The 72,089-nt window shown below is 37.5% G+C and overlaps 1 long non-coding RNA gene and 1 other non-coding gene across 2 annotated transcripts; both read right to left on the bottom strand.

The window, feature by feature from the left end:
- Window positions 1-20,088: 20,088 nt before the first annotated feature.
- Window positions 20,089-20,195, bottom strand: LOC139083152 (U6 spliceosomal RNA). The gene has a single exon (XR_011539721.1). It is a non-coding gene; the product is annotated as a U6 spliceosomal RNA (small nuclear RNA).
- Window positions 20,196-34,837: 14,642 nt separating this feature from the next.
- Window positions 34,838-61,437, bottom strand: LOC139082902 (uncharacterized). The gene is made up of 2 exons (XR_011539249.1): window positions 61,322-61,437; window positions 34,838-35,048 (listed from the first exon to the last, which is right to left on the bottom strand). It is a non-coding gene; the product is annotated as an uncharacterized lncRNA (long non-coding RNA).
- Between the last annotated feature and the right edge of the window lie 10,652 nt (window positions 61,438-72,089).

Below are 72,089 nucleotides of genomic sequence, written 5' to 3'. Positions count from 1 at the left end.
GTGTTTACCCAAAGGAATAGAAAACGTATGTCCACACAAAAACCTGAGCATGGATGTTTATAGCAGCTTTATTTATAATTGCTAAAACTTGGAAGCAACCAAGATGTCTTTCAGTAGGTAAGTGGATAAATAAACTGTAGTACCTCCAGACAATGGAATATTATTCAGTGCTAAAACGGACCGAGCTATTAAGCCATGCCAAGACATGGAGGAAATTTAAATGCGTATTACTAGGTGGAAGAAGCCAATCTGAAAAGGCTGCATACTATATAATTCCAGCTATGTGACATTCTGGAAAAGGCAAAACTATGGAGACAATAAAAACACCAGTGGTTGCTGGTGGGGGAGGGGTCAGGGAGGATGAATAGTTGGAGTGCAGAGGATTTTTAGAGCAGTGAAAATACTCTGTATGATTTTATAATGATGTATATATGTCATTATACATTTCTCCAAACCCACAGGATGTACAACACCAAGAGTGAACGCTAAGGTAAACTACAGAATTTGGGTGCTTATGACGCGTCAATGTATGTTTATCCTCAGTAAGACACATACCATCCTGGTGAGTGATGTTGATAAGGGGGGAGCCTAAGCACACGTAGGGGAAGGTGGTATATCGGAAATCTCTGTACCTCCCTCTCAATTTTTTTGTAAACCTAAAACTGCTCTAAAAAATTAATCTTAAAAGAAAAGAAACAATTAGTCTAAACTATAAATAGCTTCTGAAAATCAATACGAAAAATTTTGAAGGCCTCAGAAATAATCACACAAGAGATATGAGTTGCCAATTTAAAAAGAGAAAAAACAATGTTTAGTAGTGATATTTTAACAATATTAGTATGATCTTAATTAAAATAAATATTTTGCCTTCAAAATCAGTAATTAAAAAATACATACTGTTTAATGATGACAAACATGTAGAGAAATGGGTCCATTCATACATTACTAATGGGAATGTATTGGTGAAATTTATACCTTATATCGAAAGCCAAAAGTATTTATTGTGTTTGATCTATTAATTCCACTTCTAGGAAATGATCCAGTGTTAATAATTTAAAATAATAAAAAATATTCACGTATAAAAAATGTTTAAAACAGCTTAACTCATAATATTGAAAAATTTAAAATAATGTAAATCAATAATAAGGAATGGTAAAGTGAAATATCACATAAGACATTAAAATTATGTTTTTGAAATGTTCTTAATGACAACAGAAAAATTGATATGCCTATATTTAGTAAGATCTTTTTAAATAAAAAAGAAAGTCTTAAAGAAGCACGGAAAAAGATGAAGACAAAAGATGTCAAAGGTCCAGATGGTTATGAGGAGATGAGATTGCAGGTGACTGTTTCTGTGTGTTCAGACTTGACAGTACTTTCCAAAGTTTCTTGAAAAATCATGTACTGTTTTTAGGTCAGAAAACACGTAAAAATTGTAGAAAGGCATTTGCCAAAGATGTCAAATCCTGGAGAGAGCAAGAAGGGCAGACTGGCCGAGGAGAACGTCATTGGCGCCCTTCAGGTGAGAGTGCGAACAGTCCTGGATTTGAAAGGAGAGCCACGTACTGGAAGAAATGCAAAGGAGATGGGTTGGAGGGAGTTAACACCGACAGTGGAGGTGCTCTACACACCACAAGCCCTGTACACGTAAGTAGTAAAGTTGATGGCAAACGAAGGGTTGCAGATAGAATGGGACCTGGAGGAGAAAGCAGGGTTCAACAAAATTTTTTTTTTTTTTAATAAAAGACATTTAATAAGGTGTGTTACACGATGCTGGAGCAAAGTCCTAGAAGAAAAAGCAATGCAGCAGCTGGTGATAATAAAACCCTCTTGTGTGTTCTCAAATATTATTTTACTAATTGTATTTACCGAATTCAGTCAGTTGTTTAGCAGAGTTCCTAAATTACACGCATTTATGAATTAGGCACATTTCCTTTTTTAAAAGTTTGACTTTTTACTCCAAAATTTCAGGCGTGGACTGTTTTGTCTTTAGATCATAAATGATCTCTTTTTGTTTTTCTTTGACAGAGCTGAGAATAAAAAAACAAATAAATGAGACCTGCAACTTTTCAATGTATACTAATAGCTTTTGCATCACCAATTTCTTGCATATTGCCAAAGTGCAGGTTTCATAACTTGACTGATAAACCATCTTGTGAGAAGGTTGGCTTTCTCAAAAAATGTAGCTGCAATGTTTTGGAAAGTCAGTCAGTCACCAGATACAAAGTTCTCTATTTACAAGCATAGTTCCAGCTATGTGCTGGAAATGCACTGGTAGATGAGGCCAAGGGTCCTTGTTTTAATGAAGTTGGCAGCCTATTGGGAAGATGAATATTAAGCAAATAAGTGTAAGTGTGTTGAGGAATATAGGGTTCTATAATGGAGGTGCACTCTGCTGTGGGGAATCATAAGGAAGTGATATTGAAGCTGGGGTACGAAGAATGAGTAGAAGTCAATGGACCAAGATGGCAGAAGACTGTCAGAGTGAACCAAATATACAAAGGGCCCAAGGCAGGAGGAAACCCCAAAGTATGATCTCACTGAGAGAATTTCATCAGGTTGGGAGTGGAGAGATGAGGCTAGATATAGGCCAAAATGAATCTAAAGTCTCATACACTACAGTAAGAATGCTGCATTTAACCGGAAAGGCAATAGGAGTTCCCTGGAATGGTTGAAGTTGGGAAGTAGTACGATCAGATTATAGTTTTAAGAACATCGTTCTGGCTGCAGTGAAGGGCCGAGTGTGGATGGGCAGTGGTGGGGAAGGCTGATGTGAGAAGAGTGTGGTCATTCTCTAGGAGAAAGATAAGACAAGTGGCCTAGATTGGGGTGTTGTCCGTGGGAATGGAGAAAAGTTCATGGATTTCAGACAAATCTAAGAGATACAGCTGACAAGATTTGGGGCAGTGCTGTCCAGTAGTAACATAAGGTGAGCCACATATGTGATTTTAAGTTTAAAGGGAAAAAGAAGTGAGATTAGTTTTAATAAGATATTTAATTTAACCCCATACATCCAAATGTTATCATTTCTGCATACAATCAATATTTAAAAATATATATGAGATATTTTATAATCTTCAAAATCCAGAGTATAATTTACGCTTATAATACATCTCAATTTGGACTAGCACATTTCAAGAATTCTACAGCCATGTATGGTTAGTGGCTAAATGTTTGGAGGAGCTTCGGGTTCAGACCCTGACTCTGATGCTTGTCTTGGTAGCTTTTATAATCTTTCATAAACTGACAGTCTACTTTGAACACTTTACTGAATCATTGTAATAATTAAGTGAAATAATGTACGTGAAAATAAATGATGTTCAATAAAGGATTGTTTAACATGAAAAACTGGTAGTTGTCCATTTAGCCATTGTCTTTATGATGCTAAAATAAGGGACAATTTATTCAATTCAGTGAGGAAAAATATTTAGATCAATTTAATTTTTTATAAAGTACAAAACAAAAGCAGTTGGTTGCTTACCACGGATAAATTATAATTTAGAACCATTAGCATGGATTGTATAGTTAGATAAAAGGTAGGCAATAAATGAGTAGGGTGGCGAATCCTAAAACCATGTCTAAAGGCACTAATATTTTTGTTTCAGAAAAAGGTGACTTATTGGGGCACAATAAATTGTGACATAGCATCATTTTTCAAGTTCTATCAGTTTTCATGAACAGCCCTTTAAATGTGTCTGAATGCATTAAATCTCTAGCAAACACAAGAGAAACCTGTTACCACTGATATTTGTAATGTCTCTGTGAAATGATTTATTTTAGAAGCCTAAATAAGATTTTCCTTTCTTTTGGTAGAGGTCACAAAGAATGCTCAGGTTGCTTTTGATCATGCCTACCTGGCTGATGAATTAAAATGGTCAACACATCAAACGAATTTTCAAATGTTTTCTCCTTTTTAACTCTATGGGAATTTTCCCGGGGACACATGAGAAGAGAATTTCGCTCAAGGCAACTGATTAATCAATCACATGATTCTCTAGGCAGCTTCTCTATCACAGACTGAAGCTCTGTAGCAGGAGCAGCGTAACTCAACTGTGAGCAGCATGTTGGGGAGATATCCACTTTTGCCCTGCTAATGTATTTTCCACTAATCTATTTTTTTCAAAACGCAGCTCCAGTTAAGCCATTTCTCTGCTTAACACACTGCAAAAGACTCCGCATGCTTGTAGATCAAGACCACAGTTTTTAAGGTGGCCCACGTGACTTTGCACAGTACACCTACGTCTCCATATTCATCTTACTCCTTGTCCCCTACATATCTGCCCCAGAGCCTGCATCCACACTCCTTGCTCTCAGCATTTCAGCCCCAGTGACCTTCTGTGGTTCATCAGTTATGCAATAGTCCCGCCTGCCAGAGTCTTTTCATAAACTGTTTCCTATGTTTGGAATAATCTATTTTTACCCATCACCCTTTGCCTTTTATTAAATTAAACCTTTCATTTCGAGATCACTTTAGTTTCACAGGCAGGTTTAGGAAATGGTACAGACATGTTCTGCATATCCTTTATCCAGTTCCCCAATGGTAAGATCTTACAAACCTATAGTTGAATATCGCAACCAGGATAGTGACATGGATACAGGCAAGATACAGAACATTTTCATCACCACGAAGATCCCTAAGTTGCCCTTCTATAACCATACTCTCTTCTTTCTGGGGCCCCTCCCCCTAATAACTTCCGGCAACCACTAATCTGTTCTCCATTTCTAAAATTTGCCATTTCAAGAATGTTATGCAAATGAAATCATCAACTATGTAACCTATTGGAGTTGGCTTTTTCACTCAGTATAATTCTCTGGAGATCCATCCAGATTGTTGTATGAATCAATAGTTTGATGTTTTTTATGGTGACGTACCTCAGTTTGTGTAACCATTCATCCGATGAAGGACATCTGGATGTTTCCACTTTGTACTATTATGAATAGAGCTGCTATAAACATCTGGGTATACGTTTTTGTGTGAACATAAATCTTGATTTCTCTGGGATAATTGCCCAGAAGTATAATAGTTTGGATGCATGGTAGTTGTGTATTAAGTTTTTCTAAAAACAGCCTCCCAAACTGTTTCCAGAGTGCCTAGACTATTCTTCATGACTACTCGTAATGTATCAGTGATCCAGTTTCTCTGCATCTTCACCAGCATTTGGTCTTGTCACTAATTTTTATTTTAGTTACTCCAATAGGTGTGTAGTACTATCTCATTGTGGTTCCAATTTGCATTTTCCTAATGGCTAACCATGTTAAATAACTTTTCATGTGTTTATTTGCCATCTGTATGTCTTCTGTGAAGTGTTTCTTCATGTCTTCTGCCTATGTTTTAATTGGATTATTTGATTTTGTATTCCTGGGTTTTTTTTTTTTTCTGCTTTTTTTCTCCCCCAATCCCCCCAGTACATAGTTGTATATTGTTTTTTTAGTTGTGGGTCCTTCCAGTTGTGGCATGTGGGATGTCACCTCAGTGTGACCTGACGAGCGGTGCCGTGTCTGCGCCCAGGATCCGAACTGGCGAAACCCTGGGCCACCAAAGTGGAGCGCAAGAACTTAATCACTGGGCCGCGGGGATGGCCCTGTATTGGTGAGTTTTGAGAGTTCTTTATATATTCTAGATACTTTGTTGAATATGTGGTTTGATTCTCCCACTCTGTAGCTTGTCTTTTCATCTTCTTAACAGGGTCTAATGCACAATAAAAGGTTTTATTTTTAATGAAATTTATCGAGTTTTCCTTTTGTGGGCCATGCTTTTGGTGTCAAGTCTAACTTCTCAGCATAGTCTTAGATCCTGAAGATTTTCTATTTTTTCTAAAAGTTTTATAACTTCGCATTTTACTTTTCAGCTTTTGATTTATTCCGAGTTAATTTTGTGTTAGCTGTGAGAGCCAGGACAAGGTTTATTTTATTGACTATGGATGTCTTATGGCTCCAGCAATAAGTTGAAAGATCATCTATCCTCCATTGAATTGCTTTCAAACCTCTGTCAAAAAATCAGTTGGGCATATTTATGTGCATCTATTTCTGTGTTCTGTTCTTGTCCGTTGATCTATGTGTCCATTTGTCTAGCAATACCACAAGCTACAGTCTTGATTACTGTAGCAGTATAAGAAGTCTGGAAGCTGAGTAGGTGGATTCCTCCCACTTTATTTTTCTTTTTCAAAACTGTTTTAGCTATTCTAGGTCCTTTGCCTTTTCATATACATTTCAGAATAATCTTGTCTAGATCTACAAAAAAATCTGGCTTAGGTTTTGATAGGAATTGCGTTACAACTGTATGTCAATTTGGGGGAAATTGAAATTAACATAGTAATGTTGAGCCTTCCAATCCATCAACACGATATGTCTCTTCATTTATTTAGATTTTTGATCTCTTTCATCAATGTGCGTAGTTTAAGCACACAAGTCTTGCATGTTTTGTTAGATTTACATCTAAATATTTTGTTTTTTGAAACAATTATAAATAGTATCATATGTTTAATTTTGTTGTCCACATCTTCAATTGCTAGCATGTAGAAATGCAAGTGCCCTTCTGCATGTTTTTAGGGTAGGTCTTCTAGTGACAAATTCTTTCAGTTTTCTTTCTTATGAGAATGTGTTGATTTCTTCTTCATTCCTCAAGGTTATTTTCACTGGACATAAAATTCTGACTTGACATATCTTTTCTTTCAGCACCTGAGAAATATTGTGCCACTTCTTCTGGCTTCTACGGCAGCTGATGGGAAATCTGCTGTTACCTGAATTGTTTTTCCTCTATAGGTAAGGTGCCATTTTTCTCTGGCTACATTCGAAACTTTTCTTTGTCTTTAGTTTTCAGAAGTTCAATTGTGATGCTTCGTGGTGTGGATTTCTTTGGGTTTCTCTTCTTTGGGATTCATGAACCTTCTTGAATCTGTAGGTTTATATCGCTTGCCAAATTTGTACAGTTTTACTCCTTTATTTTTTCTAGTACTTTTTCAGCCCTGACCTCTTGTCCTTCTTCTTGGGTTCTAAAGATGTGAATATTTGATATTTTGTTATAGTTCCACGGGTCTTCAAGGCTCAGTTCAGTTTTTTCCAGTATATATTTTTTCTGTCTTTCAGATTTTATAATATCTGTTTTTCTAATTTACAGTTCACTAATCTTTCTTCTGTCCCCTGTGTTCTGCTGTTGAGCCAGTTACTGAGGTTTTTATTTTATTTTTCAGTTCTAAAATGTCCATTTGGTACTTCTTTATATGTTCTATTTCTTTGTTGAACATTTCTATTTCTTTGAGGAAACCAGTTTTCCTTTGCTCCAAGCATGCTGGGAATTGCACACTGAAGCATTTTTATAATGGATGTTTGAAAATTATTCTCACATAATTCTAGCATCTTTGTCTTTTTGTTGTTTGCATCAACCATCTTTTTCATTTAGTTTGAGATCTTCCTCTAACATCTGCTGCCAGTCCTCCTCTTTTTGCTGAGGAAGAATGGCTGTGGGCTAACGTCTGTGCCCATCTTCCTCTATATGTGGGATGCCTGCCACAGCATGGCTTGCCAAGTGGCGCCATGTCCGCACCCGGGATCCAAATCAGTGAATCCCCAGCTGCTGAAGCGGAACGTGCGAATTTAACCATTGCAACACCAGGCTGGCCCCAGGCATTTATTTTAAAAAATTTTAAATGAATTTGACTGATTATTTGATTAATGTGCCTCCTTAATTAGACACTAAGGGTCATATGTGTAGTGATTATGGCTGTGTTTTAATTATTATTTTATTCACAGTGCCTAGCAATCTGACTGGCATTAGCAGTAGATTCTCAAAAATATTTGTAGAATGAATAAGTTAGTGCAACAAAATAGAATGGGCTCCAATTTTGCAGCTATATTTTGCCACTTTACTGGAAGTGTAATCTTTATAAGTCTTTTTGTCCTTTACTCTCTATTTTCTCACATGTTGATATTCAGTGATGTAACACATAAACTTCTTCACTCAATTCTTCATTGTGGGGCACAATGACTTCCAATCTCCAATAGCTATTATAGTCCTCGTTCTGCTTTTCTCTCTTTTCTACAGTCTTGCTTTATTTAACCTTTTTTTCCTATCTTTGGTGACAAGCACAGTGCCCAGGACATGGTGGAAATTCAATAATTATTGAATGGAATTAAATCCATATATTTATTATTATTTAATGGGACTTACATGAGGTTTCTGATGTAACATTACATACCTAGGAAAATGTAAATGAAAGAATCAAAATTTGGAGGGGGGAAGAGTTTTGTTTAGAAAACAAAAAAGCTGTTTTTTCAGTGGTTCTCCCTCAAACTAGAACAGCAGATTGAAAACAGTAAATCCATTTCAAGGAAAAAGCACAAATGTTCACTCTGCAGTAACACCATAGAAAGTTACAAGAACAAGTACATTTGGAAACATGAAAAGAATGTGAGCTGTGTTTAGAGGCCAAAAGTCCTCTGAAAAAGTAGATAGAAATTTTGTCACGTGGAATCACTTTTTATCTTTTACTGAGTCAGGAAAAGGGAACAAAGAAAGGTAGTCTTTAAAATATGTGCTTGACATTGGTCATGGGAAAGAAAGAACTGCAGGAGAATGAGTTTACAGCTTTTTACTGAACTTTTCTTTAGCAGATCAGGTCTGTGTCATGGGCTTTGTGGCACTGCCCTTGGGTGACTATGAATGGGTTATGCTTGGGGTTAAAGGTGCCTATTGAATTTTGGGCAGCATGATGTACACAGGATACCAGATGCTTCCATCTCCTGAGAAAAACGTAATTTGTGGTTGTGAGAAAGGAAGAAAAATCACGGGGAAATCCAGAACATCTCTGGTTCAGATGGAGCAAAAAGGGGATAATTGTGAGTCAGGAGACTACCAGTGAATGTGTATAAATGATGGTAAATATTCATCTAACATATACTATGTGTTGGGCACTTCTTTACGAGCTTTACATGTGTGAAATCTTTTAACTTATTATGACTAATGTTCATATCATGATACCTATGTTGGGATAGAGAAGCTGCAACATTCTCGTGGGTATATTGATAGTATCTCTTCCTGGGTTGGAAGTGGGGAGATGAATGTTTGGGATGGGAGAAGAAATACCGTACACCACCCTGCTATGCTTTCTGTTGTGGGCAGAACTGTGTCTCCCCCAAATTCATATGTTGAAGTCTTAACACCTACTCCCTCAGATTGTGTCCTTATTTGGAAAAAGGTTCATTGTAGATGTAATTAAAGATGAGGTCACACCAGAGTAGGTGGGTTCCAATCCAAAATGACTGGTGTCCTTACAAATAGGAGAGAATTAGACCCAGACGCACACACAGAGAGCACACCATGTGAACATGAAGATGGTCATCTACAAGCCTAGAAGGGAGGCCTGGAACAAATCTTTCCTTTAACAACTCTCAGAAGGAACCAACCCTGTCAACATGTTGATTTCAGAGTTCTCGCCTCCAGAACTGTGAAGACAGTAAATTTCTGTTGGTTAAGCCCAGTTTGTGGCACTTTGTTATGGTATCCTTAGCAAACTAATACACTTTGTCTGGAGCACTGACCTTTATAATTTTGGAAGTTATATATTGTTTTGAAAACACAAATAGAACAATGGAAGCTCTCTCCAGAAAAATGAAAATAGCTTCAATTTTGCATACAATTTTAAGAGTTCACAGATGTTTTGCAGTCCATCCACAGACCTCACCCCCACCCTAAGCCAGACTGAGAACCTTTGTCCTAGAGTCAATGTGACTTCACCCCATCCCTTTCTTAGGTGATGTCTCATGTACACGTGGCCCTACCCCTCGCAGTTCCCATTAAAAGAAGCACCCTTTACTGTGTGACAGCATCTTACTGCAAGAGCAGGAATTACCACTCTAAAGAGTTGGTCCCATGAGCTGTGATTCATATCACAGCAGTCAACTGCCTAGAAAAACTGTGGGCCCTACGACAGTCCCCTGCTAAAGCATACAGCTACTTTTCTTTATCCTTTTTCTTCTTTTTTTAAATTAAAACAATCTTTCTCTTGTAATTGCTACGTGTAATTTATACTACTGAGGCTAGAGATAGGTAGAGTAAGCTGTTACTCTTTGGGTGTGCATTAGGGAAAGAATTTGAACTCAAAGTGATTACTTCTACCTATATTTAAAACTCAAAATATAATTTTGTGGAGTAGAAAGGAGAGCAAAGAGCTGAGAAAGTGGCTCCCAAAAGGACAGAAGGGCTCTCGTAGAGGAAATGGGAAGAAGCCAAAACTCCCTTGGCTTCCATCGCACTCTGCCTAGCACTGCGAATGTTTACACATATTCTGGATCTCACCTACTATTTTATATATGCACGAGGCTGAAAGGCATTATAAAGAGAAACAGAAGAACCATCTGCCTACCTGGTTCTCCATGTGTGTTTGTAGCTAAGTCTTGCTGTCTAGAAGTGGCTTTCTCCTCCTGCTCAGGAAGGCATATGCTGTTATTGTGTTTGAAACTCTGTGAAATTCACTTGGTCTCCTGTTGTCATTTTCCAGCCACAGCTGGAAATTGCCCTTGCCATGGCTTGACGGATCCTTGAAGAATACCTTCCACCTGTGTCTGTATGATTTTTCTCTCTCATTCGCTTTGAGAAAGAGATGCCTTGTCTTGATATTGTCAGTGTCCCTCATCTATTGACCCATAAGTGTGAGTCTATATTGTTCAGTTGTCATTATTATTGTCAAACAAACACTAAAGACAGTCTGGCAGATAATCTGGTCTGTCAACTGAAGGAGATTTCAGAAAGCCCAGTTGCTCCTGACGTTTGCTGCCACAGGATAGAGGGATCATCATTTAGGATCCTTCCTCTCATGCTGCTCTTCCCTCATACTGGCCCTCTGTCTGCAATGCTAAATATTTGTGCCTATCAAAATCCTTCTCATTTGTTACCACCTAATACACATGCCACCTCCAGGAAGCCGTTGTAGATCTCTCAACTATATGAAATTTCAACATTTTATGATTTTCCTTAGGCCACAGTATTCTACTCATAGAGCATTTATGTTAAGCTCACTCATTAGATCGTAAGGTCCTGAGAATAACTCCTGGCCTTGGGTGCATTAGATTTTTCCTTTCCTGAAGCCTTTTAATACACGGCCACTTATTCTTGTAGATTCCAGAATTTGTGTTGGCTTTTGAATTTGAGATAGAAAGTAGTTTGGCAGGTGTAAAATTGAAGAATGTAGGCAAAGGGACATAAGAGGAGATGCCAGTCAATATCACTTTTGAGATCTTACAGTATGCAGTGAAAACACAGTGGGAAGTTCAAAGATCAGGAAAATAGAGAGTAGGGGAGCAAGCTGAGATGGAACTATGGCAAACACTTGGTATAAGTTAAAGGTTGTAAAATATTTAGATTAATATAGCAACTTTCTTTCAAGGAACTTAGGGGAATTACAGTAATACAGACACTGGTCAATCGATGGCTGTATATTTTATATCACCAGAGACAACATAAGGCCTGGAATCAAGTACTAATTCAGTTAACATCTGTAGGATGAATATGTAAGTACTTGGTATTTTGGAATAAAGATGGTTGATTAAAGACCACCAGATTGTGGAAGAATGATAGAGAAAACCAAGACTGGTTTCTAGATTTTAGCCTTACTCAATTTAAGGAAGACATATTTGGGGGAGAGGTGGGTGGAAAACAGTGGTGAGAGCTGATCAGATCATGAATCTTCCTGGCAAAAAGATGGATATGATGTCAGTGCAAATGCAAGTTATTAGCCCCTCACTCTAATCTGCTCAGCTGCACAAGCAGCAGGTCCCCCTGCCAAAAAAAACCTTGAAGTTTAGGTATGCTATATCTCAGCAAGCTTATCTAATATACCTCATAAGGAATCTGGGAAATTTTTTATTGTGGTAAGAACACTTAATGTGAGATATACCCTCTTAACTAATGTTTAAGTGTATGATACAGTGCTGTTAACCATAGCCACAATGGGACAGCTTATCTATAGAACTTAATCATTTTGCATAATTTCTTTTTAAGACACATTCCCAGGCTGCCTTAGATCAAGATAGCCACTCCTTCTGTTAGGTCTCTCATTTGAAAAAGAAGCACTCAGGAGAGAAGGGGCGGAGGAAAATGGCGGGGTGAACTGACCCGGGACTCTCTCCCCTCCAAACTACAACAAAGCATTGGAAAAACTGAGTTTCAGATAATAAAGCTAATGCCAATACATCAGAAACCTACAGTACTAAGACGATGGAGGACGGAGACCTTGCAGCAGGCCTCTGAGGAGCTGGAACGGGGTAGGAGAGAACTTTTCTCCCTCACCTAGAGACGGGGATCACTGTTGGGAGTGCAGGAAGGAGCGTGGAAGGGGCCGTGTGACCAGGGGATCATCCAGGGCTCCCGCTGCTGGTACAGTGGAAACCCACAGATGGAGGAAAGCTTCCATGCACAGGGACCCCATAAACCCAGGGCCCCAGGAGACCAGAGAACAGAACTGATCTGAATCCAGATCAGAGTGCGAGAAAAACAGCCCTTCCCTCCCCGCAAAGTGCACTGGGCGCCACCATCTTGTCCCAAGGTGGAGAGCTCAGAACACATGACTCTCGACCCCCATCTAGTGGCGACAGGCTGTAACTGCAACCGAATTCTACCACCATGTGAAAAAACTGCTCCTCTACCAACCAGCAATTTATAAAAGCCCAGACCAGAAAGAAAACAATAAAAACACAGAATTAAGTCCCGAGGACTTGGAAATAAGTAAACTAAGTGAAAATGAGTTCAGAGTAGCTATCATCAACAAACTCAATGAGAAAGATAGAGAAACAAGTCAACGAGTTCTGGAGTTACTTCACAAAAGAGATTGGAACTATAAAGAAGAATCAAACAGAATTACTAGAGACAAAAAACACAATGGACCAGATAAAGCAGAATACGGATTCCCTGAATGCCCGTGTAGACACCATAGAAGAGCAAATTAACATAATCGAAGATAGACAGGCTGAATGGCTCCACACAGAGGAAGAAAGAGAACTAAGAACTTAAAAAAATGAGGAAAATCTTCAAGAGATAGTGGATTCAATGAGGAGAAAGAACTTAAGGATTATAGGAATTCCCGAGAACGTGGAAAAGGAAAATGGAGCAGAAAGTGTGCTTAATGAAATTATAGAAGAGAACTTCCCAAATCTAGGGACTGAGGGAGAAATGTGTGTAGAGGAAGCTTTCAGATCTCCTATATTTGTCAATGTAAAAAGACCTACTGCAAGGCACATAGTAGTACAAATGGCAAAAATGAAAGACAAAGAAAGAATACTCAGGGCAGCAAGACAGAAGAAAATAACCTACAAAGGAACTTCTATCAGACTTTCAGTGGATTTCTCTACAGAAACCTTACAAGCTAAGAGAGAATGGAGTGACATATTCAAAGCTTTAAAAGATAAAAATCTTCAGCCAAGAATACTCTATCCAGTAAGAATATCCTTCAGATATGAGGGAGAAATTAAATCTTTTCCAGACAAATAAAAGTTAAGGGAATTTGTAACTAAAAGTCCTCCACTACAAGAAATCCTCAAGAAGGCTCTCATAGCTGGAAAAAGAAAAAAGGGAGAAAGGGGTCACAAACCACAGAGTAGGGAGACAGATGGATAGAACCAGAACAGGATAGCAAATATTCAACTATAGCCTTAGGATAAAGGTAAGGAAACTACCAAAGCAAAGATGATCTTATCACTCTAACTACAAATTCATAACACAAGTTGGAATAAGAAATGAAAATATTTAGGAGGGGAAGAGCAAAGGGTCTAAATCAGTCTAGGCCAAGTAAGAGACCACCAGAGAATAGACTATATTATACACAAGATTCTAAATACAAACTTCAGGGTAGCCGCTAAACTAAAAAACAGAACAAAGCCACAAAACATAAATAAGGAAAAATCTAAGAAACCCAGCATAAGAAATTGCAGTATTAAAAGGGTAGGCTAAAGCACACAGGAAAAGAAATGCAGGAAAACCAGATAATGAGCGACAGATTGACAGCATTAAGTCCACATGCATCAATAATCACTCTCAATGTAAACAGACTGAACTCTCCAATAAAAAGACACAGAGTGGCAAAATGGGTTAAAGAACAAGATCCAACAATTTGTTGCCTCCAGGAAACACACCTCAGCCCCAAGGACAAACACAGGCTCAGAGCAAAGGGGTGGAGGACAATACTTCAAGCTAATAGCAAGCAAAAAAAGGCAGGTGTTGCAATTCTTATATCAGACAAAGCAGATTTCAAAATAAGACAGGTAAAGAGAGACACAGAGGGACAATACATAATGATCAAAGGGACATTTCATCAAGAAGAAATAACGCTTATAAATATCTATGCACCCAACATAGGAGCACCAAGATTCATAAAGCAACTATTAACAGACCTAAAGGAAGATGTTAAAAACAACACAATAATAGTAGGGGACCTCAACACCCCACTCACATCAATGGACAGATCATACAGACGGAAAATCAACAAGGAAATAGTGGAGCTAAACGAAAAACTAAAACAATTGGACTTAATAGACATATATAGATCACTTCATCCTCAAACAGCAGAATACACATTGTTCTCAAGTGCACATGGAACATTCTCAAGGATAGACCATATGTTGGGAAACAAGGCAAGCCTCTACAAATTTAAAAAAATTGAAATAATAACAAGCATCTTCTCTGACCATAATGCTATAAGGCTAGAAATTAATTACAAGAAAAAAGCTGAGAAAGGCACAAAAATGTGGAGACTAAACAATACACTACTGAACAAACAATGACTCATTGAAGAAATTAAAGAAGAAATGAAAAAATACCTGGAAACAAATGAAAATGATAACATGCCATACCAACTCATATGGGATACAGCAAAAGCTGTATTAAGAGAAAAATTCATCGCAATACAGGAACATCTCAACAAAAAAGAAAAATCCCAAATAAGCAATCTTAAACTACACCTAACTGAACTAGAGAAAAAAAGAATAAATAAAGCCCAAAGTAAGCAGAAGGAGAGAAATAATAAAAATCAGAGCAGAAACACATACTGTTGAAACGAAAAGACAGTAGAAAGGATCAATGAAACAAAGAGCTGGTTCTTTGAGAAGATAAATAAAATTGACAAACCCCTAGCCAAACTTACAAAGAAAAGAAGGGAGAAAGCTCAAATAAACAAAAGTAGAAATGAAAGAGGAGAAATAACAACAGACTCTGCAGAAATACAACGGATTATAAGAGAATACTACGAAAAACTATGTGCCAACAGAATGAATAACCTAGAGGAAATGGATAAATTCTTGGACGCCAACAATCTCCCAAAGCTCACTCAAGAAGAAGCAGACAATTTGTACAGACCAATCACAAGGAAGAGATTGAAACAGCAATCAAAAACATCCCAAAGAATAAAACCCCAGGACCAGATGGCTTTCCTGGGGAATTCTACCAAACTTTCAGAGAGGATTTAATGCCTATCCTTTTCAAGCTATTCCAAAAAATTAGGGAGGATGGAACACTTCCTAACACATTCTATGAGGCCAACATCACGCTGATACCAAAGTCTGAGAAGGACACCACGAAAAAAGAGAACTACAGGCCAATATCACTGATGAACATAGATGCAAAAATTCTAAACAAAATTTTGGCAACCAGAATTCAGCAATTCATCAAAAGGATCATACATCATGATCAGGTGGGATTCATACCAGGGACACAGGGATGGTTCAACATCCGCAAATCAATAAACATGGTACACCACATCAACAAACTGAGGAATAAAAACCACATGATTATCTCAATAGATGCAGAGAAGGCATTTGACAAGATCCAACAGCCATTTATGATAAAAAACTCTGAACAAAATGGGCATAAAAGGGAACTACCTCAACATAATAAAGGCCATATATGACAAACCCACAGCAAACATCATACTCAATGGGCAAAAACTGAGCGCCATCCCCCTGAAAACAGGAATGAGACAATGATGCCCTCTATCACCACTCTTATTTAACATAGTACTGGAGGTCCTGGCCAGAGTAATCAGGCAAGAAAAAGGAATAAAATGAATCCAAATAGGGAGGGAAGAAGTGAAACTCTCGCTGTTTGCAGACGACATGATCTTATATATAGAAAACCCCAAAGAATCCATTGGAAGTAATCAACAACTACAGCAAGTTGCAGGGTATAAAATCAATTTGCATAAGCCAGTAGCATTTCTATATTCTAATAATGATCTAACAGAAAAAGAACTCAAGAACACAATACCATTCACAATCACAACAAAAAGAATAAAATACCTCAGGGTAAATTTAACTAAGGAAGTGAAGGACCTATATAATGAAAATTACAAGGCCTTTCTGAGAGAATTGGATGACAACATAAGGAGATGGAAAGACATTCCATGTACATGGATTAGAAGAATAAACATAGTTAAACTGTCCATTCTACCTAAAGCAATCTACAGATTCAAAGCTATCCCAATCAGAATCCCAATGACATTCTTTACAGAATTAGAACAAAGAATCCTAAAATTCATACGGGGCAACAAAAGACCCCGAATTGCTAAAGCAATCCTGAGAAAAAAGAACAAAACGGGAGGCATCACAATCACTGACTTCAAAACATACTACAAAGCTACAGTAATCAAAACAGCATGGTACTGGTACAAAAACAGGTGCACAGATCAATGGAACAGAATTGAAAGCCCAGAAATAAAACCACACATCTATGGACAGTTAATCTTTGACAAAGGAGCTGAGGGCATACAATGGAGAAAAGAAAGTCTTTTCAACAAATGGTGCTGGGAAAACTGGAAAGCCACATGTAAAAGAATGAAAATTGACCATTCTTTTTCACCATTCACCAAAATGAACTCAAAATGGATCAAAGACCTTAAGGTGAGACCTGAAACCATAAGGTTTCTAGAAGAAAACGTAGGCAGTACACTCTTTGACATCAGTATTAAAAGGATCTTTTTGGACACCATGTCTTCTCAGAGAAGGGAAACAATAGAAAGAATAAACAAATGGGACTTCATCAGACTAAAGAGCTTCTTCAAGGCAAATGAAAACAGGATTGAAACTAAAACACAACTCACTAACTGGGAAAAAATATTTGCAAGTCATATATCTGACAAAGGCTTAATATCCATAATATATAAAGAACTCTCACAACTCATCAACAAAAAAATCAAACAACCCGATCAAAAAATGGGCTGGAGACATGAACAGACATTTCTGCAAAGAAGATATACGGTGGCCAATAGGCACATGAAAAGATGCTCCTCATCGCTGATCATCAGGGAAATGAAAATCAAAACTACACTAAGATATCACCTTACACCCGTTAGAATGACAAAAATATCTAAAACTAATAGTAACAAATGTTGGAGAGCTTGTGGAGAAAAAGGAACCCTCATACACTGCTGGTGGGAATGCAAACTGGTGCAGGCACTATGGAAAACAGTATGGAGATTCCTCAAAAGATTAAAAATAGAACTACCATAGGATCCAGCCATTCCACTACTGGGTATCTATCCAAAGGGCTTGAAGTCAGCAATTCCAAAAGTCCTATGTACCCCAATGTTCATTGCAGCATTATTTACAATAGCCAGGACATGGAAGCAACCTAAGTGCCCATCAACAGATGAATGGATAAAGAAGATATGGTACGTATATACAATGGAATACTACTCAGCTGCAAAACAGAACAAAATCATTCCATTTGCAATAACACGGATGGACCTTCAGAGAATTATGTTAAGTGAAATAAGCCGGCTAGAGAAGGATAATCTGTGTATGACTCCACTCATAAGGAATTTAAAACTATGGACCAAGAACAGATTAGTGGATACCAGGGGAAAGGTGGGGAGCGGGTGGGCACAAAGGGTGAAGTGGTGCACCTACAACATGAGTGACAAATATTAATGTACAACTGAAATTTCACAAGATTGTAACCTATCATTAACTCAATTAAAAAAAAAAAGAAAAAGAAACACTCTGAATAATCTATAGTGAGTAACCCTAAAATAATACTGATTGTGTTCTTTTGCTCTGGGTGTAATGCAGAATGGGTACAAAAGTGGTACAGGAAGTTATACTAATTAACAGAAAATTATAGTGACAGTGGAGAAGGCAAAGAACCCAGCTTACAATCATTTGTTCAGTAGATATCTATGAATAACCAACAGCCCTCGGGTGGGAAACACTTTGGTATGTTTGGGGAATATGAAGGGCAATTTGGCTTAGAGCAGTGAGAAATGGGAGAAGGGGACGGTAGGAGATAAGATCTGAAAGGTAGCCAGGGCCAGATCAAGAGGCAATAAGCAGTTTGGATTTTATTCTAAGTGCAGCGCCTAGACCCTGGCAGCTTTGGAGGAGAGGAGTAACACAACCTGCTTTAGTTTTCTAAAGCTCTGTGTGGCTGCTCCACGGAGAATGAAGTGGGGGAGGGCAGGAATGGAAGCAAGTTGACTGGTGGGGAGGCTGTTGCACTAGTTGAGATAAGAGTTAATGATAACATTGAAGGATGGCAGCAGGTGAGGCAGCAAAAGTGACCGGATTTAGGAAAAGTTTTGATATATATAAATTGCCAAGACTTGCTGATAGATTTATTGTAGGGGAGATAGAGAGAGAACTCAAAGATAACTCCTGGGCTTTTGGATTTAGTAACTGAGCGAAGACTGGAAGGAGCAGGCTCTGGAGGGGAGATTAAGGCTGCTGCTTTGGGCAGATGCCTACTGGACCCACAATGGAGGTGATGAGTAAGCTTTTGGATATAGGAGTCTGGGATTCAGGGGAGTCCAGGGCTGGATAGATACATTTGGTAGTCATTAGCAGAGAGATAGGGGACTAGATAAGGCCATGTGGAAGAGTGTTGATAGACGAGAAAATGGAGCCCTGGACTCAGTCTTGGGCACTCTAGTATGTAGAGGTTAAGAAGAGAAAGAGGAGCAAGCAAAGGTGACTGAGGAGAGGCTGCTGAAGAAGCAGGGAAATTAGGATGGTAGGTGTCATAAAAACATGTCAGTAAGGGGTAACTGTGTCAAACGCTGCTGGCAGGTTGAGAAGGATGAAGTTTGAGAGGTGACCACTGGGCAGGGCAAGATGGAGGTGCTGATTAATTGACTGAAGTGTGTTGAGTAGATAGCAGGAGGTGAGGAAGTTGAAAGAACTATTTCAACCAGTTTTTGCTATAAAGGGAAGAAGAGCAATGGGGCTGTGGGTAGAAACAGGGAGAATTCATCCATTCTAACAGGAGGGAAGGTAGAATTTAAAGGTATAGGTGGAAGTAGAGATGGCTTGATATTGAAAAGGAGTCTGTTATCTTCAGATTGCAAGAGAAAAATGGAAAACAAGTGTACTTTTTTCAAAAGCTTCCATCACCCTATTTGTTGCTTGGTGAAATGTTAAATCACAGAAGAGTGAAAACTGCAACAGGGCTTGCGAATACTCACCTGGTGCAAATTCATTTTTGTGTTTCACGTTCATAAACAACTTGTTTAAACCAGTCATTTTAGTCCTTAGGAAAGCCTTCTAGTCAATTCCGTGCAGAAAAATAAATAACATAAGAACATTTAAAATGTTTTAAATTGCTGTTCGAGTATCAACCTGAAACGTAATTATGCTTTGATTACTGTCTTCCGTCCTGCATGTCTCTCTATAGGTATAAAAAACACAATAGTGGAAAATTCAGTAATAGCAGGTGATTCTACAAATAGTTATTCTTCTGAGCTGTTATGTAGTCAGCATAAATACATAAACAAAACCCAGCTTGCTCTAGCCAGTGTCTTCAGATTGCAATATTCAGAATTTTAATGCTGTGTTTGCCTCTGCTTGGCTGAGTGACAGTGGGCCAGCAATTTAGCTATTCTGTGATCATTCAAATATATAAAATTGTTGACAAAGGACCAGTATTTTAAGAGCTCAGGATCCTTAATGAAGCAGTATTAATCCACAGATTTTTTTCCAATTTTTGTATTGTAGTAAAATACATACAACATAAAATTTACCATGTTGGCCACTTTTAAACGCACAGTTCAGTGGTATTAAGTATGTTCGTATTGTCTTCCAACCATCATCACCATCCATAACCAGAACTCTTTTCATAAAGATATGAAATGCTTCATGAATTTGTATGTCATTGTTGAGCAGGTGTTAGGGTAATTTTCTCTGTATTGTTCCAATTTTAGTATGTGTGATGCTGAAGTGAGCACTAATACACATTTTAAAGAAAACATTTATTTATAGAAAGAAGAAAAAATTACAGAAACTGTGACCCTGAAAGACAAGGAAGAACCATTTGATTATTACAATTGAAACAGAGGCTTAAGGGGCCAGCTCCGTGGTGTGATGGTTAAGTTCGGCACTATCTGCTTCTGTGGCCCACGTTCATGGGTTTAGACCCTAGGCAGGGACCTATGCCACTTATCAGCCATGCTATGGCAGTGACCCACATATAAAATGGAGGAAGATTGGCACAAATGTTAGCTCAGGGCTAATCTTCCTCAGCAAAAAACAAAAACAAAAGCAAAAACAAAACAAAACAGCTTTAGATCAGTTCTCTAATGCTCCATACCAGGATATTGAGGCATGGAGAATGATGTTCTTCCATAAAATACCTTTCCATTCTATACTCAGAGGCAGAATATAAGAACATCTTATCTGATCCAAAATGATTATTGCTATATTTTTTAAATTTTCTGTGAAACAACTGAAAAATGCTTCAAACCCAGACTAATTGTGTTCTTACCATATGCAAGGAACTGTGCTAAATCATGTACATGTATTGTCCAGCTTAATCTAAGAATGTGATGAGGTAATTCTCTTATTTTCATTTTAAAGATAATAAAACTTAAAAGTGAGACTTGAAAAGGTATAATTAACTAAGGTCTTGTAACCAGTAAACTGTGGGTGAAAGAGGCAGCCCTGGGTCGGCCCGACTCCACAGTCCTTGTTCTTAACCTCTGTGCTCACTTGAGTCTATTTTGAAGTGATGGCAGTCCACATCTGCCCTTAATTTTTTAAATTTATCGCCCTACACAGTCTCCCCAAACTCATCCTTCTCTTATTAGAGCATCATTTTTGCTTGTGTAAATATTAATATGCTGAACCATGAGGCTTACCTCATCAAGGTTTTCAGTTGGACTCACAACTATCTCTAAGTGTTTTACAAGCAAATATTTCCTCTATAGTTGCAATCAAGATTTATGGTTGGTGGGGATGGGGAAAAATTTCATCAGTGTTCTTTGGTGCAGTTTCCTGTATTCATGTTCACAATTTGCTGACTTCTGAAATGACGCCTTTGAAATTAGAACGTTTCTTGAAATAAAACTGCTGTGCCAGAAGACACTGTTCAAGGCTCAGTTTCTACTCTTATCTACAAATATTCCTGCCTCTACATTCTGACCCTAACACCTGTTATGTCCTCAGAGATACATCTATTTCCAGAATTTGCCCTAGTGGAGCTTTATTATCAGACGCTATCTAATTCAGGAAGCCCTTAATTATTTGTAAGTCATTGGTGAGGCTTCTGTTTGTTTTATTTAGACTTTATTTTGTGGGCTTTCCTCAGACAACGCTCCCACTGCTGTTGTTTATCAGGAACTCTCTGCTGTAGTTAGGTGGGAAGAACGTAGTTTTGGAAGACATCTGATGCTGGTTAGATTTCGGCTCTTGTACTTATTGCACATAATGCATGAGTATGGTCCACTTTGTTTTTAATTTCTAAGTTTACAGACAGTTGGAATTTTAGATTTACACACGAAGAAGTAGAGTTATGTGAGGTCGAGTGGCAATGTATTTTATGTTTGTTGGGGGGAGTGCCAGAGGGTATTGGCAAGTGGCTTTAATCTCAGCTCAACCAATCTGCTCAGGTAACAAAGAAGCTGGTTGAGTGACTTCTCCATGTTCCTCTCTTGCTCCCTTCCTTCCCACACTCCTTCCCTTCTCTTCCCTGAGCTTCTTCCCCAGCAGGCCAGACCAACCACAGACACTACCCCATGGATAAGGTTGGATCCACGAGGGCAGATGGGCAGAAGGAGAGAAGCAGAGAATGACCCTCCTCATCTCTTTCCTTTCACTCCCTCCTTACCACTGGATTCGGACACTACTGGCTAGTGTGTCTCAGCACTGAAGTCCAGATAATCTCATTGTCTGACACACCAGCTTGGCTTGTCTCTTCATTTACAATTTTGTAAATTCTGAGAGAACTGCTTTTCATCTATTTAAGAAAATGTGATATATACATACAATAGAATAGTATTTGGCCTTAAAAAAGAAGGAAATTTTGCAATATGCTGGAACGTGAATGAACCTTGAGGCTGTTATGCTAAGTGAAATAAGTCAGTCACAGAAACACAAATACTGCATCATTCCACGTATATGTGGTATCTAAAATAGTCAAATTCATAGAATTAAAGCATGGAATGGTGGTTTCCAGGGACTGGAGGGAGGAAGAAATGAGGAGTTACTAATCAATGGACATAAAAGTTCAATTAAGCAAGATGAACAGGTTCTAGAGACCTGCTGTCCAACATTGCGCCTCTAATCGACAGTACGGTATGGTACAATTAAAAATTTGTTAAGAGGCTGGAGGCTCGATCCATGTTAAGTGTTCTTGCCACAATAAAATAAAATTAAAACAAAAATAGGCTGCTCATTAAATCTGACTTTCCAGTGCAGAAAGCTAGATTATACTAGTTTGAGTTATACTCAAACTCCCAACAGGCATCTGCTCTCTCTTAATCTGGCTATTTTTCATAGTTAGAACTTAATTTAACTTTGCAGTGCCAAAGAGCTGAATTCTGTGGTTGGTGTGCTCTTTTCGATTATGTTACCCAGAAAAAAGATTTCTGCCGAAGTACCATAAACAGCATATGCCTTAAAATCAGAGCTCTTGCTTAAATGAACAAATTTTTGAATTCTAAAGCTATGTAATATTTCCCATTATCGTTTGGGAAATGCAATCTCTGAAGGTTGATTCTCCTTTTTTTTTTTTTTCTAACTTTCAATTATTTTCTGAAGTTTGTGCCAAAATAACTCTTGATAAAGCAGACAATATTTCTTCAACATGAACAAGTCTCAGTGTTTTCAGTTTCTAATTTTGTTGCCTCAATTTTAATTGTAATTTGTGTTTTCTGTGCCAGAATTGTTTTAAATGAACACAAAACTTTCCATTGTTCGGTGTCCTACCAAATGAGTACGCCTGAGCGGCACCCATTAAAAAGCCTTACAGGGGGAAGTTTTCATTATTGTTCCCCTCAAACCACCCCCTGTCCCTTTTTTTTTTACATGAGTGAACTAAGAAGAAGCAACTATTATTTGACCAATTTATTTAAATAAAAAATGAGTGACTATATGTCCCCTAGAAAGATGGCTGGGCATGTTTTTAAATTCTGAATGCTACAACTAAATTTAGCCAAAGTGCGTTGCTTTCTGAGTGCTTCCAAAATGGAACACTGTGCTTTTGATTGCCGCTTTTGGAGTCTCATTAAGACTCTAAAAGGTCAAAGGAACAAGGACTGGAGCAAAATACATTCATTTACAATACACACAGCACAGTCAAAATGTAGAAATCAGCCACATACATGATGTGTTTCTACCAGGATATTTGTGTAACGCAGAGTCCTCTTTCTGTGGGTAGCTGATGTGTCTAAATGCTTACATTTATCCTGCCAAATGTCGACAGTGTTGTTACTAGTGGAGAAATATTTTAGATTGCCAATTGTCTGCTTCATAAACTAATTTCTGAACAGAGGGTATTGTCAGAGTCAGATATTTTTGCCATAAAATGAAATCTCTATCCCCATGGGTTTAAACTTTCTTAAGAGATAGGCATTCTTCTTCCTAAGGTCTCCGCTCTACTACACGCTTTAAAGATTTTCAGGAGGTGAAGAGGGAACACAATGACTTTGGCCCTGGAAAGTTGCCCTTGAAGGATGACATCAGATTTTGACAAAGAATACATTCAGTGTACAAACTAACTTAAAACTCAGTTTTCCCAGAAGAGTCTGATCTAGCTTGCAATTCAGTTTTCTCAGGCACATTCCAGTAATCTGTTTCTGCTAGTAATAAGGAGACTGTTTTCCCGTGTGTGTGATGATATACTATAGAAGAATCAGTGGGAGCTTTCTGCTAATTAGAACTTAGACGTTAATATTTTCCTTCACTAACATATTAAGAGGATAGCATAATTTTAAACACCTTGCTACTTGATTTTACACACTCTATACTTACTTTTGTTTTCTTTGGCTCTTGAGTATCTCAAAAAATTGTAATAAAGTAACCTCAGAATTTACCTTTTCTTTTCTGTAATTGATTACTACTGTATTTAACATTCTTATATATCAAGACCTACCAGATGCCAAACTCTGGTCTTGGTGCTAAGAATTCAGCAGTCAATTAAACAGATAAAAATCTCTGCCTATATAGGCCTTCCGTTCTTGTATTTACCTCTATACTTAAGTTTGTCTTACCACCCCAAAACTCCAGCAAAAATTCCAAAATTTTTTCACCAATCTTATCATTTTAAAGGTTGAATAAATTTTTAGACATAATTATGAATTATTTTCAGTCTGAGGAGACAGTGTTCATGGTACTCTTTGGGGGTGAGAACTAAATCACTGTTATTGAACATTTTTATCAATGGACAAGATCGGTGCTGCTTAAAGGGTGTCTTACGGACCACCTAGGTCTGAAGCCCCCGCGGTGGTGATTACAGTCCCTGAGATGCACTTCACAGCTCTTGATTCAGAATACCAGGGTGAGGATCAGGAATCTGCATTTTTAGTTAGTAATCTAAGTGATCCTTACACATGCTGAAGTCTAAGAATTAATTACTAATTTATACAAATAGCTGAAGAAAGTGAATCTTAAATTAGAAAATGACCATAAGCAATTGGACAAAAAGTATGCATTTGGAGTTTAGAATTAACAGAAAACAATAAATTTAAATCTAATATTTCATTATTTTAGGACAAAATGGAAAAACATATTTGTAAAAATTGATGTCAAGGCAAAAAATTGATCATGGGGTTACATATTACTCAAAGCGTATGTCTGGAGTGGAATGTATAACGAGCACGAAGGTCGCAGATTTAAGGTGTTTCCCAACTGCCCGCTTAGACTCTTCTCTCCTGTGTCCCGCTATTACTGTATTCATTTTACAGATGAAAAACCTGAAGCACAGAAAGGGTAACTTTCCCAAAGTAATACAGGTAGTAAAAACTGGAACCAGGTTTACAAACCCTGGAAGTTTAGCTCCAAAGTCTATGCTCTGACCCACTACTGTCACTAAAGAGAAGGAAGGATCATCTCGGAGCCCGTGTACGGCTCTATGAATGAACTGGACAGCAATGAAGGAGATTTACCCCAACTTAACATGCAGTGTGTTTATGACACGCTGCTTCACCAATCTGAATTAGCTGAAGAATAGGAAAAACGGAACAAACACATATCTACCTGAGGTGAGTATCCCCTTACACGATTCAGGGCTGTATTGCAATTGGTCCTAGACAAGGAAGAGTTAATGGTCTAAAACACCCACTAAGCTAAAGTAGATCCATATTCCATCTTAATGACTTACTTCTGCGTACAAATTGCTTAAGATCTGCATCTAAATCAATCCAATATTCAAGGTGAAGTCTGCGAGATGACCTCTTCTCCCTATAGATTTTGACCAATATCTTTTAAAATTTTTTTGGAGGAAGATTTGCCCTGAGCTAACATCCGCCACCAATTCTCCTCTTTTTGCTGAGGAAGACTGGCCCTGAGCTAACATCCACGCCCATCTTCCTCTACTTTGTATGTGGGATGCCTGCCACAGCATGGCTTGACAAGTGGTATGTAGGTCGGCACCCAGGATCCAAACCAGCAAACCCCGGGCCGCTAAAGCAGAACGTGCGTACTTAACCACTGTGCCACCAAGCTGGCCCTGACCAATATCTTCTAAACTAGTTATAAAGAAAGAATTAAAGTCAAATAATATCACACAGTAAGACATTTCTAGAATGTTCTCAGGGATCATGCCAGGGAAGACAAACCCACAATGAAAGATTAATGATAATGAATGATTTAATGATAAATGTCAGTGTGGATTATGCTCACCCTATTTTCATTTGGAATGTTCCAACGCACCCTCTTTCCACCATTTTCTTAGCCTATCAAATTATTTAATACTTAATTTAAGAGCTACCACCTATTTAAAGCTTTTCTTTATCACCTTACTCTGGCTAACCTCTTGATCTTCTCTTCTTTTGAAGCATAAAAGTATTCTCAATACAGAAAATGATGTGAAAGGGCAAAAATCTGAGCAACTGGCACCAGAATTTCTGGCTCAGGGAAACAGTTAAGGAAATGCTTTGATGTCTTGGGAAGAGAATACAAGACTGTGAGAATAAATGTCACTAATGGACAAAAAAAACACAAAATGAAACAAAATTGGGGGTGTTGGAAAGGGGATACTGAAGAGAGAAGCAGAGAGTCACACAACATGGGTTAGGGAGACTGGCCACCAATGGAAATGGCCCAGCAGATGTCTACGACTGAGTTTTTAGTCATTTGTGTGGTTGTGATATAAACTTATTTCTTCTTCCAAAATATTCAGTGACACCTGCTTACACACACAAGGGCAGTGGTTTTCACGGCAATCAAATTTAATCAATGGAGGTCTGTGTTGAGGTTAAAGTTGAGCAGAGACGATGAAGGAGCAACTAGCCATCAGAAGCTGAACAGAAGATAAAGGATTAAGAAGAGGGGAGAAATCAGAGCTAGAGAGAGCTGGGAAAAATGGCTGGGAATTTTCAGAAATTCAGAGGAAGACATTAATCCCGCTGAATGAGGAATAGGGGGGAGGGTTCAAGCTAATCTTTTATAGATCTTGAGGGGTAGGAAGACTTACCCAAGTGAACATTTGGCCTTACGTTTAGATACCATTTTATGTGCTTACAACTTATCTGTTTGATGAGATTTTGCGTTTCTAGTTAGCAGGATACTCCTGTCTTTTTTATTACTATTCATTTTGCTGCATGATTTTATATATTTTGCACACTGTAGGCTGCCACATATTCATTGAAATATTTTGTGCTAGAGTGAAAAGTGTGGCGGATTGTAAATAAAACGTGTCCTAGATTTGTGATCTTTAGGTTATTGTTTTGTGAGTCTTTTAAGTTCTGGCCCCTTAAGTCTTATAGGCACTTTTGGAAAGTAACTTTGCCCATGCCTCTATTTCCAGAATGTCATGGTTATTTAATATTTAATATTTCTATGGAGTGAAATGGTCATTCTTTTAAAATAACATCTATAAACTATTTTTCTATATAAAAATATATGATTAATTAATTTCCTAAAGTTAGTTTAATCTCCCAGCAAGTGTTTTGGGCCTCAGATGTGTTCTAAAGCCTATGATTATTTTAACTTTGTGAATTAAAATCTCTAGCTAAACTCATTATATTTTTAATACTGGAAGTACATTTATTTCCCTATGAGGATTCTAAATATTTAGAGTAATTATACTTGGCATCTAGAATTTTGTTGGAGGATGCATTAAAAAATACTACTTGGCACCACTTATGGGTAAGAAATCAAAGCATAACTAAGTGGGTAAGACACAGAATGGCATTTCATCTTTGGAATTCTGCTCATAACTCTAACTATAATGTCTGTGCCCTGAGAAATTCCCTTTAAATCTTTTTCATCTGCAAGAGAGCTATTCTGCTGGTCTTACATATATTACTTCCATGATTTACAACAAAGATTTAAAACGTTATATGCAAACAAGTCAGTGAGAACATATTTATGCTATGTTTTTATAACCAACCATCTTGTGTAGCAGGCAATATTATTTCCACTTTATGCATGAGTGTGGTAGGCAGCTGTTAAGATGGCCTCCAATGATCCACACTTCCCTCTTGACTTACGTGAGTGTGGGCTGGACCTAATGACTCACTTCTAAAGGACAGAATATGGCAAAAGTGATGGACTGTCACTTTTCAAGATTAGGTGGCAAAGAGAACATGGCTGCCATTTTGCATGCCCTTTTTTCCTCTCTCATTAGCTTGCTCTGATGGAAGCCGGTTGGCATGTTATCAGCTGCCCTATGGAGAGGTCCATGTAACAGGAACTAATATCTCCAATCAATGGCTAATGAGGACCCAAGGCCTGCCAACAGCCGTGTAAGTGGTTTGGAAGTACACCCAGTGGAGCCTTGATATGTCTACACCCTGGCCTAACTTTGATTATAGCCTTGTGCAATATCCTGAGCCAGAGGCACCCACCTAAGTTGCACTTGGATTCGTGACTCATAGAAATAAATATTTATTTTTTTAATCTGCTACATTTTGGCTTAATTTTTTGTCTTAGTAATCTGGGATGCTAGAACACAATACCTTAAACTAGGTAGCTTATAAATAACAAAAATTTATTTTTAACAGTTCTGGAGGCTGGGAAGTCCAAGATCGAGGTGCCAGAAAATCTATCGTCTGGTGAGAGCCCACTTCCTGGTTCATGGATGGCAAGGCATGTCTCTGGGCCTCTTTCACAAGGGCAGTAATCACAGTCCTGAAGGCTGTGCTCTCATGACCTAATCACCTCCCAAAGTCCCTATCTCCTAATACCATCACCTTGGGTGTTAAGACTTCAACACAGGAATTTTGGGGAGGCACAAACATTTAGTCTATAACATTTGTTCCACAGCAATAGATAACACAATGAGAAAATTGGATCTCAGCAACGTCATATGATTTAAATAAGGTATCATATGTAAAGAATTGAAACCTCAGTGTTTTATGACTATTTGTTTAGAGAAAGGGTCTTTGAGCAGGTGGTACTAAACAGTTATCTAAATGAAGTGAGCCACGTGAACATCTGGGGAATAAGTATTCAGGCAGAGAGACAGGCAAATGCCCCATCATGAGAACACTGGAACAACAACAAGACCAACGTGGATAGAGAAGAACAAACTAGAGAAAGACATATGGGATGAGGTCAAAGAGACAGGCAGAGGCCAGATCATGCAGAGGGTCCTAGCCATGGTAAGGACTTTGGATTTTGTTCTAATTCAAGTGGAAGACATTAAGGTAGGTGATATGATCTGATGCACTTTTTATATTTGTGGAGAATGGAATGAAAAACAACAAGAGGAGTAAAGACTTGGTAAAAGAGACTTAATGAGGCTGTTAACTCGTCTAGATGAGTGATTATGATGGCTTGGACTAGAGAGGTGGGAGTGGAAGTGGTAGTGAATGGTGGATTTGGGTATATTTAAAGGTAGAACCAATAGGAATTGCTGATGGATTCGGTATAGCTACTGAGGAAAGACAGATGTTAAGGATGATTCTTCTGTTTTTCTGAATTGTAGTTTAATGAAGTGGAAGACACTAGGAAAGGGGCAAATTTGGAAGGTAGGTGGGAAATGCAAAATTTTAATTTGGACATATTGCATAGAGTGTCAAAAAGGCCACTGAATATGTCAATCTATAGCTTAAAAAGAGACATGGGGTACACATTTGGAAGTCATTGGTATATAGATGTTATTTAAAATCATGGGTCCAGATGAGGTTACCTAGAAAGTGAGTCCAGATAGAGACGATACATGAAGACTCTGTGTTATTCTGATACTTAGAGATCAGGTAAATTAGGAAGATCCAGCAAAGGAGACGAGGAGGTCGTGGTCAGTTGCGTAGGAGGAAAACTAGGGAAATACGGTGTTAAGCCAGTCATATAAAGAAGTATTTTAAGATGGACAGAGTGATCAACTGTGTTAAATATCATTGGCAAGATGAGGAGACACCCACCAGAGTGGATGAGGGGTCTAGAAGGAAAGAAAGATGATTGGATAAAGTCAAGGAGACAATGCAAGATGAGAAATGTGAGGAAGTGAAAAGAGCAGGTATTTGTGAAAATGTTTCTTTAGGAGACGAGGCAAAGAAATGGGCAGTAGTTAGAAGGGAATATAGGGGTCTTTTTTTTTTTCTAACGGGAAATGTAAAACCATGTTTGTATAAGAGAATAAACAGTAAAAATGAAGACAATACTGATTTATGAAGGAGAGAGAATAATTGTTACAATCAAATCTTCAAGAAGAAAAGAGAGGTTGGGGTCTGGTCCACAAGTAGAATGAGTGACCTCAGATAGGAAGCAGCAGAGTTCATTCACTTTAACAGGAGGAAGTGGGAGTAAATTTGGTAGATTGGGTGCGTGGAAATTGGGGTAGTTCTTATTTCTGATTGCTTCTGTGGACATTTGTCAGGAGCATGCATTTTTGGAGGGCAAGTTTAATTGTGACTAGAGTGAAATCCAAGTTTTTGATCACGGAAATTTAATAGTTTTGAAATTGTGACTGTGCTCTGCTTTAGCCAAATTAGATGACCAGTCTTGATGCAAGGCACTCAGGCATTAGAGAAGATCTGGACTCAAGGTATGTCTTAAAGGCATGAGACAGGTTTGGCATTCTCAGATTTCAAGCAGATGGCCATAAGCGTTGGAAAGAGCTGAGCTTTTCTGCAGACTAATTTACAGTTTTCATTTGCTTTCGCCCTATGCAAACTGGACTGGAGCTAGGCTTTGGTCTCCTCTCATTATCTTTCTGATTAACTTTCTTGGGAGATATCAGAGAACTCTCTTAGCATTTTACATTTTACAATTGTTCTTTTTCTAAGAATGGATAGGTACATATGTGTACGCACACACATAAACACATACAGGTGAAAGATGGCACAATTTATATTTGAATTTATTGTGTATGAGAACACACATTCATAAAAAATATACAGAAATCATAAAAATTGGATGTTGATTGAGAGCCCCAGGGAGCCGGCACTTTTATTTTGAAATGTCCTATTCATGCCTCATCAGCATTAACCTCCGGCTTCTTCCCAAAGGTGAACTGGAGTCTTTCATTCTTTACATCTATCCCACTAGGGAGACTAGAGTTGAACACATTCCAGGGGAAGTCTTTGTATATTTGATTTGTTCACAAGTTTTATTTTGGAAAAATAATTAAAAACTCCTCTGGTAATTCTGAGTCTTTTCTATCTTAGAAGAAATTGCATAGTAAAATTTCAATAAGCAACACTAAAATATATCTCCCTTTTGATAAGTGTAACTGCCTTTTTCAGATTTCAGAAATAAGATTTAACATCTATTCAATATAAATGGTATAAAACATCAGTTCTATAGAATGTGATTCAGATCTCAAGATATCCTAAAGGCACACAGATCAGCTTCCTCAATGATAAATTCATGTAAATCTGGATTTTAAAAATAAATACTTTCTTGGGGAATAAAATAAATGATGTTCGAGAAGTCTCTGATTATTTATAGGGGACATTGTCTATATTAAACACAATTTAAGCCGTATTTTCCTGGCATCTTAGCAACTAGGATCTCTCCCCTATTGACCATTCCTTGATCATCTACTACATTTAATCTGCTCCAAAATGAACACTGGTCCTGGAAACAATTGGTTGGATCCACCTACAGAATTTTATGCAGCAAACGTATGTTATATTCCTTCCCTCAGATTTGAGAAATGTTATGTCATAATGGGAATTGGGATAATTCCAGCCTCAGAAGTCTCCTTTAGAATTCCCAAATGTCCTTAATTACAATTCATTCCCACCTGAGAGTGGAGGTATCCTAACTTATAAAGTGCTGGGGAAAAAGAGAGACTAAACCCCTATTAGGTTGGGTGTTTGTAAATAAACGTATATTATTTGTGCTTTTCCTCATTATAGAAAAGCAAAGGATTTTTCATTACTTTAGCATAGTTAATTTATTATTTTCAAGCTGGCGCCTAAACTTCTGAAACACAAAATTAATGAGCTCTTGGAAACCCTCTCTGAATTGCCCAAAGTCAATAGTGCTTCTTCCCATCTGTCATCTTAATTTGTAGTATGTCTCCCAGATGCATTAAAATAAAGATACACACAAAACTTCTTTCCATTCCCATTGGCACAAGCAAAAAAGTAGTAGTCATAGATGAATCATTGCACAAAAACTCTAAAACTGGAATAAACTTGGACACTCAGACTCGCCAAACAACTCTTCCAGACTGCAAATGACACATTTATTTAAAGAGCTATTTAGATAATAATGGAGGAAGGTTTAAAGACTTGCTTTCTAAACTAGCGACCAATGTCAATTCCATGAGTTTGATGACTGTTCATAAAATGATCTGTTTGCATTTGTTTTCTGTTGAAACAATTAAAATTGGAAGTGTAAGAATATGTTAATATTTAATACTATACTTGTTTTGTTATATTCTGAGAGAAGACTATTTTTTGATCCAGAATTATGGCATTCAAAGTCGTTGAGAATGAATTAATTCACAACTTCCATATATCTTTGTATGATGAAAGAGTAATGGAAAAGTTGGGTAGGTAATTTCAGCATTTTCTGTCATCTCATGTTGGAATTGAACCCAGTTTAGCCTGGGGGAGAACCCAAATCATGGCTGAGAGAAAACCAAGTTTGGAGTAAAAAGAAAAAACAGTGCCACCTACAGCAAGTTCAAAGCATGAAGCAAGGCCAAGAATGGGGGGAAAAAACCCCAATAAAGTCAGAAAGCTGGAGAAAAAGAGAAAGTGGGAATGTAGTTTAAGGAATTGGTCTGGTACAGTGGTTGAAAACTAAGGTCACTCATTCTCAGATAGTGCCAGCATTTTCCTGTACTGCTAGTGGCACATCATGGTGACAGTGAGGATTATAAAAGCAATCCACAAACCTGCACCATCCCCACTCCTCACCCATAATTGCTGTAGTTCCTTCAGTATTTATTTTTTCTTGGTACAGGATGGCTAAAAAATTAAGAGTGACCATACACCCAGGTTTCCCTACCTTTTTGTATAGTTATGAATAACACCCTTTTCACTCTCCTGAATGTCCTAGTTTGGATGATAAAGTTTATGGTCACTCTAACTAAGGCCCAGTGTGAGAAGGTATTAGCAATTTAACCCTTTGTGGATTATTACTTTCTGTTTTGTACCTACAGAGCCTGTTAAAATCCACATAGCAAAGGAAGATTTGTTTGATCATGCCTTCTTTGGGAGATAGCAAATCGTGTGGGAAGGTATGAGATGCTACATTCTTGGAGAATTTAAAGAAAAAAACTTTGATGGAGAAACTTGGTTCTTAAGTATTCAGGACATCAAAGAGCCACAGACTATGAGAGTGAAGTTAAGAAAACTGATATAAAGATAAATTACTTATCTCCATTTCATTAAGATTTTTTTCCTGAGATTTTATCTTATACTTTCATTTGGAATATATTCGGTTGTTTCTTCCTTTTGCTTGACTGTGTTGGTTTCTATGCATTAGATGAAACAGCCACCTCTTCTAGTCTTGAAGGGGTGGCCTCCAGTAGGAGATAAACCATATCTTCAACCCTGCCCTAGCTCTTGATTATCTCTCAACCCTTGTGATTGTCCAAACAGCCTATTTTATTTTTAATGGCTCCCAGTGTCTAGGATGTGTCAAGTCTTGTCAGTGTCACAAAGGGGAGGATCTCAGTCAGCACCCAGATTCAGGCTGGTTAGAAGCCTTACCCTCAGGCACCAGCTTTTAAAGGAAGCAAATACACACAGTCCTGGGGGACCGCAGGCGCAAGCCCGGTGGGCCACCAGCACCAGGCGATCTGGAGGTGTACCCTGGGCAGCAGCTGCAAAAACCAGGGAACCAGACACACATAAAAGCTCCCCTCCAGGAGATACTGGTGCTCTGGAGCGGGGCAGTGGGAGAGCGTGAAGATGGCACCCACCCGCTAGAAGGAGGCAGAGGCTGAGTATATGGACAGTGCCAGCCTGGGGGGAAGAAAGAAAAAGAATAAAAACAAAGAAAGATGGTGCCTGCTGGCTGGAACCAGACAGAGGGAAAATGTAGAGATGGCGCCCACAGGAAAAAAGAGGAAGAAAAGAAAAAAAAGTCTAGCGTTGTTTTTTAAAAAAAGATGGGCCTGTAGCTAAAGCAAGGCAAAAGGAGAGGTGAAGATGGTATGCCAGCCAACAGGCCGCCAAATAAGTGTGCCTCACCCTCAGGCCAAAGCTTAAAGATTAGCAAATGAGCTTCGTTTCCCGTTCCTGTTAGTCTGGGCGCCTCTGATGCGCTCCTCCGCGCTGAGCCCTGGAGCAGGTAAGTTCGAGGGCGGGAGCCCTTTAAGGGAATTTCTCAGATCATTATAGCCTAGTGGGGCTTGTGGAGATAAGCCCAGTTGGTGTTCAAAGCTAGGTGTTTTGGGGGTTCCTCTCTCAAGTGCAGGTCTTAAAAGTTGGGGTGCCAGATGTGGGGTTCCAATCCTTCCCCCCTCAGGGAGAAGCTCCGGGTTCTGAGTTCCCTCCTGTCGTGGGTCACTGCCCCTCATGTGCGGGTGCGATGTATGGTGAGATTGCGCCCCAGCCTCTCCTACCTGCCTTGAGGTGGCCTTTCTCTTCTTGGCTGGGTGCGTAGGAATCGCTCAGACAGTTTTTAGGTTTTTTTTTTTTTTCCCAGAGAAGGTTGTTCCATATTTAGCTGCCGATTCCTTGTATCCGTGGGAGGTGGTGAGCCCAGGATCCTCCTGTGTCACTGTCTTGAACCTGAACTCATTGATATCAAGAAACACTGACATGCCCGGTAATTTTAAAAGGTTTAATGGAAGCTTAGGGTCAAATAAAATGTAGCACAGGCCATAAATGAATCCTTAATTGAGATGAATAAGAAACGGTTAAGTTAATAATAGAATGTGGCCCTTTATTATATGCAAGATGTTCTTTATTCAAGGGCTATTAATGCCAAAAACACAGTTATCACTCAGACGGATCTTGAAAAGGATAATTCTTTAGGCTTAAAAGTAGATAGGAAAATAAAACATTCATGGGGATTTGAATTTGAGAGTTGAAATTAGTTTATCACTTCTTTTACTATTCAGTGTGAAGTCCATGTTCAAGGAGATGTTAAGGCCTTTCTCGTGAAAGTGAGTAAAATATTCAACTGGCACACAGTTTCCATGTGGAGATACTGACAGCAGAGGCATATGGGAATCACTCGATCATTTGGGTGTTTCATAATGCAGTGAATGTGGTTCATTGTGATCATTTCTGTAATTAGAGAATGAAAGCTGATTAGTAAGTGGAACTAATTTGGAAGGAATTTATTAAAATTTTGTGCATGGTTAAGTGCTAAATAGAATATTTGAGTTCTACAATCAATGTTTTCATGAAAAATAGGTGAGATTATTTTTTCTAAAAAAGACTCAAATTCTCTTGTCCCGGGTCTTCCCTAATTTCTCCTCAAGATCAAGAGAGAGTGGTTTATCCATACTCTTCCACTTCCTCATTTCCCATTTTCTATCCAACCCACTACGATGTGGCCTTGTGCCCACTACTGTACAGATAGTCTGAAACTGTTCTCACAAGTCAGTGAGAGCTTGTCATGTATTGGACTTCCTTTTTGCATTTGACTTTGGGCTAATTTTATCCTTGAAATTCTGTACTTCCTACTTGTCCTGATACCACCTTTTCCTAGTTCTCTGTGACTAGATCTTATTTCCTTCAAGGATTCCTCTTTTTCTGCCCATTCCATCTAATGACATTCCATGCAACTCTATTCGTGTTATGCTTCTCCTTTCAATCTTTATGTGCTCTCTTCTTAAGTCCTTTATTCTCATGGATTAAATTTCCACCTATAAGTTGATTACTCCCAAATCTTTAGCAGTGGGATATCTCTTTGAGGTTTAGCTTTATTTCTCTAGCTGCCTTCAGGATATCTCTGTATGAATGTCCACAGGCACCTGCCGCTCTACATGTCTCATACTGAATTCGTCATATTATTTCCCAAACCTTGCTCTTCCTATATCCTCTAACTCAGTGCAAAGAGAAACAAACTCAGAGTTAGAAATACTGGAAACTGAAAATCAAAAGAACATAAATCAGGCTATTGATCTCTACCTAATGTTACATTTAAAAAAATGCAAAAGTATTTTATTATCAAGTAGGTAATTAAATGCCATGATAAAAATGAAAACTATAAAAGTCAACCATTTTCAATGCTTTTGCAATATAAGATTTCAAAATTATCTGGAAAAGCCATAGATATTAGATCCTCGGACACCTTGATCAGGTAAGGAAGCTAAGGACAAAAAGCCAAATGACTTATCCAGGTAAAACAGATGGACAATAACTTGGATAATCCAAATTCAGTTTCATCTCGTTTCTCACTGCATTACTCTGTCAGGTAACATATAATAAAGTTTTCTAAAGAGCATTGATTTTCAAATTTTCGCTCTTAGGAACCCTTTACACTCTTGAGAATTATTGAAGACCTCAATAAACTTTTGCTCAAATGAGTTACATCTCTTGATATTTACTATATAAGAAATTGAACCAAAGACATTTTTCAAACACGTTTACTTCACTGAAAAATAATAAATGTGCTATATATTACATGAGTATGTTGTTATGCAAAAATATATTTCTTTCAAAAAAATTAATGAGAAGAGTGGTGTATTATACTTTTTTGCAAACATCTTAATGTCTGATTTAATAGAAGACATTGGATTCTCATATCTCCTTCTACATTCAAGCTGTTGCAATATCACATGTCATGTAGCCTCTGGAAAATTCAACTGTACACTTACGAGAAGAGAGCAAAAAAGGGAAATAGTGCCTTAATATTAAAAGGAAAATAGCTTTGATCTCTCTAACTGCCTGAAAATACCTGGGAGATTCCCATGGGTCCCAGGACTACACTGTGAGATCTGCAAGTATGCTGGAAAGTCTTGTTCTTTCAAGGAACCATTGAATCCTGGTTCTGCAGTAATGCTTAATGACCAATTTGGACAATTTAACACTTTTGGCCCTCATTTTCTTGCTTCCTATGTGGATGTTGATACAACAAAGATGGAGGAGTCAGGTGTGCCCTTTTGTGAGGATGCCATGCCCAATCCACCACTCTCCTCCTCTGCTAGTGGTACTTGCTCCATCTGCTAGTGGTACTGCTATCTTTCCAGTACCAGTGCTCTGCTTAAAGACTTGTCCTTCTCACCCAAAGCAGGAGATTTCTCTTGAAAATGTGACACCCCAATTCAGTCAACACTGGAGGATTCGTCTCTGTATGATGATAGCTCATTTAACCCCCAAAGAGCAAAATCGTTCTTTCATGATTACAATGTCTTGGATGGGACCTGCACCTCATGGCTGTTCAGTAAACACCTACACTCTTTTCAAATAGTCTAGGGATTATTCCCAGTGGAGGACAAATATGAGAGAGAGAGCTCTGTATCACTCTTTAGGATTGATCCAGCGTGGAGTATTTTTCCGCTGAATTATCTCTGACTTTAGGAGAGTGTCCTACTATTTTAGGAGTTGGAACAGTCTTCTTCAAAAATGAAAATCTTGAGGACAGAGATTGGACACAGTCAAATGTTCCTTCAATTGTGGCTTTGGAAAAAAATCTATGTATGAACTTTTATCTTCATTTTTAGACGAGGAACTTCTCTGAGAGATTAAGTGATTCCCCTACAGTTATTTAGCAATATTTACAGACCTAAGACCCAACTCAGAAGATCTGAATCCAACTTTTACCCACATTTCCTCCAAATTGTACAGTTTTATTGCAATAAATAAATTTTTGGAGTTAGTGCCTAAGACTTAAAAGAAGTACTTCCAATTTTAAACATTTCTGGGTTTTTAATTTAATATTCTATAATTGGAGTTAGTTCAATATAAGCAAATCTGTAAGCTGGAAACTCTATTTCAAATCTATTAAAATGATAAATGAAATAAAATCAGCCCAATTACTTTACCTGAAGGTCTCCAGCTCAGGAAGCATAAGCCCATATAATAAATCCCTCCAGGAGTTTGGCAATTTAGTTCAACATGAATGGTTAAATTATTATATTATTTTCCTGGATGTGTCTTTGATTTTTTGACTACTATATTGAACTACAAATAAATTACAGTTAAATCTGGGGAAGCAATTAGGAGAAAATAAATGTAAATTAATGGAAGCTTTTTATGATGAATAAATGAGAAAAATGAGTTAAACTTGAGACAGCAGAAAAGAGTGATACCAAATGTCAATGAGTAAATAAAGGTAGATCCTAGGGAGATCATGGATCAATTTTATGATTATTCAACCTTAAAATAAAATATTAATCACGTTAAAATTTTAGACAGAAAAATAATTTCTTCATGTTTTGATATGAACATCTTATTTTAAGAAGGCTTGGGTAACAGAACAAGCTCTTAGAGAAGAGAAGGGAATCCTATAATGTAAAATCCTTGAAGTCAGGTTAATGGATGGATGAATATTGATGACATCAATCCTATAATGCAGGAGAGTGGCTTAACTGACTCACTGGGGAATATTACTGATTCAAATCATATTCATCTGCTTGGAAATAACACTTTGGGGGAAACTGGGTAGCTGGAAATATATTAATTTTTACTTTTTCAAATCATTCAAAATTAAAGATGTTGCCAGAAACTCATCAAGTCACTCAGTCAATGGATGGAAAAATCTTGATTCTGATTCTTTTTAGATTCTCAAGCTATATATACTTTAATTTAATTTTCAGCATAATTTAAGTTGTGGGACTTATGCAATATTGTTTTAAATTTTCTTTGTCAGTGTCTTGTGAATAATAGCTAAAGGATGGTTTTCACATTTGCTAATAATGTTTTTGCCACAGATTCCAATTTCTTATGTGAGATAGCTTATTTTAAAGAAACATCAGGGGCTGGCCCCGAGGCCGAGTGGTTAAGTTCGCGCGCTCTGCTGCAGGCGGCCCAGTGTTTCGTTGGTTCGAATCCTAGGCACGGACATGGCACTGCTCATAAAACCACGCTGAGGCAGTGTCCCACGTGCCACAACTAGCAGGACCCACAACGAAGATTATACAACTATGTACCTGGGGGCTTTTGGGAGAAAAAGGAAAAGATAAAATATTTAAAAAAAAAAAAAGAAACATCAGAAATGTAGTTTATAAAATAGAGATATACCTTTCTTGGTCTAAAAAACAAATTCTTGAAAGGATGTACATGAACTCAATTTCTGGCTTAAAATGGCTTCTTGGCTAGTACACTGTCAAATTTCCACCAAAATACTTATGAAATCAAAGAAAAAGTTAGAAGACAATAAAGCTTTGTAGATTTGATTTTGGAGCTATGTAGTTTAAAACAAGCAAGCAACAGTTTCAAACTTACAAGAATGTTATAAAAGTAATACAAACAACACTTATCTGTCCTTTGCCGAGAGACCCAATTCAACTTCAATTGTTTCAATCTTACCCATTATAGCAAAAGGGATAATCTAGGATCAAATGCTGCACCTGGTTGTTATGTCTTTTTAGTCTCTTTTTGGGAGGAACAATTCCTCAGTCTTGCCCTTATTTTCATTACCTTGACATATTTTTCAAGATTATAGATCAGTTACTCTCTTTGTTATCCTTCAGTTTGGGTTTGTCTAATGTTTCCTCATAATTAAACATAGATTACGTAGTTTTGGCTGGAATGTCGCAGAAGTGATGCTGTGTTCTTTCTACTGCATCTTTACCAGGCGACACACAACGCTGATTGTCATTACTGGTAGTTGTAATTTTGATCACTTGATTAAGGTGGTTTATCTGCCAGATCTTTCCACGTAAAGCTACTTCTTTTCACCTTGGTAATTATTAAGGTTTTGGGAAGGAAAACTATGTTGAGACTATGCAAAAGCCCTGTTTCTCGTCTTACTTTCACCTACTGGTTTTAGCATCCACTGACATTTTATGCATGAATTAAGTACTACTGTGATGGTGCCAAATGGCGGTTTTCTGGTTTCGTCATTATTTCTACGTTATTAGTTGGCATTCTACTGTAAGGAAGGGCTTTCTCTTGCCATTCATTTATTCTTTTATTCATTTATGTCAGTGTGGACTTAAAGATTTCTATTTTTCTTAAGGTGCTACATTTTAAATAATTATAAAGTAAAATCAAAATTTAAAATAACTAAAAATAGAAAATCAATGAAACACGTGGACTGAGATTTGTACCCAGTGGTAACAGCCTCACAGATAGGGACTATTCTGAGTGACTTGAAAATGGAGTAATGTGACTATTCAGTCCTAGTAGGATATCTTAAGGTAAAAAAGAACCCCCCAAAATCAGATATTTTGCCTGGGCACGGACATGGCACCACTCATCAGGCCACGCTGAGGTGGCATCCCACATGGCACAACCAGAAGGACTTACAACTAGAATATACTACTATGTACTGGGGGGCTTTGGGGAGAAGAAGAAGAATAAAGAAGAAAAGAAGATTGGCAACAGATGTTAGCTCAGGTGCCAATCTTTAAAAAAAAAAAAGAGGAGAGAAGACAAATTGGAAGGTAAGTTTTTTGGAGTTGAGAGGTTTTACCACGTATGAGGCAAGATAAATGGCAATAGATTTACCCTGTGACACAACTGGCAAAGCTTAAGAATTAAAAGAACAATTTAAAATTCCTACAGGATCTAAAGAGAAAATCGGGCTACTAATGTAATGTGGTAGAAAACTTGCTCATCAGAATTCATAGGGTGGTTTTCTCCTTCTCTTTTGAAGAAAGCTTTGGTGAGAAACCCCTACCCCAAAGTTCCTTTCTTTCGTCCTTAATGGATCCTAACATTTTCTCTTTTCTTCTCTTATTCTCTCTCACTCTTCTCTTCCTCTCCCTCTCATTTTTCAGGAACATTGACAAAATTCCTTTGCTGGTGTCCTCTTCCCCTTATAAGGACCATCTGTATGCTGTTCATAAAATTAACTGAGTAAGTAGTCCAGCTTACTAGTTATATATGAATCAAAGCTTGGCAATCAAGGATAGAAATATTGCGGTAAGCACTGGAGCGGTTAAAATGGAATTTTAAAAATATTTTTTATTAATATGCATACAAATTGTGAGCACGGATTGAGAGTATATATTGCAGTCAGGGTATAAATAGTAGTCATGTTCAAAGTTATTCTCCTATTAAGCACATAGCAGGTCTGTAATTCTCTATCCCTACAGCTCCTTGAGATTATGCATGGCCTTATGAGTTTCCTTGGCCAATGCAGTGTTAGTGGAAATGATGAGAGTTGTTTCTACGTGAAAACTTTAACACCTGCCATGATTTACTGCATTCTCTTTATCCTGATGTGGCAATCATGATAACTGTGTCTAAATAAGCACTATCCAAATGATATATGATGTGAGCCACATATGTAATTTTAAATATATATTTTCTATCATCTATCTATCTAATCTATCGTGTGTGTATGTACATGTTTGTATGTGTGTATTTATGTGTATAAATATTTAGTCACTCAAAAGCTGAACTGATAGTTACTAGCAAGTTCACAAGCCACTGATCTTGAATGTAAATCTTAGTATGTATGTTTTTCTTATATTAATATCAACTATTGTATACATTATGTGTACATAGTATGTGTACATTTATTTATAAGTGTTATATATATAAGGATAAAAATGGATATATTAGGACAAAAAGTGTATATCAGAATAAAAAATGGAAGAGAAAATAATTGCAACAAAAAGAAAAAAAACTAGGCATAAAAAACAAAGTTATGGGGGCCAGCCTGGTGGCGCAGTGGCTAAGTTCCCATGTTCTGCTTTGGTAGCCCAGGGTTTGCCAGTTCAGCTCCTGGGTGCAGACCTAGGCACCGCTTGTCAAGCTATGCTGTGACAGGCATCCCACATATAAAGGAGAGGAAGATGGGTGTGGATGTTAGCTCAGGGCCAGTCTTCCTCAGCAAAAAGAGGAGGATTGGTGGCAGGTATTAGCTCAGAGCTAATCTTCCTCAAAATGAAAAAAAAGAAAGAAAGTTACGGACATGATGAATGCACAAAAATCCATGCCATACAGTCCTGTACAACGACAAGTGTGAAGGGAATTTGTTTCTGAGAACAAAGAAGGGAGCAAAATCAATAATATGTTTCATAACATTAATAAAGCAGAAGCAAACAGTTATTCTGGATAAGACTGAAAACATTTCTCTTACAAACCCTCGTGAATGAAATATACTGTAGTGAAGGATGTTTTAAGTTAGAGCTTTTGAAAATAAATAGATTAGCAAATTTCAAGCATTAGTTTCTTGCTTGCACCATGAGAACTGTTGGCAAAATATAAAATTGCATTGTCGTAAAACAATTCCGCAATGTACAAAATTTTTGACATTAATATACGAGAAACACTAATATTAAAATTAATGTTCATGTTTAGTGGTTCATGAATTTGTCGGTACTTTCCTGTTTAAATTTTGAGTGGCTAAGCAGTGCGTTTTCAATACACTGGAGCATCTCTCTAACAAATGAGAAACTGTGATTCAGCAAGGGCACATCTCCCCTGGATTCCATCCAAAGAATTTTATTATCGAACGTATGACAAGGAGCTCATTACAACCTTGCCTCACCTGTATGTAGCGAGCCTGTCTATGTTGTAAACCGAACTCTGTAGATGCAGCCTCATATTTGTTCAAATGTTATAGATATCCAAGACCAAGTGTGCTGCATTGACAGACTCCTAATACAGATTTCATTAAGTAATCAAATTGCTGATTGCTATTCATCTCCTTTGCCTTCACCCCTACCTCTGCTCTGCTCTTCGTTCCATGTTCCAGAATCAATTGTTAGCTTAAATTCTGAGCTCTTGGCTTTCCAGGGCTGTGTGTCAAATCTGGGTTTGCCCTCATTTTCCTGCTTCTCCTCCACCAGTCATCTTTTAGTCCTGTTTTCGTCTAGATGATATGCTTCTCCAGGACACGGTCTGATGCGTGACCCTAATACATGCCTTCAAAACCACATTTGATAAACCGTAATTTGGTAATAGACTTGGTGTTAAGTGACTTAGCTCCTCACTGAGTAAGGTACTTGTACTTTAAGTAGTATTTGATGGGGAAAGCCCATTATATTGTAAGAGATAATGGGGATAACTTCCAGATTCTTAACAGGTCAATAGGGCCAATATCTTGGGTGGAGAAACCATAGATGCCTTACAACCTACCTGTCTGTAGGCCTGGGTTATTAGCCAAAACATTGAATTTTCAAAACTGCTTAACACTGAGTTTCCAGTATTATTTAACTTGTTAATCCACTTGGATATTTGAGAAGGACAGTGAACTCAAAATATGGGTAACTATTTTTGTTGGTGATTAAATGGCTATACATTTATTTTATCTCAATCATTCCTCCAAAAGACAAAAATTATAGCTCAGTGCAATCAACTTCTTTTCAGAACATATTAAAGTCACTTGTGGAATAAATTTAGCATCCTTGTTTGAACTACTTAAAAGGCAGATTGTCTTTAACACGGGTGGGTTTTGTACAGAACCCTATGATCCAGGATTTATGCAGAACTGAGAGGAAATGTTGAATATCTGCACGAATAAAGAATTAAAATTCTTTTATAAAAATAAAGCAACAGAATGTGTCAAAATTATGCCATTTCTCTTAGGCAATAGAAGTTTGATGTTAAATCAGATTCAATGAAAAAAAATGCCAATTTATCAAAAGTTTAGGCAATTGTCCGTATCCCTGTTATTCAATTTGAAATTCATCTGCACCTGCAACTGTGGAAATCTAGTATTCCAGGACACCAAAAATGTTGGGGAAAAATCAGAATGGAAAATTGTAATAATGAAATGAAATGATTTTTGATATGCTACCTAAAACATTTTAAGTACTATTCTCAAGTATCAAGAGCTCTGAATTTTTTCATAGAATATCTAACACTACACAACCTAAAAGGCGAATGTGGATGATAATAACCAAAAGGCAAACAATACTAGTACTAATGAATATCAAAATGAATGTTTAATACAATAAAACAAAGTGAGCTAATTTTCCTAACTTTTGAAATGTCTTTTTGCAGACGTGGTTGTTGAAAATGTCCAATCTGAATAGATTTTTCTGTGGGGTAAATTGATCCTGGGTTCCTAGGGGATTTCTCATTTCGTCCTGTTGGGAGAAGAGCTCTGGGGGAAGCTGATGCTTTAACAGGGACAGCCCAGTCACCTGAAGCCACACTTGGATAGACATACAGGTTTCACTATGACTACTATTAACTATGATGTCAGAATACTCTCTTTAACTCTTTCCACAAATATCAAAAACCCCTCAGTACCAAGCACTCTTAGCTTCACTAGACACTGTGGGTATTTTCTGAGTTCCAAAGCAAAGGAAGACTCTTTTATGTCACTTGCTAACTTCTTATGTCCCAATCAGAAGAAATCTATGCTCGCTCTTCCTTTCCCTCTGTTCTCTAGCATCCTGGCTCATTCTTCTTGGTAGTCTTGCCTATTGGCATCATGGCAGGAAAAAATCTGGGCAAAGTAAACAGATATGTCTTGGAAGACTCTGGAAACCTTCTAGCCAATTTTACTAAATTTAGCAATTCTATTCCTGAGCTCAAGCTGTCTGTAATTTTACATGAAGAAGCCAAGGTTTCCTCACCTGAGAGCAAGTCACTTCCTGGAGTTACCAGAAATGCCACTATTGCAGATGAAAAAAGCACAGTATACTCTTTTTATATCTTCACCATAAAACTTCCTCCTGACTTGTGACCCTCTGAGAGGAAATGCCTTGCCTTGCCCTGAATCTCACCTAATGAAAGGTATTTTATTAGAAGTCAAAGCTAACTGCCTTCTGGCTCTGACAGAGTGGAAAAAGTACCAAGCCAGGAATAAAAAAAGCCCTGGAAATTAGTACATGCTTTCCATGGGCGCCGGAGTAATTATACATTCACACAAAACACACATACACACATGTGCATACACAATATACATACTTGTATGTATATATCTTCATCTATATTATATATTACCTTAAAAAACTCTGTTTTGCCACTATTTTACTGTTTGACCTTGGACATGTTGCTTAGCCTCTGGGCCTTCAACTATAAAACACGTGTTTACAAGACTAAATAAGATATAAGGTGCCTATTTAAGTGTCTAGTGTCAAGAAGATTTGCAATAAATGGTAGCTACTAATGGTACTTTTGTGTTTTATTAAATTTAAGCAACAATTCCTGCCCTGCCGATGGCCCAGGGTCATCATGAGGCCCATGTGAGATAATTTGTGTGAAAGTACTTTATATACAGGAAAGGGTTGTTGGGACCCAGGGCAGGCTACCCCAAAATATCTCACAATAGCGTATTGATTATTTTGAATTAAAGTTACTTGAGAAGCAAAAAGGGCCATCTGACCTTCCTGCTCTGCTCGCTTTGAATGCAGGAAATAAATCTCCCTTGTGAAATGTGCTCTCCCTGTATCCTTAACCTCAGAGCTGGGGATTCAGGGCTGAGAAGCCTGCCTTGCTAATTTACTACCTCCAGCCTAAACTCTGCTTAAATTCCTCACTAATTATGTACCTCAAATCTAAGTTTCCTTGTCCTGTCATTCCTCACAAATTTATTGTTTCTCTGTGTAAAAGATGTATATACATACTGGCTGTTTCGTTAAGTCTCTGAGCATCATGCATTGTTTCTCTATGATCTCCAATGTGTACATAGTAAACTGGGCTTGTGTCCTGTTAATCTGGTCTTGTGTCAATTTTATTATTAGTCCAGCCATGAGAACACAAGAAAGGTAGAAAGGGGATTTTCCTCCATCCCAACAGTGTTGTACAAATGAAGGAAAACATTGTTATGGAAGTAGTGCATCAGATAGGGGCTAAAGAAGAATGAAATGAAGCGGACATAACCTGGATGGCACCAGCACTTAGTCAGCCTGGAGAGGTGACAAAGGAAAATTGTGACACCTGCTGCTGGGATAACTTTTCACCCAATCCACACAGTTTAATCATCTTAACAAACAGTACAGCTCCAGTAATGTCAAAAGTGGCAGCAATAGTGGTTCAAAGCATCGTGACAGCAATGTAAAGGCAGCACATGCTGTGTTATCAGCTGATGACCTTTCCCTGAATTTTGTCCCTTTTTTTCTCCTTCGTAATTAGCCTAATGTCCATCACAGTAGAAGAGAAGCACTAGGACAAGTGAATCTGAGATGTTCTTATGACGGTTGAAGTCAAGAAAGTTTTTCTGATGCTAAGAAGAATTGTAAAATAGGCTAGTAACCTATTATTGGTCATTGGCATCTGTTCGTTTCATTTTTATTGTGTGTGCTAGCTTGTATAGCTTTAGAATTGTATTGAAGTAAAGGAAAATAAAATTGGAGATTATGCAATAGTTTGGTGGGCACAAACTCTTAAAAAGCGAGCAGAGTTGTATAGTTTCCTGGAGAATTTTATTTAGACATTTTAGCTCCTCAAAGATTAAATGGAATACTTTTGTAAAGATCAGAATAATCCAGTTTATAAATATATTGTCTTGTGGTTGTTCTGAATTAAAAATTAAAACAAAACAAAACATAAATTATTCTCTTACCCTTTATTTTCTCTAGACTACCATTTTTTCATTTGAATTTGGTTAAATTAGATTAAATGGTTAAAAATTAAATGGTCAAATAGTTAAATGGTTAAACTTTCAAAGAATGCCACTCATCTTACATAGTCATACTTGCATTTGATATTAATTGATGATATTGTTCAATGTTTTTGAAAACTTTCCATATGCCAACCACTGTGGTAAATGCTGAGGACTTAAGGATAAGTAATGATGAGAGATTTTCACATATTGGTGTATATGGGGTAACTATTCTGATTCAAAACTGATTCAGCTTGACCTAAAAACTGCCTGACTTTAGCTTATCAAACGTACATTGTACATCTGCTTTAACCGTTACAATAAAGAACGCACTGTCTTAAGATAAGAATGCATACTTGCCATCCTATGCCTTATTGGTAACACCTGCCCATATTAGTTCTTCTAAAATAAGTTCACTTTCCTAACATCAGGGTCATGTTGACCTGCTAATTTGAAGCTAAATACCTCTTTGAAACTTCGATGAAAATATATTCTGGGTGTGTTTAATGTACACTCTTTGTTCTAAAAAGATATGAGAGTGTAAGGAAAAACCATGTTTCTCCAGAAAGCTTTCTTCCTTTCTGGTAGAAGCCTTCCCAGGTTATAATCCTCAGTTTGGCTCAAGTAAAACTCACTTTATATCTCTTACCTGTGGAGTGGTTATTGTTTATTTTGCATCTATAGTCAGATATGCCTCCTCTCACTGAAATGCTCATTTCTCAGAGAGAGAGAGAGAGACAACTAGACTAACAATTTTAATACAATGTGATAAGAAGCGATGTAACAAATGTAAGCTCTATATACAAAATTCTAGTGGAGCACAATCTAAATGAAAAAAATAAGTTGTTATTCTTTAGAAATTTAAAGGGAGTCAAAGAAAATGGTTATCCAGTCAAAGAAGGGGCAGCCTGGGTGGATTGTAAAGGGGGATTCAAGGGGGGGTTGAAGGTTGAAGGAACAGCTTGTACAACAAAGTGGAGGCACAAATATACAGTTTAATGAGGAAGAAACAAAAAGTTCAGTTTGGCTAGGGTGTAGGGAGCACTTGGAAAAGGAAATGGCAAGAATTAAGACAAGAGAGGTAAGCAGGGGCTTGATAATGAAGAGTGTTGAATGTTTTTCTAAGGAATCTGGGCTTATTCTGAAGGCAGAGGGGTGAGGGGTCATTGGCAGATTCAGAGCAGTGGAGTGACTCCCACAGATTTTCATTCAGGAAGATTGCTCAAGCAGATATACAGAAACAAGAGGAGTGGCTTGGAGCTGGATCGCGTTGTCCTCTCAGCCATTGTAAGTGCTTTTGGCTTTTATTCTGACTGAGATGGAGAGTTTGAGCAGAGGAATGACATAATCTATATCATCTTCCAGGGATAATTCTATCTCTCTGTAGAGAATAAGCTATGTGGGTAAGGAAAGCAGGAGGACCAGGTAGGAGATGAAAGTACTTATCCAGGACAGCGGTGTTGGTGGCTTGGACAAGGGTAGTAGTGATGGTAGAGATGCGAGGAGTGTTCATTTCAGGATAAACTTAGAACGAAGACCTGAGTGGATTTGCTGCTGACTTTAATATGACCAAAAGACGTACATAAAGAAAAACTCCAAGGTTTTTGGCCCGAGGAATTGGAAAGATGGAGTTGCCATTCTCTGAGATGCTGCAGCGACCCTTTGGGGAAGGAGGGTGGTGATATCATGTGTTCTGCTGTGGCTGTGTTAAATTTGAGATGCCTATAAGCACTCAAGTGGAGATCGTGAGTGAGAAATTATATTTATGAGACGGTCTTTGAAGGAGAGATCTAGGTGGGAAATATAGACTTGGGAATTGTCAGCATATAAATGTTACTTTAAATCATGGAGGTGGACCATTTCCCTATGGAATGAGTATATACTAAAAAGATGAAGCAGAGAAATAAGTGCTATGACACCCCAACATTTGGTGGTTGGAAATAAAAAGAGGACCTGGCAAAGAAGGATGAGAAGGAGTAGCTAGTGTTATTGGCAGGAGAACCACTTGTTCCACAAATCAAATGAAAAAAAATGTTTCAGAAGGAAAGAGTAAACTATTGTATTAAATGCTATTGATAGAGGGAAGAAGAGAAGGACTGAGAAGAAGCTACTTGGTTTTAAACTTGTAAATTATTTGTGACCTTGACCACAGCAGTTTGATGATGTGGTGGGAACAAAAGATTGACTGAAGCAGGTCCAAGGTAGAACTGGAAAAAGAGGAAGAAGAGAGAACAGGAAACGGATAAAGAAGTGGAGATAGGAAAGTTTTGCTACAAAGGTAAGAGAGGATCGGGACAATGGCTACAGGGTTATGGGGGATCAATGGAGAGTTTTTAGTTTTTAAGATGAAAGATAATAGAGATTGTTTATATATTGATGGAAATGGTATGCAGGAGATAAAAATGATCAAAGACCTTGATAGAGGATATGGGATCCACTATAAATGGAATTTAGAGTTAGATAGAAGCACAGACAAAGTTATCCATTGTAACAAGAGGGAGGATGTATACGGGTACAAGTATTTGGTATAGTTGGATAATTGCAATAGTCCGGGTGAGAGATGATCATGGTCTATATCAAGTTATTCAGGGATAGAGAAAGAAATGTAGAAATTCAGAAAATACTTAGAAAGAATGGACAGGACTTAGTACTTATTTTGAAGTGGAGCGTGAGAGAGAAATCTCCTAAAACTATCCAATATATTGATCATCAAGTAAATTCCAGTTCAGTTAGCCTAATCTGACCAAAAGGTAAAGATTTCTCAGTCATTAATTATAGAAGATAATTAACTAAGATGGACCTATGGGGAATAGATTAAATATTTCTTAATGTGAGACTTTCTTATGAATGTTGAATTCAGAACCATGAGTCCATTGAAAGAACAAGGTTCAAGGTAGGGGAGTGGATAATAGGGTAGAGAGAGGGCAAAATCTTTTAAAAGCCTAGTTTGAGAGCCCAGTTGGATGGAAGATATTCACTAGAGGGAAGGAGGCACTTCCTTCTAGGGTTGTTGACAAGAGATTTTTACATATTGGGATATATGGGGTAGCTCTTCTGATTCAAAAGAGATTCAGCTTGAACTAAAGAAGCCTGGCTTATGGCCTATCAAGTATACATTGAACGTATCTGCTTTAACTGTTAAAGAATGCACTCTCAAGATAAGAGTACATACTTCCCCTCCTACTACGCCAGTATCTACTCCTGAAGATAAATTCCCTTTGCTGGACATCAGGGTCCTGTTGACCTGCTTATTTGCAGCTGAATACCTCTTTGAAACTTTGGTGAGTATGTATTCTGGGTGTGTTAATGTGTTCTTTGTTCTAAAAAGGTATAAGACTGTACTGAAAACCATGCTTCTCTGGATGCTTTCTTCCTTTTGCTCTGCCTTCCTGGGTTATAATTCTCAGTTTGGCTCAAGTAAAACTCACCTTATCTGTCTTATCTTTGAAAGGTTATTGGTTATTTTGTGTTGACATTCTTAAGAGTTTGGGAGGCATAGATACACATATATGTTAATGAAGAGAAAAGTAAGGGCCTTCTAAGTAAATGCCTTCTAAGAAAAGAAGGTAGTTCCTGACTTGGAGTTTCTACTCTTTGTTTATCATGGACCAGCGAGAGTGAGACAAAGACATCCTGAGGAGTGGGAGGTGGTTAAGTGCTTGGTGTAGTCTCTGGGAAGTGGTAGAAGGAGCAAGCCAGGTAGATATCAGAGACTATATTTCTAATTGATGAGGATCAAGGCTGCCCCCAGGGAGAGAAGCCCAAGGCTTCCTGCCCTACATACTGACCTATATCATCCTCTGGGAAGCATAGGACGTCCTGACCTGATCCAATCGGATTCTTATCTAAAGTTATCGGACCACCCAATAACCAGACCCCACCTGTACTGATACCATTTTAAAGACTTTTTTACATAATCTTTCCTTTGTCTTGTAAAGAGATAAGTCACATACCTATGCCTTATAAATTTAGCCCTACCTTCAACCCATGTTTGCAGCTCTTCACTGCCCTGTCCCCAGGCTACTCTCTGAATAAAGGAGCTCTACTACCAGACCTTGAGATTCCGAGAAATCTTTCTTTCAACTCCTCGGCTCACTGAGCCTGCATCATAATGATACCAGTCTATATGACTGTGTGACCATTTTTAGCAGGATTCACAGGCTGGGAATAAGAATAGAAAAGCTGATGGGGGGGATTTTCCTGTGGATAAGGATTTTAAGGATAATTGAGGTGTATAGGCATGTGGAGCAGAATATGAGAGTTAATATGTTACCTATTATTAACTTAGATTCCATGATACAGCAGACACCATTCTGGGTATCTGATCAGACCTTAACACCCATCTCTGAACCAGCAGCAAATTTACCTCTATAGCCATGCTTATGGAGTGTAACTTGGCCTTTTCCTGGCCTCAGCCAATTCTTTTCAGCCAAAAGAAAAAGATATCTGGCCCAGAGGGAACTTATCTAGGGACTGGGTAATCCAGAATAATCTTTACACCTCCAGGTCAGCTGATAAGCAAAGGCAATTGCATCTTTAACCTGCATTCTCTTCTGCCATGTAAGGTAACATATTCACAGGTTCCGATAATTGAGGGTGTGGACATCACTGGGGGCCCATATTTTCCTATCACACTATCATAGCATGACTACTAGGCAAGATCACGCTGCTACTTAAGATCTTGTAAGATTGAATAAAAATACTGTTCCACAACATGTAGACATTCTAATGTACTCTCTGAGATCCCTGCAAATTTTTGTTGAGTTTGTATTTTTATGGTTATTTCTAGTACTAAGTCATATTTCTACTAAAACACATCTTGATCCCACTCTTACTGTTTCTATTCTGCACCACGCCAGATCAAAATGGGAAATGTGATTTCTGGCATTAGTGGTGGGAGTGCAGGGGAGGGGTGGGGGATAAAATTATATAAAAATGTCAGTCTCACAAAGCTTATGGGTAAGGAGACTGTACTGAACATTGGGTAAAATTGAGATGATGGCTTTAATGGTGGAAATTACATAGCCAATACCAAATATTTTAAAATTGAATCTCCCTAGTCTTAAAAGTTCTTTCGTTCACCCAAACCCCACGGCTTTTTTCCATTGACAGTGTCATCCTACAAAGTTTCTTGGCTTCTGGAAATCTACTCGGGCTTTTCCCTTCCCTCTCATTCTTTCCTCCTTTTTCAGTAACAAACAGAAATGAAAAGAGAGGAGAGAATGAAAGCTTTCTTACCTCTCTCTTTTTATCTCTGCTCTTCCTTATACACCTTGTTCTGAGGTTAGTTGTTTTATGCTGAAATTAGAAAATATTGGAAAAGTGATTCTTGGGTATTATAATAAAATTTTAAACATATATTAGGGAGTCTCCTAGCCTACTTTAATGTAATAGATTTTTGCACTTCTAAAAGTCTCCAATTCTGAAATAATTCGCTGTTAGTCTAATACCTTTCTAAGTTGAAGTCCTGTCGATCAAGTTAGTATAGTAATTGTAGTGGATCATCTGCTGGAAATATTCAAGACAAAGGATAGTTTCACTTCTCTTCCTGTGCGGAGGGCTAGGCACTATATGTAGCTTTACGTGTCAGTGATTTACTGTACTTTTTGTGTTCTTTAGTAATGGGACAAGTTGCATCTTTATAAATACTTCATATTACGAAAATAAAAATGTAATTAAAAAATGACATTAAATACTTGATATACAGAAGGCGATGTTTTGAAGAAACAATTTTATCTATGTAAAATTTTCCCTATAATGAAGTATTTATATTCTTTGAACATTATAACTTCCATGTAAAGAAATGTAATTAATGAAGATTAAGTAGAAGAAATTCAGAGTAACGATTATTCAAAATGTTGGGGTGAATCACAGACAATATGAAGTACTTAGGATTAAAATTCATCATTGGATTGCATTCTAACTATAAATAAGAAGATGCACATTTTGTGACCTGCAGTGGGTTAGTTGGGAGACCTATAAACAGTCACAATCTCCGATCATTTCCTCAGCAGGTCAAATAGTCCCCATTTCAATAACTCATTGTTAATACTCATTTCTATGTTTAAAGAAACTATCTCTAAGATATTTCTATTGTTTGATATTCCCACGAAATTCTATCATGTTACTGAATCTTTGTAAGAATTATGAGAATATCACTAGCAGTGAGAGAATCACATAGTACTAACATTTAAGCATGAACAATGTTCCCAGAACTTCATGAAAATCAGAATCAGCCTCCTCGATAGTCATCCCAGGCCTAGACCTGGCTGAAACTGTCCTGGGCAATAGTGAGAAACTAGAAGTTTGTCCTTGCCATCCAACTTTCTCTTCTCAGGACCCCCAGTGACCTGGTGTCCCTGAGCCTGTGCCCCTGGGGAAGTGTCGTATATTGTAGAATTACCACAATTCCTTTGCCAGAGATTGTTGAGCCATACCTCCAGGGCCCCTCTAAATTGAACTACTCTTTCCACATACAGTCTATCTGGAATGTAATCCCACAAACAAATTCTTCCTTAGGTATAATGATTGGAAACCACATAGTAAATTATAGAGTTAGAATTAACAGGCAGATCCTAGAATGTCATTTCTTAAATAGAAATTTCAGAGAAATTCAAACTACTTATTTAAATGGGATAGAAAAACAATTTGAGGGGACAACTTACCCAGCATCCTTCAAATTGTTTCATTCAGTGATAGCCTATTAAATGTATGCAAAACTCTGACCCAATTAAGTAGCAATAAAATTTAGGTAAGCCCAATTGATTTGCTTTCAGTATTCTGTAAAAACTAATTTGGCCAAGATACAAATAGGTTTGGTGTGTTCCTGAAGCATTGACCTTTTTACTTGTCACTTGTGTTTTTCTAAAGAGTATGAGAAAAATAGAGGCAGTCACTAGGCTTTGTTACCAATAACAGAAAAGTCACTTCTGAGAAAAACAGAAATGAGAATATGATATGGTTTATATACTTTTATGGCAATTGAAAGAAAACAAGAAGAGATTGAAGCTAACATACATTGGACAGTTGTCATGTGTAAGAGACCACACCTACCCTATCATAGTTGCTGTTTTGGATTGGGAAGCTGAAAGCTTGTCTGGTCGAGTAACTGGTCCAAGGATGGATCACGTTGTTCTGCGTGGTTTGAGGCTGGCCCAGGGCAAACCTAAAGCTTCCACTTTGCCTCCACCCCTGCTCTGCCTCTGGTCTTCCAAGACATTTTCAAATATTGAAAAGAAATGAATAAGAGAAGATTGTGATCTGTTTTACTTTCAAATTAGCAATGATGATTTAAACTGACCAGAATTGAGTATGTTTACTGTTACAAACTTTTTTCTCATACAAGTAGGGTCATTCTGGTTCACTGCCTTGAGCATGAGACCAAGTGTTTAAATACATGTAAGTCAAGTATAATGTTTTAAACATATTCTTCACATTTTTGTTTGTTTTTCCATTAGACACCTTTGAGGACCTAGAAAATGATATGGACACTCCTGAGAAAATGCTCATTTGCCAAAAATATTGTGGTTGGATATCCTCTGAATCCTATCCTTTTTAAAAATCTCGAATCTAGAGGATTGTGGTAAGGGGATTGAGATAAGATCTAAGTCATATCTCAAGTATTTAACAGTTTTAAAAGAAATCATGGATTCATTTCACAGAAAATAAAGAGTTTTAAAAATTAGTATGAATTGTTGCGAATTATTCCTTACTGATGGAAGCACATAATGCAAGAGGTTTAAAGTGGTTATAAAGGATGACAAGAAAAGATTTAATGTAGTTGCTATTGCTTAAGGACAGATGCAAAATATTTTGTTTAGTGATAAAATACAGTACATTTGCATTAGAAATTTTATCATTCTGAATTCTTAAGCAGATGTATGTGAAATCTTCATTTAGGTAAAGTACCCATTTTTAATGCTTTCGTAACAGTTGTATTTGCGCTACATGACAATTTTATTATTCCTGCTTTCTTTCCTATTTCTTGCTTCTTTGCTCAGTGTCTAGTTAACACTTAAATCCCACTAGACTTCAGCGTCTGCTGATGCTAGGCAGCCCTCTGCCTGAAGAATAAGACTAAATAATAGGGAAGAGAACAAATAAGCTTCATTTGTCAGTGCTCACTGGTCTTCATTAATCCTCTGGGCCACACTCTATGTCTCCACAGTTAATTGTGCTGTTTTCTTGGATGTTTGAAAACAATCTTTAATCAAAACTATCCCAAGACATCTTTGGGAACAGCCATTCACAATTGGATGAAGATAATATGCCGGACATTGGGTGCTATGTAAATCTGAATACCAGTTAGAGAAAAACAAACAAATTTGTTCAAGAACAGCAACAGAAACTCAAGGGAAATTGCTTACTGCTCTTGGCATTAGCAATGTTTACAACCAATGGTGCCTTGAGTTCAGGGACCATATCGACTAAGAAGCATTAAAATTCCAAGCAGTCAGCCCTGGACATGCTTGGAAGGACTCAGGACCTTTCTTCAACAGGGTAAGATGTGGATTCAACTTGAGGTCCCTGATCTCAGTAATATCAGCTGACAAATAAGTACCTTATAAGTATTTAATAGAATTGTTATTCCCTCTGCATTTTTGTTCAATTTAACAGAAGAAAGAACTAATAAATAGGTAGTACCTCTCTATTGAAGTGTTTAAATAAGATTTATTCAACTCATTTGTCAATGTTTAGGGTTTTTTTTCTAAATGAAATCTGCATTTCCTAATTTATGAAGGGACAATGCCTAAATTTTCTAAAGAAATCTGAACTATTATTATCAAGTTGCTTACTAACTCAGGAACACAAAGTCTTTGTATTTGAGAGAAAAAAGAGCACAGAACTTTTAGGGTGAATTAAATTTGCTCAGTGATTTCTTTACAAGTAGAACATGTATTTGAAAAAATCAGGATCATTTAAATTTGCAGTTGTATTTAGTTAATAATACAGTTAACTTTTATCTTTTATGTTAATCCTAGCATGAGTTTTATTTAGCCAATTTGAAATCATATCTGTAAGTTACCTTTCCAATCATTTCTGAGATATTTGCCTTTAAAAAAAATCAAGGTTTTCAGAGGTCGACAGTACATCATCTTTCCGATGTCATTTTTTATGAAGTAAATACACCTCCTCCCTCAACTAGTCTGGCATGTAAGAAGTTTGGAGGGCCAGCCCTATGGCTGAGTGGTTAAGTTTGTGCATTCCACTTTGGTGGCCCAGGGTTTCTCCAGTTTGGATCCTGGGCATAGACATAGCACTGCTCATCAGGCCATGCTGAGGTGATGTCCCACATAGCACAATCAGAGACACTTACAACGGGGGCTTTGGGGAGAAGAAGGAGGAGGAGGAGGAGGAGGAGGAGGAGGAGGAGGGGGAGGAGGAGGAGGAGGGGAGGAGGAGGAGGAGGGGAGGAGGAGGAGGGGAGAAGGAGGAGGAGGAGAAGAAGAAGAAGAAGAAGAAAAAGATTGGCAATAGATGTTAGTTCTGGTGCCAATCTTTACAAAAAAACAACAAAACAGAAGTTTGGAGGTCACCATTGTGTCCTAACGACAGTAAAAGACTGAAGAAACTAAAAAAGCAACAACTTTTAGATTCATGATAAAAGTAAGGTCAACAGGGAAACTGCTGCCCCAAAAACTGGACAGACCTACAGATGAACACAGAGAATCACAGCTTCCTGGAGCAGAACCCACAAGCTGAAATCTCTGCAGGAATCAGTGCTGGCTAGGAAACACTGAACTGCAATTGACAAATTGCTGGAGGCTGAGCGTGGACAAGTCTCAGAATTAAAAACACCCGGGGACTGAGTCAGAGGAGATCCCACACTATTGTGAGTTTTATCTCCAGGAATTCCCCCTAGTTCTCACAGTAAATATCAGAGAAAAATCCCCTTGTACTTCCTACAGGGGGAGGGGAAAGGAACCATTTTGAAATATGCCAAAGCATTCTGTTCTTCTTGAAAATGTCTGCCCTCAGAAGAAACTTATTAACTAGAGCTTAATGTGCTGAGGTTTTATTTGAGCCTTACTGACCTGGGGGAAGGGAAATATCCAACTCAAGCTGACTCTAGCCTTCCACGTCGGGGAAGACTATTTAGCCATCCTATCCCATCTAAGTGGGGAGATAAAAACTGAGAAACGCTTGTGAAGTTCACAGTCCAGAGTCATAGACTCACTAAAAGACGGAGAACTAATCATAGGACTGTAGAACACTTCCCTCCCCCCACACATTACCACCACAATAATAAAGGACTATTTATAGCTGTTCTTTTTACCCAGTACATCATGTCTGGCTAGCAAGAAAAAATTACAAGACAAAGTAAAGGCAAACACATAATATGAAGAGACAGAGCAAGCATCAGAACTAGACTGAGATGTGGGAGGGATGTTGGAATTATCAGACCAGGAATTTAAAACAACTATGATTAATAATGCTAAAAAGTCTAAAAGATAAAGTAGACAGCATGAAATAACAAATGGGCTATGTAAGCAGAGAGATGGAAATTCTAAAAAAAAAATGAAAAGAAATGCTAGGGATCAAAAACACCATAAGGCAAATGAAGAATGCCTTTGATGGGCTTATTAGTAGATTAGACACAGCTGAGGAAACAATTGCTGAGCCTGAGGATCTCAATCGACAACTCTAAAACTAAAAAGCAACAGAAAAAAAAAACCAGAACAGAATTATTGAAGAACTGTGGGACAACTACAAAAGGTGTAATATACCTGTAATTGGAATATCAGAAGAAAAAGAAAGAGAGAAAGGAACAGAATAAATATTTGAAGAAACAAGGACTGAGAACTTCCCCAAATTAATGTCAGACACCAAGCCACAGGCCCAGGAAGCTCAGAGAATACCAACCAGGATATACGCAAAAAAAGAACTGTACAAAATATACTACAAAGCTATAGTAATAAAAACAGCATGGTACAGACACAAAACAGACACACAGATCAATGGAACAGAATTGAAATCCTGGAAATAAAACGTCACCTCTATGGACAGTTGATCTTCAACAAAGGAGCCATGAACATACAATGGAAAAAGTAAAGTCTCTTCAATAAATGGTGTTTGGAAAACTGGACAGCCACTTGCAAAAGAATGAATATAGATCGTTATCTTGCACTATACACAAAAATCAACTCAAAATGGGTTAAAGACTTGAATGTAAGAACTGAAACCGTAACTCGTAGAAGAAAATATTAGCGGTCTTAGCACGATCTTTTTGAAGGCAATGTCTACTCAGGCAAGGGAACCAAAATAAAAAGTAAACAAATGGGACTACATCAGACTAAAAAGCTTCTGCAAGGCCAAGGAAATGATGCACAAAATGAAAGACAACCCACCAACTGGGAGAAGATATTTGCAAATCACATATCCAACAAGGGGTTAATCTCAAAAATATATAAAGAACTCATACAACTCAACAAGAAAAAGCAAACAACCCAATCAAAAAATGGGTAGAGGATATGAACAGACATTTTTCCAAAGAAGACATACAGATGGCCGGCAGGCACATGAAAAGATGTTCAACATCACTAATTATTAGGGAAATGTAATCAAAACTACAATGAGATATCACCTTACACCTGTCAGAATGGCTATAATTAACAAGACAAAAAATAGCAAATGTTGGAGAGGATGTGGAGAAAAGAGAACACTCATACACTGCTGGTGGGAATGCAAACTCGTGCAGCCATTATGGGAAAGAGTACAGTGATTTCTCAAACAATTAAAAACAGAAAAATCATGTGATCCAGGTATGCCACTACTGGTTATATTCCAAAGAACTTGAAATCAACAATTCAAAGATATTCATGTACTTCTATGTTCATTGCAGCATTATTCACAATAGCCGAGACATGGAAGCAACCCAAGTGCCCATTGACTGAGGAATGGATAAAGAAGATGTGCTATATATATACAATGGAATACTATTCACCCATAAAAAAGACAAAATCATCCAATTGTGCAACAACATGGATGTTGCTAAGGAAAATAAGCCAGACAGAGAAAGGCAAACACTGCATGATTTCACTCATATGTGGAAGATAAACAAACACATGGTTAAAGAGAACAGATTAGTGGTTACCAGAAGAAAGGGGGTGGGGAGGTGAGCAAAAGGGGTAGAGAGTCACATATGTATGGTGACCAATAAAAATTAGACAATTGGTGGTGAACACAATGCAGTGTATACAGAAACTGATATATAGTGATGTATTCCTGAAATTACACCATGTTTTAAACCAATATGACCTCAATAAAATAATTGAAAAAAAAAATAAAACCACAAAAGGCAGAAAAAGAGTAGAAACAAAAAATAGGAACAAAGAACAACGGCAACAAATAGAAAACAGTAACAAATATGGTAGATATTAATCTGGCTGTATCAACAATCATTTTGAACATCAAAGATCTAAATGCACCAATTAAAAGAGAAAGATGGTCAGAGTGGGTCAAAAAATGAGACTTAACTATGTGTTGTCTACTGGAAACCCATATTAATTATAAAGACACATATAAATTAAAAGTAAACGAATGGAGAAAGTTGCATCATGCTAACATTAATCAAAAGAAAGCAGGAGTAGCTATATTAATTTTAGGTAAACTTCAGAGCAAGGGAAGTTATCCAGGATAAAGAGGGGCATTACATAATGACAAAGGGCTCAATACTCTAGGAGACATAATAATCCTTGACATGTATGTGCCTAACAACAAGAGTCACAAAACATGAGGCAAAAACTGACAGAACTGCAAGGAGAAATAGATGAATCCATCATTATAATTGGAGATTCCAACACCTCTCTATTAGAAATTGACATATCCAGCAGGCAGAAAATCAGTAAACACATAGTTAAACTCAATAATTCTATCAATCAACTGTATGTAATGAACATCAATAGACTATTCATTCAACAACAGGAGAATACACATTCTTCTCAAGCTCGCATGGAAGATTTACCAATAAATCATATTCTGGGCCATAAAACACACGTTAACAAATTTAAAAGAATAGAAATCACACAAAGTCTGATTTCAGACCATGAATAATTAAACTTAAAACAGTAACAGAAAGACAGTTGGAAAATCACAAGATACTCGGAGATTAAACACCACACTTCTAAATAACACATGGGTCAAAGAAATAATATCTAGAAAATTTAAAAAATATTTTGAACTAAATAAAAATAAATATACAATTTATTGAAATTTGTGGGATGCAGCAAAAGCAGTGTTTAGAGTAAAATTTATAGCATCGAATGTATGTTTTAGAAAAGAAGAAAGATCTAAAATCAATCATTTAAGCTTTCACCTTAGGAAACTAAAAAAAGAAGAGCAAATTAAATCCAAAGTCAGCAGAAGAAAAGAAATAATAAAAAGTAAAGCAGAAATCAGTGATATTTTAAAAAGCAAATTAATAGAGAAAATCAATGAAATTGAAAGCTGGCTCTTTGGAAAGATTAATAAGATTGATAAGCCCCTAGCCAGGCTAACTAAGGAAAAAAGAGGACAAAAATAAATATTATCAGCAATGAAAGAGGAGGCATCACTATAGATCCCATGGACATTAAAAGCATAATAAAAAAATACTTTGAGCAACTCCATGCCCATAAAATTGATGACCTAGATGAAATGGACCAATTCCTTGAAAGACTCAATCTGCCAAGACTCACACAGGAAGAAATAGATAATCTGAATAGGCCTATATCTATTAAAGAAATTGAACCTGATATTAATAACTTTTCAAAACAGAAAACACTAGGCCCAGATCAATTCATTGGTAAATTCTACCAAATACTTAAGGAAGAAATTATACCAATTTTCTACAATCTCTTCCAGAAGATTGAAGCTGAGGGAATACTTCCTAACTCATATTGGCAGTTTTTTACAAAGCTAAACATACTCTTGCCATATGATCCAGTAATCACACTCCTCAGTATTTACCCAAAGGAATTGAAAACTTATGTCCCCATAAAAACTTGCACAAGGATGTTATAGCCGCTTATTCATAATTGCCAAAACTTAGAAGCAACCAAGATGTCATTCAGTATGTGAATGGCAAAATAAACTATGGTACATCCAGACTACGGACTATTATTCAGTGCTAAAAAGAAATGAACGATCGAGCCATGAAAAGACATGGAGGAAACTTAAATGCATATTACTAAGTGAAAGAAGCCAATCTGAAAAGGCTACAGACTGATTACAATATATGACAATCTGGAAAAGGCAAAACTGGAGCAAGTAAAGGGATCAGTGGTTTCCAAGGGTTAGGGGAGAGGGAAGGATGAATAGGTGGAGCACGGAGGATTCTTAGGGCAGTGAAACTAGTCTGTATGATACGATAATGAGGTGGATATATGGCACAATTTGTCAAAACTCATAGAATATACAACACCAAGAGTGAACTGTAATGTCAACTACGGACTTTGGATGATAATAATGTGTTGATGTAGATTCATCAATTGTAACAAATGTACCACTCTGGTGGGAGGTGTTGATAATGGGAGAGGCTATACATGTCTGAGGGCAGGGGGTGTATGGGAAATCTCGGTACCTTTCACTCAATTTTGCTGTGAACGTAAAACTGCCCTAAAAAATAAGGTGCACTAGAAAGCCTCACATTTTCTAAATATAGATGGCATTAATATAGAAGTTTTCTAGAACATGTTTTATATGGGCATATATATTTCATACTACTTTCAAAGTAATTTATGAGATAAATTCAAGCTCCTTTATAAAAGGAAAGATATTGCAATATTTCCAATTTGTGATATTTAACATGAATACCTGATTTCTTCAGCTTTCTGAACCTAAGTGCATATAAAAATATAAAAATGTTTTACAATCTTCCCAACTAAAAAAGTAGTAAACATTTATATGAAATATCTTGCAATGCAGGTTGTCATATATTTAGAGTTACTTCAGTACTTACTTCTTGCTTCATTTTATGTCAGATTTTCACCTATTCCCAAAAAGCAAAGCAGAAATTGAGGTCAGCAAAATATGGAGATGAGGGAGGAAAAAACGCTCAGGTCTTGGTGATCTAACCAAGTGCTTAGTGATCTAACTAAAGGTCATTGTGATCTAAGCTGCCAGAGAAGAATTCAGAGTATTTTTCTTTATTGTTGTTCATTTTCTTTTTAGGCTATAATGACACATAATGGCTCTAAACATGGAAGTTTTCTACTTGAAATGAAAAAGATAAAGCAGTTGCTTACCAGTTTTTGGTCTTACTTATTTTTTCAACAGCTATGTTACTTTTTAAAAACAAGTCTTCATGAGCTTACAAAGAGGCAGAGTTTTGTAATCAAGAAATTTGTTTAATCATATAATAATCATTCCATCATGCTTACATACATGTACTCAGCATTGATTCATTCATTCAACATGTACTTATTGAACATTTCCTCCATGCCTGATACTATGCTAGACACCAAGGATGTAAAACTGAATTACTCCCAGCTACTGATCATAAGGATCAAAGCAGTGGATAAGAAAGTCTTATAAGCAGGGAATTACTGAACATTGTGGCAAGGGCAGTGAGAAGGATATGCATTTTTATACCAAGAAAAGTGTACCTAATGTAGGTTGGCAAAGATTCCTCAGTTAGGAGTCAAAACACCCTATTCTATTCCCAGGTTTTCCACTGAGGAAACTTGTGGGTTTGCTAAGCGACCTTGGAGGGTGTATTAATTCTCTCTGAGCCTTAGTTTCCTCAACTGTTAAATGAATATAACTGAACACTAATTCCAAGAGTCATTTTTGAGAATAAAATGAAAAAGTCTATGTCCATGTGCTCCAATGGTCCTCACAACACTAGTTCTAAATGGAAAAAAAAAAATAATCTTAGCTCCTTGACCAAATTAAATCTGGATATTTCTCCTCTTATAGAGTCACAATGTACCTTAACACAGTCTCTCATTAATTCTACAGCAAAGAAATTTTTCAAATATAATCTAGAGTTTCCCAAATTTCTTTGGTCTCTCACTTTGCTTATAAATATTTTGCTAAATATATCTTGGGTATTCTAGTCTATGCGATAACATTATTAAAATTTAAAGTACTCAATAGATGGCAATCATTTATATATCTAATATCTCATATTGTTATTTCTTCTCTGTTATATTTTAATATATAAGAATCTTATTATCATTATTCGTGCATATGCCCTTACTCTTCTCCTAAGTTATAAGCTCTTTCAGTTGGCACGCTCTTTCCTATTTATCTTTACACTCCCTAGAGTTTGGGTTTTAATGTTTACTGAATAAATGTGTGAACAAAACTATATAAGGATTTATACATTTCACTTGTTCAAATCATAAGCAAGATTGAATTGTGGAGGTGAATATATGATCTTTGTCAATTTACATAACAAATTTTCTTAATGTCTACTATTCTTTTAACAAACATTTATTAAGCACACACTATATGCCAGGCGCTACTCTGGATACTGGAAATAGATGAGAAAATAAAACAGCCAAAAATATCAGCACACATGGAGCCTCCACACCTGTGGGCAGAGAGAGACAATTAAAAAGTAAACAAGTAAATGGAACAGTGTGTTAGGAATTAATAAGTGTTCTGGAGAAAATAACCAGGGGAATAGGAGAGGGAATGCCAGGCATTGGGGTTTGCAATTTCAAATAGTTGAGCCATGGGAGCTCACTAAGAAGGAGACATTTGAATAAAGACTACAAGAGAGTGAGAGAGTGAGCCACATGCATATCCAGGAGGGGAGCATTCGAGGCTGAGGGGACAAGAAGGGCAAAGGCCCTGAAGTAGGACTGTGCCTGGAGTCTTCCCAGAGCAGCAAGGGAGCAGCTTAGCTGGAGTGAGTCAGCCAGTGTCAGAGTAGCAGATGAAGTCAGAGGGGTAATGAGAAGCTGGATCATCTAAGGCCTTGTAGGCCGTTCTAAGAATTTTGACTTTTACTTTGAGATGGGAAGCACTGGAGGGTTTGAGCCAAAACAGGATCCCTTTGCTGTAACGTGGAGAATGGACTGTAGTGGGGCAAGGCGGAGGCAGGGAGACCAGCTAGGGCAGAGATGATGATGATTTGGACTAGGTGGGTCGCAGTGGTGCTAATGAAAAGTGGTCAGTATCTGGAGATACTTTGAATTGAAGCCAATATTTGTTTTGTTGATGGAGAATGAGCCAAAGAGAGGAACCAAGGATAATAACAAGGTTTTTTGAACTGGCTACATGGGAGGATTGAATTGCCGTTGAGAGGGGAAGACTGTTTGGGGAGTAGGTTTGTGTAGATTAGAACCTCATTTTGGAAAGATTGAGTCAGAGAAACCAGCTAAACATCTAAGAGGAGAAATCAGGTAGGAAGTTGGGTCTATGAGTCACGAGGTTAGCAGGGCAGTCTTGATTAGAGGTGTGAATTTGGGAGTCATCAGTGTGTGGATGGTGTTTATAGACCTGGAATGGAGGAGTGCACCCAGGGAATGAATATAGTTGGAAAAAATGAGAGGTTTAACAACTGTGATTAAAAGATTTGAAAAATGAGAAAAGCGGAAAAGAAAAGGAGGCTGAGTGGCTGTGAGCTAGGAGGAAAACCAGGAGACTGTGGTGTCCTGGGAGCCAAGTTAAAAAAGTATTTCAGGGCGGAGGGAGCAGACAGCCTTATTGTGTTAAATGCTGCTGCTAAGTCAAGTGAGATGAGGCTTGACAGTAACCATTGGATTTATACATGTGGAGGGGTGACGTCAATAAAAGTGGGGTTGAAGGAGTGATGGAGAAAGAGCCTGATTATATATAAAGGAAAGAATGGGAAGAGACTATACACTTTGAAGCAGTTATACTCTCAAAGAAGTGAGAAAATAGAGTGGTAGTTGGAGGGACCTGGAATCAAAAGTTTGTGGGTGTGTGAGCATGTGTGTTTTAAGAAGGTGAAATAGGAGTATGATTACAAGTTACAAAAGAATGATTGTCAAGAGAAAGACTTGCTGGAGCAAAATCCTTGAGAGACAACTAAGCTTGTGATCCAGTGTACAAGTGGAGGGATCCAGTACGTTCCACCTACCATGCATGGAGCTTTCCCTGGAACCCTGCCTAGTAAATGTTGCTCTAAGAGTTTTACAAAAGAGAAAATTTAGACTCAGAGAATTTAAGTAATTTGCAAATGTAACATAGCTAGTAAGCAGCAGAGCTGAAATTCAAGTTATATTCTACTCTAAATCCAGTGCTTTTTCCACTTTCTCATAGCTGGAGAACCATTAAAATGGAGCTTTAATGTGATATTTAGTTTTATGCATGTGACTGGAGAGAAAGTAAAGGAAATGTTCTAAGTTGGGTAAATGTACTGCTTACTAATTATCTGGGGCTCATTTTGTACACTGTCCATGTTCTCCATATTTTTCTTGTTTCTGCTCTCTATCCCTTGGCCTCCAAAATACATTTGAATGGACAGAAGCATGACATGAAATATATTTCTAAAAAAAGATCTACTGTGAGAAGAGATCCAAATTATAGTTTTCTTTTCCTAAAAAGTTTTTAGACTTTACCAATGGATCTAATGAATTCTCTAATACAAAAGAGATATTTGAAAATGGGTTCTATTTTGACTATATGTTAAGCTTCATAAGCATGTAGAATGAAAAGAAATTACATAAAACGTGATATTCTGGCAGGTCGATTTTAATGAGGACAATATTAGGACCATACTCCCTATGTGGGCCACTGAGATTTGTTGGGATCCTTCTTCACTATTGATTTTTAACCCATGCCAACAATATTTTTAGAGTTTGGTCAATGGTCAGATGAGCTCCTGGTGAGAGGATTGGAGTGAATGCACATAAACTCAGCCCTACAACCATCAAAGAGGCTGGACCCATTGTTGGTTGAGTAGCAGCTCCTTTCCAAATACAAAGGTAAGCATGATTTTTATCCTTCTAAAGTGCTTTCTAGCACATTGGACAAAAACCAGCACAGTAGTGCTTGAACAGCCTCAACCCTTGGAGATAGATTAGACCAAGAGTGGTTGAGTATTACTTTATTGGTTGACTTACTCATTCAGCATATTTAATGAGCACCTGCTATGTGCGACTCACCTCTCCTCCACTGAAGAGGCACCAGTGCACAAAACTGTTAAAAAAAAGCTCTGCTTTTTTGGAGTTTGTATTCTAGTGGAGACAGATAGACAATAGTCATTAAAAATAATTGATAAGTAAATGATATAATATGTTACAAGCCAATAAATGCTATGAAAAAATACATCAGGCTAAGGAATTGAATATAGGAAGAATTATATTAGTTATAAATCTTCTCTTTGATGCTAACACTCCTAATAAGGACACGAATATTTTAAAGGCAGAGAATGACCTCTAACTCAGCAGAATTTTCTTATGTCTTATGTATAATGTTTTCTGCTTTTAGTCTAAAGACAATGGTACTGAATTCTGATGGCACACAGTTGCGTGAGAATTGGGTGAACTTAACTGTCACCCTTTGAAATTCTTGTTTCTGACAGGTCAGATATTTCAAAATCTCTTGTTAAGAACATTTTGAGCATGTTCCTTTCTTGGGGACGTTTTCATCTTTAATAATAACCAACTTAGAGAAACTAGGACAGAGCAAATAGGACATTTTGAAAACAACAAAGAAATAGATGCTTCATTGGTAGTTGTTTGGCACTCTGTAAACTCTGAGTATTTAAAAAGCATCAGTCGTATTTCTAAAATTTGAGTAAGGTCACAGGTTAACAATACCATCCTGTAAAACTCTGATGATAAAACTGAGGAAATTGGAAACTAGTGATATTTTACAGGGCAATAAAAAGAGGAAAGAAGATTAGGTAATTATTTTTTAATTCCCCACACCCCATACTTGTCAGTGAGAAGCTCCAGGGGAGAGACTATCTTAGATTATTTCTGCATCCCCAGAGCTGAGCACAGGACCTAACATTAAGTGCATTTGTTCTCAGATGCTAAAGTCCCAGAGAATTGCCCAGGATACTAACTAAAAATATATAATCTTCAGGTCCATTGTATGGAATAACTTATACTAACTTATAGTAACAAAATATGTGTTGTTTATGAACTTCAAATTTAAATCTGGAAACCCTAAGACATGATTAAAGTTAAGAATGGGTATCCCGCACATAAGGACAGATTTCGTAGCTATAAGAGAAGCATTTTCATGCATAAAGATACATGCACCCCTGTGTTCACTGCAGCATTATTCACAATAGCCAAGACTTGGAAGCAACCTAGGTGCTCATCAAGGGATGAATGGATAAAGGAGATGTGGTGTATATACATGATAGAATACTACTCTGCCATAAGAATTATGAAATCCAGCCATTTATGACAATATGGATGGACCTTGAGGGTATTATGCTAAGTAAAATAAGTCAGAGGGAGAAAGTCAAATACCATATGATCTCACTCATAAGTAGAAGATAAAAACAACAACAAACAAACACCCAGCAACAGAGATTGGATTGCTGGTTACCATAGGGGAAGGAGGGAGGGAGGAAGGCAAAAGGGATGATTAGGCTCACATGTGTGGTGAACATGATGTAATCTACACAAAACTTGAAATATATTACTATGTATATCTGAAAGCTATATAATCTTATAATCCAATGTTACTGCAATTTGAAAAAATGAAAAAAAAAAGATAAGCATTTGGTAGCTATAAGATAATCTAGGTAACAAGGTTCCGCGAATTAATTCAATTTTCTATGGTTCTAAACAGATGAACTTTTCTTACCTGGCCCAGGTGTAGGTACCTTCTGTTCTGGGGCTAGAAATTAACCCTGGTTTCTCGGGTTGGAAGTAACCGTGATTAGTCACGTCGAGGGATTCAGTAGGTGACTAAATAAACACAATCCATTACCATTATTAAGAAACTTCTTAAATCAAATATCCTGATGACATTATTGCAGCTTCATTTTTCGTGTATGAAGATTATGTCATGATAAAGGAAGGGAAAATCTAGTTACTTCAGCTTGTGTGTGTTTGTGTTTCAATGGAAGATACAAAAGATAATTTATTTGAATGGATATTAATGCTCCAACCACTCTTCAGTTCTTAACAATTCTCATATTGAAGTTATCATAGAATTTTCTGCAGACTGGCCAATTATTTTCATTCCTCAGGTATGCTCACTTGTTTCATTGTATGCTCAGTCTGACTGATTTTCATTGATTCTGCTCCGCCATCAGGAATTCCAAATAAATGAGACTTAAAAAGTTGTGGTTATTGTGATAAGAAAAGGAAATAGTTAGTTTAAGATTCTCATAGAATTAGAAAAAGATCTTGCATTAGTTTTCTATAGTTGTATAACAAATCACCACAAATTAGGCAGCTTGAAACAACATCCATTTATTATCTTTCATTCTCTGTGGGTCAAGAGTACAGGTACAACTCAACTGAGCCCCCTGCCTAGGGACGCACAGGCTGCTGTCAAGGGGTTAGCCGGGGCTGGAGTCTCACCGGAGGCTCAGCATCCTCTTCTAAACTCACATGTGTGTTGGCAGAATTCATTTCATTGAATCTGTAAAATTTGGGGTGGCTTGCATCTGTAAGTCCAGAAAACAGAGAGTTTCTGACTTCTACTGTCTCTGACCTCTAGACCCTCTTTTAAAAGGCTCACATGATTAGGTCAGACCCACCTAGGATCATTTCCTTTTCAATTAACTAAAAGTGCACTGATTGGGGAGCTTAACTACATCTGCAGAATCCCTTTACCTTTGTCATATAATGTAATATTATCACAGGAATTATATCCCGTCACCACATTCTAATGGTTAGAAGCAAGAGTGGAGACTGCACCCATGGGAGGGGATTCTACAAGGGCCTGGGTCATTGGGGTTATCCCAGAAATCTACCTACTCTTTTGCTTATAAAATTAGCATTCAGGTCTCAGCCAATTTGGGAAAGAAGTGAGATAGAAAGATAATTAAACTTTCCTCCATGAGATATAAATATGTATTTGGAGAACGAGTGAGCGAAAGAGAAAAGGAGGTCAAAAGCGATAGAAAAGGGAGGCCCAACATTATGATTCCAATAAAAAAGATTATCAGTGAAAATTCAGAGGCTGGAATGTTTAATACATTTTATGATGACTACTACCTAAAGTTCAATGCAAAATTATTCGCTTCTATGTGGAATTATTTTCTCGCTTATATGTGAAGTTATTTGCTCCTTTCTGTGTGGAATCTAAAAAAAAAACAACCAAGCTCATAGCTCCAGAGAAGCATTGCAAGCAGTGGAGGGTGGGGCTGGGCAAAATGGGTAAAGAGGGTCAAAAATTCAAATTTCCAGCTATGAAATAACTAAGCCCTGGGGATGTAATGTACAACGTGATGACTATAGTTAATAATACCGTATTGCACATTTGACAGTTGCTAAGAGAGTAGATCTTAAAAGTTTTCATCACAAGAAAAAAATTTTGTAACTATGTATGGTTATGAATGTTAACTAGACTTATTCTGGTGTTCATCTTGCAATATATACAAATATTGAATCATTATGTGTGATTTGACTTCTAAAACTACTATAATGTTATATGTCAATTATGCCTCAATAAAAAAATTATTTGCTATGTGTTTTGGAATATAAGCCCCCACAGTGTCCCAGAATCTTAGAAAAGTTTGTAGTATAGAAGTTACGGATAAAAACTGAGACTTGAGTGAAAATATAAACTTGGAGCTGTAGATAACTATGACTCCTTGGATACACTGTGGGTTTTCTACCATATATGAAGTCATGATTTGAATCCATTTTTCTTAGATATGAGAGAAGAAGGTGATCCCAGCACGCTGGAAGTCTTGGGAATATTTAAAAACTTAATTTATGGGTTACATATGTTTCTGTCTGAAAGGAGAATAATTAGAAATTGTCCTAAAATATATAGCCAAACCTACACCATAGGCCAAGAGAATATGGTTCATTCTGAAAAGAGGGCAAAGAAGTAAACTTCTGGGTCATAAAACAAACAAACAAATACTTAAGCCTTTGGAAAGAGGAACTTAGTAACATTTTCATTGTGTTTGCAAGTGGTTGCTGTCTTATGGCCTTTGCAACCTGATAGCACGATTGTAGATATTGCTTATGTCAGCAAAATGCTGCCCTTCAGACAGGTGACTGTTTATTAGATTTTTAAAATTGCGCTTCTCAAGATAAAATCAGCTCAGGGCCCAAGTACAAAAGAAATGACATGTGTATATATGAGTTTGACTCAGAGATTAGAGGATGTGAAATATTAATGCTATTTACAGCATTCAACACCTGCTGAATATGAATTTACACAAAGTCAGCATAAGATTCCTTTGCTTTGTGAGAGGATTGGAATTGTACAATGAGAGTTCAGTTTATCAAAATTAGGAAACATTTTGGTGTTTAACTTGGTTCTCAGGTTGGTTGATTATCAGGGACGTGGCTAAGAGAAACAATAAGGAGAAGCAGGATGTGGAAGGAACCCTGGATTTGAACCAAAAGTTCTTTCTTCCAGTTCCATCTGTGTGACTTGTGTGGCGTTGGATGTTTTTGTTGTTTTGTTTTGTTTTGTTTTGTTTTCTAACATTTTAGGCCTTCAGTTTTCTCTTCAGTAAAATGAGGACAGCCTCACAGGATGAAAAATGAATATTCAAGGGGCTTGCAAATTATAAATTACCTTAATAACTTGAATTATTATTTTCCAGTGGTTCCAGCCAGCTGCCATCCAAGTGTTCACTTCATAGGGAAGAGGCAGGTTAAAAATGGCTCCAAAAGCCACATCACAGTATGAGATATGGTAATAGGTGTGTAACAAAGAAAGGGTATCTATCAAATGCAATCTGGGACCTCTGAAGCTCCAGAAGATCCTGCATTTCAATTCTCACTTCAGCCACACTCTTTCAGTCACAGGAGGTACCTGTCTATAGGAAATCACTTAATCAGCTTAAAATCTTTGTTCTACATGAAAAAAATATAAAATGAAATGACAAGAAGGCTAAAGTCTGGGCAAGAATCTCTAGTTATTACTTTGTGTACTAATGTCTTACACTAAACAGTACTTTAAAGCCAGGCAGGGTAGATCTTATCCCAGTTATACCAAGGAAGGAGCTGTCCTTCAGAAGCATCGCTGGCAAGATGTTTCTAATGCGCAAGATGAAAGGCCGGGATAAGTGGCGGAGCTAGTTACTAGGAATGAGGCTCCATTGCATGACGTCACAATCTTCTCATGTTTTTGTTCCTTCATACTGATCTCTCTCTCTCTCTCTCATTTTTTAATTTATATATCTAAAAGGTAAGCAAAAGTGTTTTGGCTAAATAAGATACAACGATACTAAGAAACATTGCATACGAAACAGACAGAGGTCTCAGAGGATGCTTTTCAGATTTCTCTCAGGATCTTCAAGAAAATTAGAGTCACGCTCTAAAAACAAACAACTCCACTTGGAGCAAAACCTATTCACTTAATGGCATCAAAACGTGCATTAATGAAAAAGGAGTGAGGAAAACTTTGTGTTTTGACCAACAGTAGTCTCCATTAATAGATTTTAGAGCATAATTTTATCAGTCATTTATATGGTTTAGAATATCAAAATCCATAACTAGTCTATAGATAACATTCCTGAAGAATTCCTTATTGATTTCCCTGCAAACAATCCTTCTCCTCAGATCCTTAACCTTTGATTCTGTGTCTCCACTGGTGTCAGAACTCTTTTTCTTAAACAGCTTATCTAATTATGTCATTTTTTGTTGTTGTTTGAACATCTTTATTAACTCCATATAACCTTCAGGAAAAATACTAAAGCCTCCGGCGTGGCATTCAATGTCCCTCCCAATGTGACCTAAACTTACCTTTCTGACCTTATTTTCACACATGCACCCCAACTCCACACACTCACTCTCGTGATTCTTTTCCAGTACATTCGTGTCTCACTCTTCAATAAGTATTTCATACCCTGTCATGATACCAAGTCATTGCAAATTCTATCCCTTTGCTTAGAATATTGTTGCCACCTGGCAAATTCTGCTCAAGTTTCAGGGTCAAGGGTAACATCATTTGTATGTGAACTCTCTCCTGAATCCTATCTACAGGCAGTCTAAGCTTCCTCTGGGTTCCAGGAGATAGTCTTATCTTCCCATGACAACATGTGTTGCATTGCACTGCAATTTATCTCTTTCCATATCCGACTCCTCCATGGACTGTCAGTTCATATGATACCAGGACAGTCTAGCATGTTGTGCTTGTGCTTGTGACCAGCATATGATCAATCAATGTTTGCCAAAGTATACCAAAGCTCCAGGAGCTCTGTTATTTACACTGCAAAAATTGCTTGGATTGATTCCTTTTTTTAAAAGAACCTTTACTTATTTTTTCAAATTTTACAAGAGTCTTGATTTCATGTTCTAGATACGACATCGTAGGTCACAGTAGGCCAATACTCCCACTGTAGCAATGTGAAAAAGGTGGATAAATTACAAAAATTATAGTGTTAAAGTTTTCAGAAGTCTATGGAATCAACAAGGACTAGATAGAATAAAATTACAGAGAGGGAAGCTAAACAAATGAGCTTTGGATCCCCAGATACTTTTTCTTGCAAGGAATTGCCAGTTCTGGTTTGAGCTGAGGGCCAGGGTTGACCCATGTGCAGAGCTTCTGCTGGGGAGAGAGAATCAGGAAGCCTATTGTCATTGTGTGGGTCTGGGGAAGCAAGTCAGTATCTTGAGGAACCATAAACATGCACAATCAGCAATAAC

This window comes from Equus przewalskii, chromosome 4 (genome assembly GCF_037783145.1).
Source record: "Equus przewalskii isolate Varuska chromosome 4, EquPr2, whole genome shotgun sequence".
NCBI lineage: Eukaryota > Metazoa > Chordata > Mammalia > Perissodactyla > Equidae > Equus > Equus przewalskii.
The sequence above is the reverse complement of the archived record's forward strand: the minus strand, read 5'-3'. Positions and strand labels throughout refer to the sequence as shown.